General features: G+C 40.3%; 1 pseudogene; it reads left to right on the top strand.

Moving 5' to 3' along the window:
- Positions 1–15250: 15250 nt before the first annotated feature.
- On the top strand, positions 15251–71490 carry LOC129025697 (syncytin-1-like; annotated as a pseudogene).
- Positions 71491–72089: the final 599 nt, after the last annotated feature.

The following is a 72089-nucleotide window of genomic DNA, read 5'->3' as shown; positions in this document are numbered from 1 at the left end:
AATAATACACTCCTGCCTGGCAACAGGGTGACACTCTGATTCAATAAATAAATAAGTAAACAGAAAGAAAAAATTTAATATTTTTTTTCAAAAGCAAATATTGATGTAATTTAACTCTTACATTTACTGCTATGTCTTCATTTCTAGAATTTATGTTACAATTTCATCTTTGGATAGAGACAAGACAGAAGAGTCACACCATCTGGATGCTGAGCTAGAGATATATTTTAACCTCCCCTGTAGGCAGGACCCAGTCATAGTGTCATGTCACCTGTGTTCAATCTCAAATAATATGTCATCATGTCCTCTGTATACAGGGTTGAAAAAAATAGTGGATAGTCACGTCTTCTAGGGACTCAGCTCAGGAATATGTTATGATCCCCTCTCTTAGCAGATTCCAGGAATAAGGGGAGAGTCACATCACCTAGGTTTTGCACTCTGTGGTATGTCACCATTTCTTCAGTTGGCACAATCCAAGCAGAAGAGGAGAGTCACATTACCTACATGTTATATCTAGCGATATGTCACAGTGTCCCTTGTGAGTAAGGAACTTGAGAGAGACACATCACCTAGCTGACAGACTGAGACATATGTGATAATATCCCCTGTTGGATGGGTCCAAGCTGAAGAGTAACATTGTTAAGATTCTGACCCAGAGATATTTCACAATGCACCCAAGGTAAAGTATTTAAGCCAAAACATCTAAATACCAAGGGGTATTAGACCTAGTGACATGATACAATCTCCTCATCTGTTAAGGTGACATCTTTAACTCTTAGCTTGGTGTGTATATAAAGATTACAATATCATGTGTGTTCTGGGTTATAATATGACACGCTACAACATCTGAAGGCTTTATGCAACATGCATAAGAGTTGAAAACCATTCTGAGGCCTACATGCTTGTATTAACTCACAGTCTTACATATTGCTTAAAACCCAGTTGTGACAGTCAACATCTCTCTTATAGTCTGGGTTCAGACAGGACACCCATTATTACACCTATGATCTTGCTCCATAAATGAGTCACCATCTCACCTATAGCAGGATCCATATACAAAAGTCAGAATTCCATCTTTGTACTTTACTTGTTAGACTCAGTATGTCAACAGTGGGCCTTGTAAATGAGGGATGTTCACAATTTTGCTCTCACCTGAATGTGTAATAAAAAATTATGATCTTAACTTTTTCTATGCCCTGTTATAGAACTGTGTATTACCCAAAAAGTTTATAAAATATGGGTTAGTACAGTAACCTTCTATGAGCTTTTTACAAATATGCAACTTATAACCATACTTATTGTCCCAAGTGGAGTGATGAGGGGCAAAATATCTACTATTGGTGGAATCAGAGTTTAAGGTTTATTATCACATAACTGCATTGAAGCAATGTAAATTTCATAATTTCATTTGTAGAAAAAAATCTTGGCAGGAGGGTAGGTAGCACAACTTAGATGCTGTGCTAAACAATATGTCACAATGCCCTCTTTAGGCAGGATCTAGAAATGAGGGTTACATTAATTGGGTGCTGGACTCAGCAACGTGACACAAATCCAAATGCAGAAAAAAATATTCAGACAAATGATGAGAGCAAAAAAAACCTACAAAATGAGCCCAAGATATGTGAAAATACTTTCTGTTGCTCTGGCACAGTCTGAAGTGTAATATCATCAATGTGGGGGGCCAAGAAATATGCCATATTTCTCTTTATGCAGGACCCAAGCAGAAGAGGGACATCATCTGGGTGCTGAGACCTGAAATATATCAAAATTTCATAGGCATGCTTCTGGAAAACAAGAAGAGTCATGTTATGTAAATATTAGGCCTAACAATATGTCACATTACCCCATTGTGAAGATTCAGGCAGAAAAAAAGAGTCACATCACTTAAGACACATGTTGAAATATATGGCCCAGTGTTCCAAGTAGGCAGGGCTCAGGTAGATGAGAAGAGTCATATTGGCAGAAGATTCATATCGCCATGATGCTGGGTCTTGAGAAATGTCACAAGGCTCCCTTAGGACAGTTCCCAGTGCAAGAGAGTTACAACAAAGAGGTGCAGGTTCTACCCTTCTACCCTTATTTCACAATGCTCCATGAGGGCAGGACCTGAGCAGGAATTCACATCACTTAGGTGATAAGCCCAGGGATATGTAACAATGTCCTCTTTGAATCATGGCATTGGTGAAAGAGTACCATCACCTGTGTGCCTAGCCAGGTAAGCCAGACCCAAGCAGAAAAGCAGCATCACTTAGAATATAGGCCCACAGATTTTTCACAATGCCCTCTTTAGTACATGGCCCCAGGAAAAGAGTATCATCACTTGTTTGCTCTGCCCAGCCATATGTCACTATCCCCCACTGTGTGCAGGACCCCTTCTAATGAGGGGAGTTATGTCACCTAAGTGGTTGACACAATAATATGTCACAGTGATTTCTGTGGGTGTGGTTCAGACAAAAATGTAACATTACCTGAGTACATGATCTAGTGATACGTCACAATACATTTTGAGAGCAGGGACCTGACAGGAGAGTCCCATTACCTACAGGTTGGCCCAGGTAAATATCACAATAACATATGTGGGCTGGAACCAGTTTGGAGAGTCAAATGACACAGATGCTGTCATTTACACTGGTAGAAGATTCCTGGGATGAGACTTACAATGCCACACATGTCTTGTTCTTATTTGTGACAGTCTGCTTCATATGGGTGACACTGACCGTTCTTACTGTCAGCTGGGTGAGCATATGAGACTCATAATTTGTCCTTTCTGCTGGGTTCTGTTATGACAATCTCTGCACAATCCAAGGGCTTTATAAAATAACTGAGTCTGCTATAATCTTCTGTGAACTATTTACCAGAAAGAGAATTAATCACCCATGTTTCTAAAACAAGTTATGAAAGTCAAAATCACTTCTATTCTTGCAGTCTACATATAAAAGTAATTATCATGCCTGTGAGCTGTGTCTAGGTACATGTCAAAAATACCCTATGGTAATGAGAAAGAAAAAACAACCACATAACTTAAATGCTGAGGCAAAAAAATGTAATATTCTCCTTTTTGGCAAGTTCCTGGCAGAAAAATTGCATAACCTCCGGGCTACACCCAACTGTGTGGCACAATGCCCCTTGCGGGCAGTTTCCAAGCATATGAGGAGAGTCATAGCACCTAAATAATAGGCCCAGAGATTTGTCACAATGTCTTCTGTTTAAAGGACTAGACAAGAGAGTCATATTATTTGGATGCAGTGCTCAGAAATGCTACAATCCCCAGTGGAAGCAGGGTTCAGGCAGGACAGGAGAGTCAGGTAACCAAGATGATGGCACAGAGACATGTTACAATCATTCCTGAGAGTATTGTTAAGACAGGAGAGTTAAATCACAAAGGTGCTCACCTAAGTCATATGTCCAAATCTCAATTGTGGGCTACACCTAGCCAGGATTATGCAATCACTCAGGAGCTGGGCAAAGGCATATGTCAAAATAACACGGTGAATAAAATCAGAGTCACCATCTTGCATTTGTCCTCACTCCAGGTGTAACAGTCATGATTAGTCCTCTTATCTGGTCTCAAAAATATGGCACAATATCATCTATGGGCAGACAGCAAGCAAGAAGACCACAACACCTTGTTGGGTGCTGATTCAGTGAGATGTCACAATCCTTGTGGGCAGGATGCTGGAAGAAGGATCACATCATCTGGATGCTGGGTTTAGTGATATATCAACATTCCCCTTGTGGGCTGTGCTGAGGAAGGAGAGGAGACTCACTTCACCTATCCAATGGTCACAGATATATGTCAAAATTGTCACTATGTGCAGGACCAAGGTATGAAAGTGACCTCTACTTGGCTCTGGGTTTAACAATATGTCACAGTCTCACCTGTGGTCAGTGAAAGGCAAGAGAATAGAACCATCTCCTAGGAGTTGAGCCAAGTGATATGTTACAAAGCTTGCTGTTATATTTTGTGGCAACCTTGTGAAAGAACATACCATCTATACCTGATTTGTTGGCAGGGCCCAAGATGGAGAGCCACATAACCGAGCTAATAATCCCAGAGTTATGTCACAATGCCCTCCTTTGGGCATGGCCCTGGCAAAAGATTACACTCAGTTGTATGCCTGGCCTTGCAATATGTTACTATCTTTCTTTGTGCAGGGTCCATTTCAGAGAGAAGTGTTACATCACCTATGAGGTGGACACAGAAATATGTCACAATAATTCTGGTGAGCATGGCACAGGCAAGAATGTCACCTCACCTAGATGCCAGATCTAGTGCTAAGTCACAATTCTTACTCAGAGAGGGGCCCAGGCAGGAGAGACACATTACCTCGAGGTTGGCCTAGGTAGATATCACAATTCCAAATATGGGATGGAACAAGTCTGGAGAGTCAAATTACACAGGTGTGTGCCAAAGATCTATGTCAAAATTATACTGCCAGAAAATTCCAAGGATGCGATTTACAACACCATATATATTCTGTTTTCATGTGTGACATTTGAATTCATCCATGTGAGATGCGACAGTCCTTACTATCAGCTAGGTGTGCATGCAAGACTCACAATTTAATCTGTGTGCTGGGCCCTGCTTTGCCTCTGTCTATATAATGCAAAGACTTTATAAAATATGTTTGAGTGCTGTTACCTTTTGTGACCTTTGCACAAGAAGATGATCCATGACATCACGATGTCCCTAAACCTAGTTATAAGAGTCAGAATATCCTCTATTGGCTGAGTTCACATATGAGAATTATTATCATTCCTGCGATATGTGCCTAGTTATATGTTACAATTCCTTTCTGGTTATGAGGCACGCACAACAGCCACATCACCTAAATGCTTGGCCAGAAATATTCCAATAATCTCTTTGTAAGCACAGCCCTGTCAGTAATGTCACAATTCATGTGTGCTAGGTCCAGCTCTGTGGCACAATGTCCCTTGTGTGCAATTCCCAGGCAGAAGAGGAGAGTCATATCATCTAAAAGACGGGCCCAAAAATATGTCACAATGCCTCCTGTTGACAGGGCCCAGGCAAGAGAGTTATATCTTTGAATGCAGTGTTTAGAAACACTACAGTTACTGAAGAAAGCAGGGTCCATACAAGGCAGGAGAGATATGTAACCTAGTTAATGGATTCAGAAATATGTAACAACACCCACTGAAGACATTACTAAAATAGCACACTCAAATCACAAAGGTGCTTGGTCCAGGTACTTGTCAAAGTCTCATTTGTGGGCTATGCCTTGGCAAAATTATTAAATCACTCAAGAGCTAGGCAAAGGTATATGTCACAATTTCACATGTGGAAAGGCTTAAGAATAAGACTCACTAACCTTTACATATACCGGCTCCAGGCAAATCAGTTGTTATTAGGCTTTTCTTATGGTCTCAGATATATGGCACAATATCACTTGTGGCCAGACAGAAGGCAAGAAAGTCACATTATCTATGTGGGTGAAGGTCCAGTGAAATTGGTGAGGGGAGGGCGGAGCGATAGCATTAGGAGATATACCTAATGTTAAATGACAAGTTACTGGGTTCAGCACACCAACATTGGACATGTATACATATGTAACTAACCTGCACGTTGTGCATATGTACCTTAAAATTTAAGTACAATTTAAAAAAAAGAAATGTCACAATCCACCATGTGGTCAGGAACCCTGCTGAAGGGTCACATCACTTGGATCCTGGTTCCAGTGACATATCAGAACTGCTTCTGTGGTTAGGACTTTGGCAAGACAGAAGACTCACTTCACCTTGGTAACTGGCCTAGGTGTATGTCACAATATCTGTTGTGCAGTACCAAGGCTGGAGAGTGAAATCACATTGATCCAGGACCTGGCAATATGTCACAATCTCCTTGTGTTCATGGCCCAGGCAAAAACAAAGAAACCTCATGTAGGTGTTGAGCCAAGTGATATGTTACAATGCTTTTTGTTGGCAGAACCCAAAAAAGAGAATCATATACCCTGGGTGTCATGCCTAGTTATGTACCACAACGCCCTGTAACTGCAGGGCCAAGGCAGTAGAAAAGAGTTACATTACTTAAAGAATGGACCTAGAGAGAAGATATAATTCTATTTATAGGCAGGTTTTAGGCAGATAATTCACATCACTTGGGTGATACTTCCAGTGATATATAAAAGTGCCTTTTGTAGGCAGAGCAAAGAAAGATATTATGTATTGCTTAGCTGTTTGTTTCCACAGGGCACAATTTTATCTGCGGTCTGGGCCTAGAAAAAAGAGCCAAAATATTACTGTTCTGGGTATAGTTTCCTGTCCCTATCACACACTCAGAAAGTTTTGGAAAAAAGTTTCACATCTCACATGATTCCTGGTTTCGTGTATGTGAGCCAACTTTTTCTATGAGTTAAGTCGAAGTAGTGAATTCACAATCTCAACAATGGGCAAGATCCTTCTATAAGATGTCCAATCCCACTTGAAGACTCTGTTCCACTAGGGGAGTTACAGCACCACAGGTGTGTTGAAACATGGTTCAAATGCTACCAAGCCACCTGTGGATCAGATCTATGTATTAGATTAATTATTTCAACTTTGGCTGCTTTTGTGTGTGAGATTTAGTACCCCATTCCTAGGCCCTGTTCATATATGAGAATGACAATCCTGTTAGCTAGGTGTGCAAAAAAAGGTCATATTATCTCCTGGTTTTTGGTCTCTGTTATAACACTCTTTGTACCATTAAGTCTTTATATGATATACCTGAGTGTTATAATCTTTTGTGAAGTTTATGCAAGTGAAAACCCAGGACTTTACCCATGGGAATGAGACTGGATATGAAAGTCAAAATATCCCTACTGGCTTGGTCCAGTTATGAAAGTATATATCAAAATTTGACCTGTGAGCAGGGACAAGGCAGGAGAGTCACATCAACTGGGAGCTGTGCCAGTGATACAGTATAATGTCATTTGTAGTCTGGGCCTAGTCAGAAGGCTCACATCACCAGGGTACAGCCTCAAATAGTATGTCACCAAGCCCATTATAGACAGGCAAGAAGAAAAAGAGAAGAGTCTCTCCACCTAGGTGCTGGGCTCTGCAATACATAATCATCCCCTTTCTTGGCAGAGTCTAAATTATTAAGGAGAGTCATAACCTAGGTTTTGCAATCAGCAGTATGTCACAATTTGTTGGTGAGCAGGAGAGTCACAATACCTAGGTGTTATGTCTAATGATATTTTACAATATCCTCTGGGAGCAGGACACAGGCAGGACAGAAAAATCACCTAGCTTATAGGCCCAGAGATACATGATAATATCCCCTGTTGGCAGGGTCCAGGGAGGAGTGTCACATTATTATGATTCTAACCCAATGATATATCACAATACACCCACAGGAAGGAATTTAAGCCATAAAGTCTCAACACCTGGGTACTAGGCTTAGTAATATGCCAAATTTCCTTGTCTTTGAGGGTAACACCATTAACTGTGAGCTGCATGTATATATGATAGTCACAATCTCACATATTTTCTGGGCCATTTCATGAAACTCTGCAGCATTTGAAGGCTTTATACAGCACGCATGAGAGTTTCAAAGCACTCTGGGGCCTACATGCTCTTATGGATTTAGCATCTTACATACTGCCCTAAATCTACGTATAATATTTAATATCTCTTCTCTAGTCTGGGTTTAGGGATTAGGACCATTACTATGCCTCTGAGCTGGATCCAGCAATGAGTCACCATCTCACCTGTGGCCAGATCCTGTTATAAAGGTCACAATTCCAACTTTGTATTGCATTCACTTGATAGACTCAGGAGCTTAACAGTGGGCTTTGGACATGTTGGATGTTAATAACATTTGCTTTCATCTGGGTTTTTAATCAACAGTTCCAATCTAAACTTTTTGCTGGTCCCTGTCATGAAACCCTGCTGAGTCTGTCCCACAGACTCCAACTGAGTGATGGATGAAAGAAGTTCATTGACACAGGTATTTTGCCTGAGAGCATGACTAGGGGACTACATGCTTAGCCACACTGATGAGATTACAGCAACAGCAGCAACTGCAATAGCAGTTGAAAGTACAGCCTGCCACCCAAAAATCAGCAGCTGCCAACAGAGTTCATCAGCTGCTGAGAGAGTACAGCTGCAGTAGCAGCAAAGAAGGCAGTGCAGCAGAAGCTGAGAGTGCTGTCCCAATAAGCTGGTGAGGCTCACATTTATTTAGTAAAAAAATTAATGACAAAGCCTTGTAGCAAACCCAATTTGAGAGTAAAAAACATTGTCGACCCCCTAAGTAGAGAGCAGTCCTGTGCATCAATGATCATAGGTTGGTTTCTGGAGACATAAGAAAATCAATTTATCCAGATAAGTTCATTTACATTCCCTTGTTATCCACCCTTTGCTTTCAGGCTCCAGATAAGATAATTTGGCTGCTTTCAGCCAAAATTCTTTTCCAAAGTTTGTGCAAAACCTCCCAGCCTTCCAAGGAGGTTTTCTTCTTTCCTATAATTTTCCCACCACTCTGACCAGTCTCCTACACATCCCCATTTTCTGTTTTTTTCCATCAAGTTTTGTTGACTGAAGAGAACAAACGTGTGCACCAATAGGTCTGTCAGGCACAGAAGTTATAAATTGTATTCTGGCTTTGCATCCTAGAATCAGTAAATAACATAAGACAAACATGAGTATAATCAGTAACATCTTTTCCAATTAAAGAATGAAATGTTGTGTTACCTGGCACCTCAGTCCAGTGTTTGCTCTTACTAAGGAACCCCAGTCATGATATGTTAACCTTTCTAGCCAAGCAGTCACATTGTTAGAAGCTGGAAAGGGGATGTTTATTTAAGTAACAGGGCAGAAGAAAGGCATATTTAGAAGATGGGCCTAGAAAAATGTAGCAGGTACAGTCTGCAGGCAAAGTGAGAGAATAAGAAAGGTTAACAAAGCATACAAAGGCACAAATTATCTGGAGTGAATCATGTCTGTGTCTGGAGAAGGATTCACTTAGCATTCTGACTTGTCTTCTTCAGCATCCTCCAGGTAATGTAAGCCTGAGTCGTCTAAAGAAGCCACATTGTCTGCGACTGTGGGTTTTGCAGGGTTATTTTTTTCACTTCTGGTACCAGTTTGGGTCTTAGCCATGCCTTGGTAATGTTTGATGCATCGTGCTAGAATCCAAAGAAGGCCTGAGTGGGTGTGAACACAAGCATATCTTCTTCTCAATGTTAGCTAATCATTTGTACCATACCATACATTACTATTCACATCTTTCCGTAAAACTGTGTGTTTTATGTCTTATGAAATTTTAGCAAAGTGATTTTTTTATAGCTGATTGAAATTTGTCATCTAAATTTAGAAATTAAGAGTAAATAAGGCTTGTGGTATTAGTGTTTCAGGGTCCTTATTCATATTTCCCCTGTTTTGATTTCTGATCATATTTTTAAGAGTGAAATGGGCACATTCTAATATGGCCTCTCCTTAGGGGTTACACAGGATGCCTTTGGAACATTAGATGGTTCATGCATGGCAAAAGGGTTGAAATTGTGAGCTGGCATAAGCTGGAATAATCTTGTAATAAAGAAATACTTTTTGTACTGGGGAGCAAAGCTTGATTTACATGATACTGACACATAAACTGTTCAGCATCCTTTGAGGATGTACTCTCTGATGAAATCATTCAGTTGGCCTTTCATTATTGATACATGGTATGATAAGCACAAAGTTTTCTCTGTCCTGTTCAGCAAGGAGAATAGTATAAAAGCAGTGTTTTAAGTAAAAATGACTGGAGGCAAATCTTGAGGAATCACTTCGAGGAAAGGCAGCCCCTGTTGAAGGGGCCCCATACATTGCAAATTAGCAATGATAGCCTGTAAGTCATTCAAAAGAATCCATTTACCAGACCTTTTTTGGAATGACAAAAATTGGTGAATTCCAAGAGCTTTTTGATGGTTCTATATGGCCAGCATCTAATTTTTCCTCAATGAATTCTGGGCTTGTTCTAACTTCTCTCACTTTAAATGCTACTTTCCTACCCAAATACTATTTTAAGACAGCCATGGCTGGTGTAGTGGAGGAATAACAGTGGCCATTACTAGAAAGAAGTCTGCAGAGTGACTTCAATTAACCCTCTTATAAGTGGGCAAGCAACTCCCATTTGTCTTCTGCTTTTTCTTATTTGTTTATGTACATGATTGCCTTGTGGATCTTGCATTACTAGGCAGGCCAAAAGCTCTCCTTCTAATGCCATTTGCCTGAAACAGGGTCCCATAGCTGTAGCATATGCCTTGTCCTTTTTTCCATTTGTTTGGGGCAGGGGGCTCAGGGGAAAACTTCATTTTATCTGTGGTGCTTTTACTCAGTAATAGAGACTGAGGGAGGGGGAAGAGGTGGTGAGATGGGTGATGGTTTCTCCTCCCTTCTCTTCTTAGGCTTTCTGTATATAGCAGGCTCAAAGCAGCCCCAACTAAGACCCATAAGGTTAAAGATGTTAACGGGACTGGTTGTCCTTGTGCATGATGTTGTTTAAGATTTCTCCCCCTTGTTCCTAAAGCTCTACATCTAGCATGCCTTCTTCTACATATAGCATGCCTTCTTCTACATCTAGCATGCCTTCTTCTGGTAACCAAGCATTATGGCAAACACCAGTTTGCATTACATCCCTAAATTGAGCCTGCAAAACTGAGGCTCCACTAGCTTTAAGCAGTCCTTTCAATACTTTTACATACTGTTGCTGTTGAGCTGATAACTGTTGTTCCATAATGAAACCCTAGCCTAAACAATTCCCTCAGAATTGGAAATCTCAAGTGGTCACCAATGACTTACTGACTGTGCAGTCCCTTCAACTTGGTTTTTGGGGGTTCCATCATGATCCATTGCAGTGTTCCTCACAAGGGAAACCACCTGCTGAGTCTGTCCCACAGACTCTAGCTTAGTGACGAATAAAAAAAAAAATGGCTAACACAGGTATTTTGCCTGAGACTATGACTAGGGGACTGCTTGCTTAGCACCACTGATGAGAGTGTAGCAGCAGCAGCAGCAGCAGCCAAGAGTGCAGCTGATGCTGAGAGAGTGCAGTAGCCTCCAAGAGTTAGTGCAGCAGCCAGTGAGAGAGTGCAGCCATGGCAACAGCCGAGAGTGCAGTGCAGCAGAAGCTGAGAGTGCAGCCCAGAGAAGTCAGTGACTCTCAGATTTATATAGTACAGATTTAATGACAACTGCTTGAAGCAAACACAATCTGTAGGTAATATATATTGTCAGCCCCCTGTGTAGAGAGCAGTCCTGTGCATGAATAATCAAAGGTTGGTTTCTGGAGACATAAGTAAACCAATTTGTCTAGAAAAGTTTCTTTACATTCCCTTGTTATCTACACTTTGCTTTCAGGCTCTGGATAAGAGAATTTGGTGGCCTTCAGCCAAAATTGTTTTCTGAAGCTTTTACCCAACTCCCAGTCTTCCAAGAAGGTTTCTGTCTTTTCTATAATTTATCCTACCACCATAACTGATCTCCTACAAAACTCTCTGTACCACCCAAAAAGTTTATATGAGTTAGTGGTGTAAACTTCTGGCAGCTTGGTACAAATGTGCAATCCAGGACCTTACCTATTGCCCTAAGCCTAGTGACAAAAGGTAAAATATGTTCTATTGCCTGAAACCCAATGTGAGTTTGACCATCATGACTCTGAACTAAAGTATGATATATGTCATAGTCTCATCTGTGGGCAAAAACCTAGGCCAGAGGGTAACATCACTTAGGTAATGTGCCAAGCAATATGTCACAATGCCATCCCTGGGCAGGAAGTAGGAATTAGAGTCACATTAACTAGGTGCTGGACTCAGCAATATGACACAATATAACATGTGGGGGGAAAAAAAACAGCCAAAAGATGACAGCAAAAACAATGGCATAATGGGCCCAGGATATGTCAAAATACCTTCTGTGCTTAGGCATAGAAATTAGGGTCACATCATCAGGATGCTAGGCCAAGCAATATGCCATAATTTTCTGTATATAAGAGATCCATGTGGAAGAGTAACATTATCTGGGTACTGGGCCATCCAATAGGTCAAAATTTCTGTTCATGGGTATGGTTCAGGAAAAAAAGGAGAGTCAAATAACCTGTGTGCTGGGCTCTGCCATACATAACAATCCCCCCATTGCAAAGACCAGGCAGAAGAGAGTCACTTCACTTAGGTCATGGGCTCAGAGATACATCTCATTTTTCCAGTAGGCAGGGCTCAGGCGTAAAAAGAGTCATATCACCTAGATGCTTCTCTAGTTATGTGTCACAGTCTAACATGTGAGCAGAAGCCAGGCAGAAGAGCCATATCACCTTGGTACAGCCTCAAGTAATATGTCAACATGCACGATATACACAGGTTAAAAAAAAAAAAAGAATCACACCTCCTGGGTACTGGGCTCATGAAAGTGTGATAATTCCATCTGTTGGCAAAGTCCAGAACAAAGAGGAGAGTCATGTCACCTAGGTTTTGCACTCAGTGGTATGTCACAATTTCTTCAGTGGGCAGGATCAAGGCAAGAGTGGAGAGTCACATTCCCAAGATGCTGTATCTAGTGATATATCAATGTTTCAACTGTGGGCAAAAAGAAAACTGGCTGGAGAAATATATCACCTAGCCCATAGGCCCAGAGATATGTGAAAATATTTCCTATTTTCAGTGCCCCAACAGAAGAGTCACATTATCATTACTCTTACCCAGTGATATGTAACAATGCCTTACGAAAAGGAATTTAAACCAAAAAGTCTTATCTTCAGGGTTTGACACTATCTCCTTATCTTGAAGGTTGATACCATTAACTGTTAGCTAGTTGTATATATGAGAGTCACAAACTCACATTTGTGCTGGTCACTGTATTACACTCTCTACAACATTTGAGAACATTATACAACATGCATGAGAGTTGCAAACCTCTCTGAGGCCAAATCCTTCTATGGACTCAGGATCTTATATTACCCTAAAGCCAGGTATGACAGTCAAGAACTCTCATATAGGCGGACAGCTCTTGCATAGGCTGGATTCAGAGAAAAGACCATTATTATGCCTGTGAGCTGAGTCCAGAAATGAGTCACCATCTCACCTGTGGCCATATTCACTTATGAAAGTCACAATTCCAATTTGGTGTTATATTCACTTGTTAGACTCAGGAAGTCAACAATAAGCTTTGTAAATGTAGGATGGCAACAACTTTCACTTTCACCTGAGTGTGTAGTCAAGAGTCACAATTTTAACTTTTGCTGGGCCTTGTTATGAAACTGTCTGTACCACTGCAAAAGTTTTAATAATATGTGGTAGCTTTGTAAACTTCTGTGAGCTTTGTACAAATATGCAATGAAGGAACTTACCTAATTGACATGTGGGCAAAAACCAAGGCAAGAAGTTTATATCATTTAGTTGTGCCAAGCAATATGTCACAATGTCCTGATGTGCTGAGCCAAGGAATATGCCACAATTTCCTATTTATGCCTGGTCTAGGAAGAAGAGTAACGTCATCCACGTTCTGGGCCTTGAAGCATGGCAAATGTCCTGTTCATGGGCATAGTTCATCAATAAGACAACAGCCACATTACAAAAATGCTGGGCTTGCCAATATGTCATGTTGTTCTCATTGTAAAAGCCCAGACAAAATAAGAGAGTCACATCACTCAGGTCGTGGGCTCAGAAATATGGCCCAATGTCACCTGTAGGCAGGACTCAGGCAAAAAAAGAAAAAGAGTCATATCACCTAGCTGCTTCTTTAGTTATAAGTCATAATTTAAAAGGTAGGCAGAAACGAGGCTGAAGAACCACACCACCTAGTCCTGGGTCCTGAGATATTCACAAGTTCCCATTAGAAAAGGAACCAGGCAAAAGCATTACATCACCTAGGTGTACATTGCACCCTTATGTTACAGTGCTCCACATGGACAGAGCCAAGCAGGAAGTCATGTCACCTAGGTGATAAGCCCAGACATATTTCACAAAGCCTTCCTTAAAACATGGCCCTGGCAAGGAGTACCATCACCTTTGTGCCTGGCATAGCAATATGTCACTATTCAAGTGCATAAGTCCTAAACAGAAGAGCCATTTCACCTCCATGATAGTCCCTGTGATATGTCAAAATGTCATCTTTTGGGAATATCCCTTGCAAAAAAGTATCATCATTTGTGTGCCCGGGCCATGAGTATGTCACTATCCTGCCCTGTGTGCAGGGCTCATCCAGAGAGAATAGTTACATCTTCTAAGTGATAGACTCCATGATGTGTCACAATGATGTCTGTGGACATGGGGCAGGCAAGAATGTAACATCACCTAGGTGCTGGATCCAGTGATGTCACATTTCTTACTAAAAGCAGGGCCCAGGTGGAAGAGTCACATCACTTTAAGTTTGGCCCAGGTAGATATCAAAATTTCATATGTAGGCTGCAACCAGTCTGAAGAGTAAAATCACACAGGTGCATGGCAAATATTTACATCACAGTCTTGATGAACTAAAATTCTATTTGTCTTCATCCATCTGTGATGATGAAAGTCCTTGCTGTCAGCTGGATATGCATACAAGACTCACAAATTCCTCTGTGGTCCAGGCCCTGTTATGGCACTCTCTATACAACAAAAGTGTGTTATAAAATATGTGTGAGTGTTGTAATATTCTATGACTTGTTTACCAGGAGGAGATTGTTCACTCGCTCATGTTCCTAAACCTAGATATAAGAGTGAAAATTTTTCCTATTGGCTCTGTCCACATATGAGAGTCATTGTATCCCCTGTTAGCTGTGCCTAGGTATATTCACCATGTCTTCTGTGGTTACTAAACAGGCAGGACAATTACATCACCTAAATACTAAGTCAGAAATATTCCAATATTCTTTTTGTAGGTAGGACCCTTACAGAAATGTCACAAAACTTGGGTGCTAGGCCCAGGTCTATTGCATAATGCCTCTTTTGGAGAGTGTCCATGTAGGAGAGGAGAGTCATATTGCCTCAATTATAGGCCCAGAGAAATGTCAGAATGCCTCTCGTTGAAAGGGTCAAGACAACAGAGTATGTCATTTGAATTCAGTCCTTAGAAATGCTACACTCTTCACTAGAAGCAGGGTTCAGACAGGAGACAAAAGCCACATAATGTAGATGATCTGTCCACAGATATATTATGATCCCTTCTAAGCACGCTGTTAAGACAGGAGAGTAAAATCATCAATGTTTTTGGCCCAAGAATATGTCAAAATGTCTTCTATGGACTATAACTAGGCAGGATTACTAAATCATTCAGGAGCTAGGCAAAGGTATATGTAACAATGACACCTGTGGAAATATTCAGGGATGAGAGCTACAATCCTGCAAATATCTTGGCTCCAGGTATGACAGTCGTTATTAGGTCTTTGATCTGCTCTCATGTATATGACACAATATTACCTGTGGACATGGAGCAGAAAGGAAAGTCACATCACCTAAGTGGGTGCTGGTCCAGTGAAATGTCCAAATCTTCCTTGTAGGCAGGATGCTGGAAGAATAATTACATCATCTGGATGCTGGCATCAGAGATGTATCTATATTTCCCCTGTGAGCAGGGCTTAGTTAGGAGAGAAGACAAACTGCACCCAGGTAATTGGCCTGGATATATGTCACTATGATCCTTATGTGCAGGACCAAGGCAGGAGAGTGATGTCACCTTGGTGCTGGGTTCAGAAATATGTCACAATGTCTCTGGTGGTCAGGGCCAAGGCAACAGAGAAGAAACATCACCGAGTGCTGAGACAAGTGATATGTTATGGCAGCACTCCCCACAAAAAAAGATTCAGATCATCTGGTGGCAGTACCCAGTTATGTGTCACATTGCACCACAAGTGCAGGGCAAAGGCAGTAGAAGGAAGTCATATCATCTATGTAATGAACCAAGATAAAAGCCATAATGCTCTTTGTAGGCAGGGTTCTGGCCAAGATTTCATATCAGCTGGATACTGGTCCCAGTGACATATAAAATTTCCCTCTGTCACATTGCCAAAATGATCTCATAAATTGCTTACATGCTTGCTGCACATATATCATGGTTTCAACTGTACCATGGGCCTAGAAAAAAGAGGCAAAACAGTCAGATGCTGGGCAAAGTTGTACTTCTCAATCGTACACTCAAAAATATTCAGAAACATGTTTCATAGTCCCACACAAGTCCCGGCTTTGGGTATAAGACTCAACAGTTCCTTTGAGTTGGGTCAAAGTACAAGTCAGAGACTGAACAATTGGCAAGATTCATGTATAGAAGCACCAATCCAACATGAAGATTGTGTTCCAGTAAGAGAGGCAAAGCACCACAGGTCTGCTGAATCATGGTTCAAAAATCACCAACCACATGTGTTTCTGATTCATGTATGAGAGTAACAATTTCAAGCTTCAATGGCTTACACATCTGAGATTTAGTACCTCATTCATAGGCTCTCATCATGTCTGAGAATGGCAATTGTGTCAGGTAGGGGTGCATCAAACAGCCATAAGAGCACCTGGTTGCTTGTGCCTGACATTTTTTCTACCACTCAGGCTTTATAAGGTACAATTGAGCTGCATATTTCTCTGTGTATTCTTAAAGGTAAGAGATCTTTGGCTTTACCCATGGCCATAAGACTGGCTAAGAAAGTCAAAATATCTCCTCTGGCTGGGTCCAGTTATGAGAGTTATTACTGTGCATATGAGCTGAATCCAGGTATATGTCCCAATTTCACCTTTGGACAGAGACAAAACCGAAGAGTCACATCATCTAGGACCTATATCAGGGAAACAATATAATCTCCTTTTTAGACAGGACTCAGTTAGAAGGTTTATATCACCTGGGTATAGTCTCAAACAATATGTCATAATGCCCACTGTATACAGAGTTGAAAAAATAGTGGATAGTCACATTTTCTAGTTGCCGTGCTCTATAATATGGTATAATTTACTCTCTTGGCACAGTATAGGACTCAGAGGAGAGTCATAGCACCTAGCTTTTGCAATCAGTGGTATGGCACAATTTCTTCAGTGGAAAGGATCCAGGCAGGAGATGCAAGTCACATTACATAGATGCTATATCTCCTGATATGTCATAGTGTCCCCTGTGGGCAGGACACCGGCATGAAAGACACACCCCTAGCTGATGGGCCCAGAGATATGTCACAATATCTTCTATTGACAGGGCACAGGCAGAAGAGTCACATTATGATGATTCTGACTCAGCAATATGTAACAATACAACCATGAAAAGGAATTTGAGCCACAAAGTGTCAACACCTGGATACTAGGTCTAGTGATATGAAACAATCTCCACAACTTGGAGGTGACATTTTTAACTTTTAGCTGAGCATGTCTATGCTGGGCCAATGTGTGACACTCTCCATAACATCTGAGGGTTGTATAAAACCTGAATGAGAGTTGCAAACTTTTCTGAGACCTACCTGCTTGTATGGACTCAACAATCTTACATATTGCCCTAATCCTAGGTTTGATAGTTAACTTCTCTCCTATAGGTAGGGTTAAGGGAAAAAAACAATTATGCCTGTGTGTTGGGTCCAGAAGTGAATCACCATCACATATGTGGCCAAGTCCACATATTAAAGTAGCAATTCCAACTTTGTGCTGTATTCCCTTGTTAGCCTCAGGGCCTCAACAGTAGGCATTGTAAATGTGGGATGGTGACATCTTTTAATTTCATCTGGGTGCATAATCAAGAGTCCCAATTTGAACTTTTTGCTGGGTCCTGTTATAAAACTCTCAACCACCAAAGAGTTTATATGATATAAGTTAGTATTGTAAGCTTCTGTGAGCTTGGTCCAGACATGCAATAGGACCTTACCTATTGCATTAAGGCTAATGATGAGAGACAAACTATATTCTATTGGCTGAATCCCAAAATAAGGTTGATTATCATGCCTGTGAACTGTTGCACAGTATATGTCATAATCCTATTTGCGGGAAAATCTGGGCAGGAGGGTACCATCAATTAGGTGCTGGGCCAAGCAGTATGTCACAATGCCTTTTCTAGGCAGGGAATTGAAAATATAAGCAGGGCATAGGGTCACATTAACTGGGTGCTGTACCCAGAATTGTTACACCATCCCATATGTTGCAAAAACCCAGCCAAGATATGTCAGCCAAACACTTACATGATGGGCCTAAGGTATGTCAATATAACTTTGGTGTCTCCAGCATGGGTGAGAGAGTCACATCATAAGAGTGCTGGGCTCAGCAATATACAATATGTCACAATTTTCTGTTTATACAAAACCCAGGCAAAAGATTAACATCATCTAGGTGCTGGGTTATGCAATAGGTCACAATTTGTTTTGCAGGCATGGTTCAGAAAAAAGAGGAGAGTTACACATCCCAAGTCCTGGGGTCAGCAATGTGTCAAAATTCTGCTATTGTAAATGTCAGGGAGAAAAAGAAAGTCACAACACTTAGGTCCTGGGTTCAGATATATGTCCCAATGTCCCCAGTCGGTGGAGCTCAGGCATATGAGGAGAGTCATATCACTTAGATGTTTCCTTAGGAATATGTCACAATGTAACATGTGCACTGAAACCAGGCAGAAGAGTTACATCACTTGGGTGCTGTTTCCTGAGATATGTCACAAGGCTGTCTTAGGACAGCACCCAGGCAAGAGAGTTACATCACCTAGGTGCAGCTTCTCTGCTTATACCACAGTGGTCCATGTAGGTAGGGCCCAAGGAAAGAGTTACTTTACCACGGTGACAGTCCCAGAGATATGTCACAATGTCTTCTATGGAGCATAGCCCTGGCAAAAGAGCACTATCACCTGTGTGCCTGGCCCAGAAATATGTCACTCTCCAGGTTGCCATGGCTGAAGCAGGAGATCTACATATCCTAGGTGATAGGCCCAGAGATATGTCACAATGCATTCTTTTGTGGTAGCTCTGGCAAAAAAAGTACAATTATCTGTGTGATTGGCCTTGCAATATGTCACTATTTTTTTTGTGTGCAGGGCACATTCCTGAGAGGAGAGTTACATCACCTATGAGGTGGACACATAAATATTTTCCAATAATTTTGATGGGCATGGGGCAGGCAAAAATGTAACATCCCCTGGTTATTAGATCCAGCTATTTGTCACAACACTTACTGGGAGAAAGGCCCAGGCAGGAGAGTCACATTGCCTCAAGTTTGACCTAGGTTGATATCAGAATCCCATATATGGCTGGGAGAAGTCTGGAAAGTCAAATTACACAGGTGTTTGACAAAGATTTATATCACAATTACGCTGTCAGAAAATTCCAAAGGTGAATGTGAGATGATGACAGTCTTTACTGTCAGCTGGGTATGGATACAAGACTTACAATTTCATCTGTGTGCTGAGACCTGCTTTGACGCTGTCTGTATAACCCAAATACTTTGTAAAAATATGTGTGAATGTTGTAATCTTTTGTACAAGATTACAAGAGGTGTACAAGAAAGTGACCCAGGGCATTACGCATGTTCTTCAACCTAGTTATAAGAGTCAAAATATACTTTATTGGCTGAGTTCACATATGAGAATTATTATCATTCCTGTGATCTGTGCCTTGGTATATGTTACAATTCTCTTTATGATTATGAAGCAGACAGAACAGCCACATCACTTAATGCTGGGCCAGAAATATTACAATATTTTCTATGTAGGCAGGGTCCTTTCGGTAATGTCACAATTCTTGTGTGCTAGGTCCAGCTCTGTGGCACAATGTCCCTTGTGTGCAATGTCCAGGCAGAAGAAGGGAGTCATAACACCTAAAAGATGGACTGAAAAGTATGTCACAATCTCTCCTGTTGACAGGGCTGAGGTAAGACAATAATATCATTCAGATTCAACTACAATTTATCATCATTTAGAAATGCTACAATTACCAAAGGAAGCGGAATACAGGCAGTAGAGTAAAGCCATGTAACCTAGATAATGACTCCAGGAATATGTTACAATTCCCCTGAGAACATTGTTAGGATAGTAAAGTCAAATCACCAAGGTGCTTGGCCCAGATACTTGTCAAAATCTCATATGTGGGCTATAGCAAGGCAGAATTATTAAATCACTCAGGAATTGGGAAAAGGTGTATGTCATAATTACATTAGTGGAAAGGAATAAGACTAAGACTCACCATCCTGCAGATATTTTGACTCCAGGTATATGAGTTGTTATTAGGATTTTCTTATGGTCTCCCTGTCCCAATCACCCTCTCAGAAAGGTTCAGAAATAAGTTTCACATCCCAAACAAGCACTGGTTTCATGTATCTGAGTCAACTCTTTCTATGAGTTGGTCAAAGCAGAGGAATCACGATCTCAACAATGGGAAAGATCCATATATAAGAAACCAAATCCCACTAGAACATTGTCTTCCAGTAGAGGAGTCATAGTACCACAAATATGCTGAATCATGGTTTAAATATCACCAAGCAACCTGTGAATCAGATCCATGTATGAGAGTAATTATTTCCGTTTTCAACCGCTTTTTTGTGTGAGATTTTGTGGCTAATTCCTACACCCTGTTCATGTGTGAAAATGACAATCGGGTCAGGTAGGTGTATATAGAAGATTCTCATTCTCATCTGGTTACTGGTCTCTGTTATGACACCGTTGGTACCATTAAGAATGCATATGATATACGTGAGTGTTATAATCTTTCGTGAACTTTGTCCAAATGAAAAACACAGGATTTTACCCATGGCCATGATACTGGCTATGAGAGTGAAAATATATCTTCTGGATGGGTACAGTTATGAGAGTTATTATTGTGCATGCATGATTAACCCAGGTATATGTCACAATTTCACCAATGAGTAATGACAGGCAGGAGAGTCACATTAGCTGGGTGGTGAGAGAGTGACACAGTATAAAGTCATTTGTAGGCTGGGCCCAGTCAGAAGAGTCATATCACCAGGGTACAGCCTCAAATAAAATGTCACCAAGCCCACTATAGACAGGGAAGAAGAAAAAGAGGAGTCATTCAACCTAGGTGCTGCCCTTTGCAATATGTAATAATCCCCTCTCTTGGAAGAGTCTAGAATATGAAGAAGAGTCATATCATCTATGTTTCCAATCAATGGTAGGAGAGGAGAGTCACATTACCTAGATGTTAAGACAAACAGTCTTTTAAAATGTCTTCTAGGGGAAGTGCAGAGGCTGGTGAGAAATATTACCAGGTTTATAGGCCCAGGTATATGTCATAATATCCCTTGTTTGCAGGGTCCTGGCAGAAGAGTCACATTATTAATATTCTAATTCTGTGATAAGTCACAGTGCTCCATGGAAAAAATTTAGGCCAAATGTTACAATACCTGTATACTAGGCCTAGTAATATAGTAAATCTTATCTTTAAGGGTGACGCCATTAATATTGAGCTGGCTGTTTATATGTGAGTCACAATCTCACACATTTCCTGGGCTGTTGACTGACACTCTACACCATTAGAAGGCATTGTATAGCATGGAAGCATGTATAATACAAATGAATAATGATGTTGCAAATCATTCTGAGGCCTACATGATCCTGTGGATTCATGATTTTACATATTTCCCTAAACCCAGGTATAATAGGCAACATCTCTTCTGTAGGCTGTGTTCAGGAATGAGACCCATTATTTTGCTTGTGAACTACATCCAGATATGTGTCACCATCCCAACTGTAGCCAGATCCACATATGAAGTTCCGAATTCCAATTTTGTGCAGCATTTACTTGCTAGACTTAGGACATTAAGTGTGGGCTTAAGTACTCTTAAGTAAATGTTACCACATTTACTTTCATGTAGGTGTGTAATTGAGAGTTCTAATATGAATTTGTTGCTGATTCTCATCATGAAACTCTCTGTACCACCCAAGGAGTTTATACATTATGAGGTACTGTTGTACAGTTCTGTAAGCTTGGTATGAATATTCAACCCAAGACCTTACCTATTGCCCTAGGCATAGCAACAAAAGGCAAAATAGCTTCTCTTGGCTGAATCACAATATAAACTTGACCATCATGCCTGTGAACTGAAGTAAAGTATATGCCATAGCCTTGTTTTTGGGCAAAAATCTAGGCATGTGGTTAACATCGCTTAAGTGCTGTGCCAAAATCGTATCACAATGCAATCTCAAGGTAGAGTATAGAAATTAGAGTCACATTAACTGGGTGCTGGACTCAGCAATATGAAACCATCCTAAACATGTGAAAAAAAAAAAAAGCCAAGAAGTGTGAGTGAAAACACCTACATAATGGGCCCAAGATATGTCAAGAAACCTTCTGTGGCATGGGGACAGGAATGAGAGCTACATTATAGCAGTACTGGGCCCTGCACTATGCCCTAATTCTTTCTATATGCAATTCACAGTGAAAAGAGTAACATTTTCTTGGTGCTAGGCACTGGAAAAAATCAAAGTTTCTGTTTGTGGGCATGGTTCATGAGAAAAAGGAGAGTTAAATAACCTGAGTCCTGGGCTCAGCAATATGTCACTATCCCTCCAAGGAAAAGACCAGTCAGAAGAAGAGGGTCACTTCACTTAGGTCATGGACTCAGAGATACATCTCAGTGTTTCCAGTAGGCAGGGCCCAGACAGAAATGGAGAGTCATGTCTCTTAGGAGCTTTCCTAGTTATATGTCACAGTCAAACATGTGGGCAGGAACCAGGCAGAAGAGCCACACCACATTGGTATAGATTCAAGTAACATGTCAACATGCTCAATGTAGACAGGTTGGAAGAACAAAAAAAGAATCCCTATGTAGTGGCTTTCTTTGTCTTTTTTGATTTTTGTTGGTTTAAAATCTGTTTTATCAGAGACTAGGATTGCAACCCCTGCCTTTTTTTGCTTTCCATTTTCTTGGTAGATCTTCCTCCATCCCTTTATATTGAGCCTGTGTGTGTCTTTGCACATGAGATGGGTTTCCTGAATACAGCATACTGATGGGTCTTGACTCTTTATCCAATTTGCCAGTGATGGTCTTCTAATTGGAGTGTTTAGCCCATTTGCATTTAAGTTTAATATTGTTGTGTGTAAATTTGATCCTGTCATTATGATGTTAGCTGGTTATTTTGCTCATTAGTTGATGCAGTTTCTTCTTAGCCTCAATGGTCTTTACAATTTGGCATGATTTTGCAGTGGCAGGTACCGGTTGTTCCTTTCCATGTTTAGTGCTTCCTTCAGAAGCTCTTTTAGGGCAGGACTTGTGATGACACAATCTCTCAGCATTTGCTTGTCTGTAAGGGATTCTATTTCTCCTTCACTTATGAAACTTAGTTTGGCTGGATATGAAATTCTGGCTTGAAAATTCTTTTCTTTAAGAATTTTGAAAATTGGCCCCCACTCTCTTCTGGCTTGTAGAGTTTCTGCTGAGAGATCAGCTGTTAGTCTGATGGATTTCCCTTTATGGGTAACCCGATCTTTGTCTCTGGCTGACCTTAACATTTTTTCCTTCATTTCAACTTTGGTGAATCTGACAATTATGTGTCTTGGAGTTGCTCTTTTCAAGGAGTATCTTTGTGGGGTTCTCTGTATTTTCTGAATTTGAATGTTGGCTGGCCTTGCTAGATTGGGGAAGTTCTCTTGGATAATATCCTGTAGAGTGTTTTCCAACTTGTATCCCTTCTCCCTGTCACTTTCAGGTACACCAATCAGATGTAGATTTGGTCTTTTCACATCATCCCATATTTCTTGGAGACTTTTTTCATTTCTTTTTGTTCCTTTTTCTCTAAACTTCTCTTCTTGCTTTATTTCATTCATTTCATCTTCAATCACTGATACCCTTTCTTCTAGTTGATCAAAATGGCTACTGATGCTTGAGCATTCATCACATACTTCTCATGCCATGGTTTTCAGCTCCATCAGGTCCTTTAAGGACTACTCTGCATTAGTTATTCTAGTTAACCATTCCTCTAACTTTTTTTAAGGTTTTTAACTTCTTTGCCATGGGTTCAAACTTCTTCCTTTAGCTCAGAGTAGGCATGGGCAAAGACTTCATGTCTAAAACACCAAAAACAATGGCAACAGAAGCCAAAATTGACAAATGGGATCTAATTAAACTAAAGAGCTTCTGCACAGCAAAAGAAAATAATATCAGAGTGAACAGGCAACTTACAGAATGGGAGAAAATTTTTGCAATCTATTCATCTGACAAAGGGCTAATATCCAGAATCTACAATGAATCCAAACAAATTTACAAGAAAAAAAAAACAACCCCATCAAAAAGTAGGTGAAGGATATGAACAGACACTTCTCAAAAGAAGACATTTATGCAGCCAAAAAACACATGAAAAAATGCTCATCATCACTGGCCATCAGAGAAATGCAAATCAAAACCACAATGAGATACCATCTCACACCAGTTAGAATGGAAATCATTAAAAAGTCAGGAAACAACAGGTACTGGAGAGGATGTGGAGAAATAGGAACACTTTTACACTGTTGGTGGGACAGTAAACTAGTTTAACCATTGTGGATGTCAGTGTGGCAATTCCTCAGGGATCTAGAACTACAAATACCATTTGACCCAGCCATCCCATTACTGGGTATATACCCAAAGGATTATAAATCATGCTGCTATAAAGACACATGCACACCTATGTTTATTGAGGCACTATTAACAATAGGAAACACTTGGAACCAACCCAAATGTCCAATGAGGATAGACTGGATTAAGAAAGTGTGGCACATATACACCATGGAATACTATGCAGCCATAAACAAATGATGAGTTCATGTCCTTTGTAGATACATGGATGAAGCTGGAAACCATCACTGTCAGCAAACTATTGCAAGGACAAAAAACCAAACGCTGCATATTCTCACTGATAGGTGGGAATTGAACAATGAGAACACATGGACACAGGAAGGGGAACATCACACACTGGGGCCTATTGTGGGGTAGGGGGAGGGGGGAAGGATAGCATTAGGAGATATACCTAATGTTAAATGACAAGTTAATGGGTGCAGCACACCAACATGGCACATGTATATATATGTAACAAACCTGCAAGTTGTGCACATGTACCTTAAATCTTAAAGTATAATAATAATAAAAAAAAGGATCACACAACCTGTGTGCTAGGCTCAGCAATATGAAATATTTCTTCTCTTGGAAGAGATCATGATAAAAAAGAGAGTTATATCACCTAGGTTTTGCACTCGAGGGTATGTCACAATTTCTTCAGTAGGAAGGATCCAAGTGAGAGAAGAGAGTCATATTACCTATATGCTATATCTAGTGATATGTCACTGTGTCCATTGTGGGTAAGACACTGGCAGGACAGACATATCATCTATCCAATAAGCCAGGATATATGTGAAAATATCCCTTGTTTGCAGCACCCATGCAGAAGAGTCACATTATAATTATTCTGACCCAGTGATATTTAACAAAGTCTTTATAAAAAGGAATTTAAACCAAAAAGTCTTAACACCAGGGTACTGGGCCAAGGGATACAGCACAATCTTCTTTGAAAGGTAACACCATTAGCTATTACCTAGTTGTATGTGTGAGAGTCACAATCTCATATGTGTGCTGGCCATTAGATGACACTCTCTACAATATCTGAGAACTTTATACAACATACATGAGAGTAACAAATCTCTCTGAGGCCTACATACTTATTTTGACTAACAAAATTATATATTGCCCTAAATCCATTTAGGATAGCCAACATCTCCCTATAGGTTGGCTTCAGGGATGAGACCACTGTTATGCCTCTGAGCTGGATCAAGGAATGAATCACCATCCCACGTGTGGCCAGGTTCACTTGTGATAATCACAATTCCAACTTGGTGCTTTATTCACTTGTTAGACAGGCACTCAACATTGGGCATTGCAAATATAGGATGGTGTCAACTTTCACTTTCATCTGAGTGCGTAGCCAAGGGTCACAATGTTAACTTTTTTTGGTCCCTGTTATGAAACTCTTTGTACCACACAAGAAGACTATGATATGAGTTAGTGTTGTGAAATTTCATGAGCTTTGTATAAATATGAAGTGAAGGACCTTACCTACTAACCTAAAGCTAGTGATGAGAGGTGGAATATCTCTTGTTGGCTGAATTCCAGTATAAGCTTCATCATCATACTTTTGAACTAAAGCAAGGTATATGTCATAATCCCATTTGTTTGCAAAAATCTAGGCATAAGGTTAACATAACTTAGGTGCTGTGTGAAGCAACATGTCACAATGACCTCTCTAGGCAAGACCTAGCAAAGAGAGACACATTAACTGGGGGCTGGAGCCAGAAATATGATACAACCACACATGAAAGACACACAGCAAAGTGATCAGAGCCGGGGTGAGGAGCCAAGATGGCCGAATAGGAAGAGCTCTGTCTACAGCTCCCAGCATGAGCGACGCAGAAAATGGGTGATTTCTGCATTTCCATCTAAGGTACGTGGATCATCTCACTAGGGATTGACAGACAGTGGGTGCAGGTCAGTGGGTGCCTGCACCATGCGCAAGCCAAAGAAGGGCAAGGCATTGCCTCTCTCAGGAAGTGCAAGGGGTCAGGGAGTTCCCTTTCCTAGTCAAAGAAAGGGGTGACAGACGGCACCTGGAAAATCGGGTCACTCCCACCCTAATACTGTGCTTTTCCAATGGGCTTAAAAAACAGGGCATGAGGAGATTATATCTCTCACCTGGCTCAGAGGCTCCTACACCCATGGAGTCTCGCTGAATGCTAGCACAGCAGTCAGAGATCAAACTGCAAGGTGGACCAAGGCTGGGGGAGGGGTGCCTGCAATTGCCCATGCTTTCTTAGGTAAACAAAGCAGCCAGGAAGCTCAAACTGGGTGGAGCCCACCACAGCCCAAGGAGGCCTGCCTGCCTCTGTAGGCCACACCTCTGGGGTCAGGGCATGGACAAACAAAAAGACAGCAGTAACCTCTGCAGACTTAAATGTCCCTATCTGACAGCTTTGAAGAGAGCAGTGGTTCTCCCAGCACACAGCTGGAGATCTGAGAATGGGCAGACTGCCTCCTCAAGTGGGTTCCTGACACCTGACCCCTGAGCAGCCTAACTGGGAGGCACACCCCAGCAGGGTCAAACTGAAACCTCACATGGCTGGGTACTCCAAAAGACCTGCAGCTGAGGGTCCTGTCTTTTAGAAGGAAAACTAACAAACAGAAAGGACATCCACACCAAAAACCCATCTGTACATCACCATCATCAAAGACCAAAAGTAGATAAAACCACAAAGATGGGAAAAAGCAGAGCAGAGTGCCTCTCCTCATCCAAAGGAATGCAGTTCCTCACCAGCAACAGAACAAACCTGGATGGAGAATGACTTTGACGAGCTGAGAGAAGAAGGCTTAGGACGATCAAATTGCTCTGAGCTATGGGAGGATATTCAAACCAAAGGCAAAGAAGTTGAAAACTTCAGAAAAAATTTAGAAGAATGTATAACTATAATAACAAATACAGAGAAGTGCTTAAAGGAGATGATGGAGCTGAAAACCAAGGCTCGAGAAATTCCTGAAGAATGCAGAAACCTCAGGAGCTGATGCAGTCAACTGGAAGAAAGGGTACCAGCGATGGAAGATGAAATGAATGAAATGAAGTGAGAAGGGAAGTTTAGAGAAAAAAGAATAAAAATAAACGAGCAAAGCCTCCAAGAACTATGGGACTACGTGAAAAGACCAAATCTATGTCTGATTGCTGTGCCTGAAAGTGATGGGGAGAATGGAACCAAGTTGGAAAACACTCTGCAGGATATCATCCGGGAGAACTTCCCCAATCTAGCAAGGAAGGCCAACATTCAGATTCAGGAAAAACAGAGAACGCCACAAAGATACTCCACGAGAAGAGCAACTCCAAGACACATAATTGTCAGATTCACCAAAGTTGAAATGAAGGAAAAAATGTTAAGGGCAGCCAGAGACAAAGGTCCGGTTACCCTCAAAGGGAAGCCCATCAGACTAACAGCGGATCTCTCGGCAGAAACTCTACAAGCCAGAAGACAGTGGGGGCCAATATTCAACATTCTTAAAGAAAAGAATTTTCAAGCCAGAATTTCATATCCAGCCAAACTAAGTTTCATAAGTGAAGGAGAAATAAAATACTTTACAGATGAGCAAATGCTGAGATTTTGTCACCACCAGGCCTGCCCTAAAAGAGCTCCTGAAGGAAGCACTAAACATGGAAAGGTACAATCGTTACCAGCTGCTGCAAAATCATGCCAAATTGTAAAGACCATTGAGACTAGGAAGAGACTGCATCAACTAACTAGCAAAATAACCAGCTAACATCATAATGACAGGATCAAATTCACATATAACAATATTAACTTTAAATGTAAATGGACTAAATGTTTCAGTTAAAAGACACAGACTGGCAAATTGGATAAAGAGTCAAGACCCATCAGTGTGCTGTATTCAGGAAACCCATCTCACGTGCAGAGACACACATAGGCTTAAAATAAAAGGATGGAGGAAGATCTACCAAGTAAATGGAAAGCAAGAAAAGGCAGGGATTGCAATCCTAGTCTCCGATAAAACAGACTTTAAACCAACAAAGATCAAAAGAGACAAAGTAGGCCATTACATAATGGTAAAGGGATCAATTTAACAAGAAGAGCTAACTATCCTAAATATAGATGCACCCAATACAGGAGCACCCAGATTCATAAAGCAAGTCCTGAGTGACCTACAAAGAGACTTAGACTTCCACACATTAATAATGGGAGACTTTAACACCCCACTGTCAACATTAGACAGATCAACGGGACAGAAAGTCAACAAGGATACCCAGGAGTTGAACTCAGCTCTGCACCAAGCAGACCTAATAGACATTTACAGAACTCTCCACCCCAAATCAACAGAATATACATTTTTTTTCAGCACCACACCACACTGATTCCAAAATTGGCCACATACTTGGAAGTAAAGCTCTCCTTAGCAAATGTAAAACAACAGAAACTATAACAAACTATCTCTCAGATCAAAGTGCAATCAAGCTAGAACTCAGGATTAAAAATCTCACTCAAAACCACTCAACTACATGGAAACTGAACAACCTGCTCCTGAATGACTACTGGGTACATAACGAAATGAAGGCAGAAATAAAGATGTTCTTTGAAACCAACGAGAACCAAAACAACATACCAGAATCTCTGGGAAGTATACAAAGCAGTGTGCAGAGGGAAATTTATAGCACTAAATGCCCACGAGAGAAAGCAGGAAAGATCCAAAATTGACACCCTAACATCACAATTAAAAGAACTAGAAAAGCAAGAGCAAACACACTCAAAAGCTAGCAGAAGGCAAGAAATAACTGAAATCAGAGCAGAACTGAAAGACATAGACACACAAAAAGCCCTTCAAAAAATTAATGAATCCAGTAGCTGGTTTTTTGAAAAGATCAACAAAATTTATAGAGTGCTAGCTAGCAAGACTAATAAAGAAGAAAAGAGAGAAGAATCAAATAAATGTAATAAAAAATGATAAAGGGGATATCACCACCGATCCCACAGAAATACAAACTACCATCAGAGAATACTACAAACACCTCTACACAAATAAACTAGAAAATCTAGAAGAAATGGATAAATTCCTCGACGAATACACTCTCCCAAGACTAAACCAGGAAGAAGTTGAATCTCTGAATAGACCAATTACAGGAGCTGAAATTGTGGCAATAAGCAATAGCTTACCAACCAAAAAGCGTCCAGGACCAGATGGACTCACAGCCAAATTCTACCAGAGGTACAAGGAGGAACTTGTACCATTCCTTCTGAAACTATTCCAATCAATAGAAAAAGAGGGAATACTCCCTAACTCATTTTATGAGGCCAGCATCATCCTGATACCAAAGCCAGGCAGAGACACAACCAAAAAAGAGAATTTTAGACCAATATCCTTGATGAACATTGATACAAAAATCCTCAATAAAATACTGGCAAACCGAATCCAGCAGCACATCAAAAAGCGTATCCACCATGATCAAGTGGCCTTCATTCCTGGGATGCAAGGCTGGTTCAATATACGCAAATCAAGAAATGTAATCCAGCATATAAACAGAACCAAAGACAAAAACCACATGATTATCTCAATAGATGCAGAAAAGGCCTTTGACAAAATTCAACAACCCTTCATGCTAAAAACTCTCAATAAATTAGGTATTGATGGGACATATCTCAAAATAATAAGAGCTATCTATGACAAACCCACAGCCAATATCATATTGAATGGGCAAAAACTGGAAGCATTCCCTTTGAAAACTGGCACAAGACAGGGATGCCCTCTCTCACCACTCCTATTCAACATAGTGTTGGAAGTTCTGGCCACGGCAATTAGGCAGGAGAAGGAAATAATGGGTATTCAATTAGGAAAAGAGGAAGTCAAATTGTCGCTGTTTGAAGATGACATGATTGTATATCTAGAAAACCCCATTGTCTCAGCCCAAAATCTCCTTAAGCTGATAAGCAAGTTCAGCAGTCTCAGGATACAAAATCAATGTACAAAAATCACAAGCATTCTTATATACCAACAACAGACAAACAGAGAGCCAAATCAGTAGTGAACTCCCATTCACAATTGCTTCAAAGAGAATAAAATACCTAGGAATCCAGCTTACAGGGGATGTGAAGGACCTCTTCAAGAAGAACTACAAACCACTGCTCAAGGAAATAAAAGAGGATACAAAGAAATGGAAGAACATTCCATGCTCATGGGTAGGAAGAATCAATATCTTGAAAATGGCCATACTGCCCAAGGTCATTTATAGATTCAATGCCATCCCCATCAAGCTACCAATGACTTTCTTCACAGAATTGGAAAAAACTACTTTAAAGTTCATATGGAACCAAAAAAGAGCCCTCATCATCAAGACAATCCTAAGCCAAAACAACAAAGCTGGAGGCATCACGCTACCTGACTTCAAACTATACTACAAGACTATAGTAAGCAAAAGAGCATGGTACTGGTACCATAACAGAAATATAGATCAATGGAACAGAATAGAGTCCTCAGAAATAAAGCCACTTATCAACAACTATCTGATCTTTGACAAACCTGAGAAAAACAAGCAATGGGGAAAGGATTCCCTATTTAATAAATGTTGCTGGGAAAACTGCCTAGCCATATGAAGAAAGGTGAAACTGGATCCCTTCCTGAACACCTTATACAAAAATTAATTCAAGATGGATTAGACTTAAACATTAGACCTAAAACCATAAAAACCCTAGAAGAAACCCTAGGCATTACCATTCAGGACATAGACATGGGCAAGGACTTCATGTCTAAAACACCAAAAACAATGGCAACAAAAGCCAAAATTGACAAATGTGATCTAATTAAACTAAAGAGCTTCTGCACAGCAAAAGAAACTATCATCAGAGTGAACAGGCAACCTACAAAATGAGAGAATATTTTTGCAACCTACTCATCTGACAAAGGGCTAATATCCAGAATCTACAATGAACTCAAACAAATTTAAAAGAAAAAAACAAACAACCCCATCAAAAAGTGGGTGCAGGACATGAACAGACACTTCTCAAAAGAAGACATTTATGCAGCCAAAAAACATGAAAAAATGCTCACCATCACTGGCCATCAGAGAAATGCAAATCAAAACCACAATGGTATACCATCTCACACCAGTTAGAATGGAAATCATTAAAAAGTCAGGAAACAATAGGTGCTGCAGAGGATGTGGAGAAATAGTAACACTTTTACACTGTTAGTGGGACTGTAAATTAGTTCAACAATTGTGGAAGTCAGTGTGGCAATTCCTCAGGGATCTAGAACTAGAAATACCATTTGACCCAGCCATCCCATTACTGGGTATATACCCAAAGGACTGTAAATCCTGCTGCTATAAAGACACATGCACCTGTATATTTATTGTGGCATTATTCACAATAGCAAAGACTTGGCACCAACCCAAATGTCCAACAGTGATAGACTGGATTAAGAAAGTGTGGCACATATACACCATGGAATACTATGCAACCATAAAAAATGATGAGTTCATGTCCTTTGTAGGAACATGGATGAAATTGGAAATCATCATTCTCAGTAAACTATCACAAGAACAAAAAAACAAACACCACATATTCTCACTCATAGGTGGGAACTGAACCATGAGAACACATGGACACAGGAAGGGGAACATTACACTCTGGGGACTGTTGTGGGGTGGGGGGATGGGGGAGGGATAGCATTGGGAGATATATCTAATGCTAGATGATGAGTTAGCGGGTGCAGTACACCAGCATGGCAGATGTATACATATGTAACCAACCTGCACATTGCGCACATGTACCCTAAAACCTAAAGTATAATAATAATAAATTTAAAAAAAATTAAAAAAAAAAAGAAGTGACCAGGCCAAAACACCTAAAGAATGGGCCAAAGATCTGTCAAAATACCTTCTGTGACTCTGGTACTGGTAGGAAAGTCACATTATCAGAGTGCTGGTCCAAGCAATATTCTGTAATTTTCTGTTTATGCATGACCTGGACAGAAGAGTGATATCATCTAGATGCTGGGCCCTGAAATATGGCAAAACTCCTGTTCTTGGCCATTGTTCAACAATAAGACAAGGGCCACATTACCTAAGTGCTGGGTTCATCCATATGTCACAATCTTCTTATTGTACAGGCCCAGATGAAGAGCCCCATCATATGGTCCTGGTTCCTGAAATATTCACAAGTCTCCCTTAGAAAAGGATCCAGTCTAGAGAATCACATCACCTAGATGTAGGTTCCACCCTTATGTCACTATGCTCCATTTGGGCAGGGTGAATCAGGAAGCCATATCACCTAGGTGATAGTCCCAGATAAATGTCATGAAGCCTTCCGTAGACCATGGTTTTGGCAAAAGAGTACCATCACCTTTGTGTCTGGCCTAGCAATATGTCACTATTCATGTGGGCAGGTCCCAAGCAGAAAAGCCATATCACCTACATGATAGGCCTGGTGATTTGTCAAAATGCCCTCTTTGGAGCATGGTCTTGGCAAAAAAGCATCACCTGTGGGACTGTTCTAAGAACATGTCGGTACTCTGCTGTTTGTGCAGGGCCCATTCAAGAGAGGAGAGTTATGTCTTCTAACTGAGTGATATGTCACAGTGATGTCTGTGGGCATGGTGCAGGCAAGAATGTAACCTCATCTAAATGCTAGATTGAGTGATGTCGCAACTGTTACTGAGAGCATGCCCCAAGCAGAAGAGTCACATCACTTCATGGTTGGCCCAGGTAGATATCAAAATCCCATATATAGGCTGGAACGATTCTGAAGAGTGAAATGACACAGGGGCATGGCAAAGATTTATGTCATAGTCACAATGAAAATCAATTCTAGGGATTAGCTTTAAAATACCAAACAAGTCCTTTTTTTATGTATGATGGTTGCATTCATCCATCTTTTTGGTGAAAGTTTTTACTGCCAGCTGGGTGTACATATGAGGCTCACAATTTCCTATGTGTGCTGGGCCCTGTTATGTCACTCACTCTACAACACAAGGGTGTTATAAGATAAGTGAGAGTGTTGTAATATTCTGTGACCTTTTCACCAGATGGAGATCCTGGACATCACTCATGTCCCTAAATGTAGTTTTATAATTCAAAATTTATCCTATTGGCTGGGTCCACATATGAGAGTCATTATCATGCCTGTTAGCTGTTTGAAGGTGTATGTCACCATTCCCTCTGTGATTACTAAACAGGCAGAAAAACCACATCATTTAAATTCTAAGCCAGAAATATTTCAATATTCTCTTTGTAGGTAGCCTAACATAAATGTCACAAAACTTGGGTGCTAGGCCCAGCACTGTGTCATAATGTCCCTTGTGGAGTGTATCCAGGCAGGAGAGGAGAGTCATATCACCTACATCATGGGCCCAGAGATATGTCAACTCCAGTTGAAAGTTTGAGTCACATTGGCTGGATGCTGATTTCACAATGCCTCCAGTTGAAAGTTTGAGTCACATTGGCTGGATGCTGATTTCACAATGCCTCCAGTTGAAAGTTTGAGTCACATTGGCTGGATGCTGATTTCAGTGATATATCTAAATCCCCACTGTGGGCAGAGCTTAGGGAGGAGTGAAAACAAAGTTCACCAAAGCAATTGGCCTGAATATATGTCACAATGGCCCATGTATGCAGGACCAAGGTAGAAGAATGATCTCTCCTTGGTGCTGTGTTCATTGATATGTCACAATGTCTCTGATTTTCAGGTCTGGGCAAGAGAGGGAAAACATCACATAGGTCCTGAGCCAAGGGATATGTTATAAAGCAGTCTATTGGCAGTACGCCCCTCAAAAAGAGTCAAAACACCTGAGTGAGTTCCCAGTTATGTGTCACAGTGCACCATAAATGCAGGGACAAAGCAGTGGAGGAAGTCACACCACTTACTTGATGGACCTAGATAAAAGCCACAATGGTTTTGTATGCAGGGTTCAGGCCAATATTTCACATCAGGTGGGTGCTGGTTCTAGTGATATGTAAAAATGCCCTTTGTTGCATTGCCAAAGGTGTTATACATTGCTTTTGTGGTTGGAGCACATATGTAACAATTTCAACTGTGCTCTGGGCCTAAAAAGGAGTGTCAAAACACTAATTTGCTGGGAAACATCATACTTCTCAATCGCACTCTCGAAAATGTTCAGAAATAAGTTTCACAGTCCCACACAAGTCCTGGCTTCAGGTATGAGAGTCAACACCTTCTATCAGTTGGGTCTAATTACATAAGTCAGAATCTCAACAAAGGGCAAGATCCGTATATAAGAGCTCCAGTCGCCCTTAAGGATTGTGTTCCAATAGTAGAATCAAAGCACCACAGGTCTGCTGAATCATGGTTCAAACATCACCAAACCACCTGTGGATGAGATTAATGTATGCGAGTAACAATTTCAAGCTTCAGCTACTTACATGTGTGAAATTTAGCACCTCATTTGTAGGCCAAATCATGTGTGGGAATGACAATCTTGTCAGCTGGGTGTGCCTGAAGTGTCAAATAGCACCTCACTGCTGGTGCCTGTTATGATACCCTTTGTGTGACTAAGGCTTTGTATAATATGCCTGAATAGCACGCTTTTCTGTGACTTCTTACAGGTGTGAGATCTGGGAATTTACTCTTGGCTATAAGACTGGCTAAGAGAGTCGAAATATCTATCCTGGCTGGGGCTAGGTTTGAGAGTTATTATTGTGCATATGAGCTGAATCCAAGTATATGTCACAATTTCTCCTTTGAACAATGACAACATAGAATAGTCACATCATCTGGGTGCTGAGCCAGGGATACATTGTAATATTATCTGTAGGCAGAATGAAGTTAGAAGAGTCATATCACCTTGGTACAGTCTCAAACATGTCATCTTGCCCACTTTATACAGGGTCGAAAAAATAGTGTATAGTCATATTTCCTAGGTGCTGGGCTCAGCAATATGTTATAATTCCCTCTCTTGGCAGAATCCAGAACAAACATAGAGTCACATAACCTAGGCTTTGTACACATTGGACTATCACAATTTTTTCAGTGGTCAGTATCCTGCCAGAAAAGGAGAGTCAAGCTACATAGATGCTGTATCTAACAATATGTCACAATGTCCTGTGTGGGTGGGGAACTGGCAACAGATACATAACATCTAGCTGATACGTTCAGAGATATGTGATAATATCCCCTGTTGTCTGGGTCCAAACAGAAGAATCACTTTATTGTAATTCTTACCCAGCGATATGTATCAAGGCACCTACGGAAAATAATTTAAGCCTGAAAGTCTCAACACCTGGGTACTAGGCCCAGTGATATCACTCAATCTCATCTTTGAGGGTGACACCTTTAAATTTTAACTCAGCATATATATTAGAGTCACAACCTCGCATGTGTGCTGGGCCAATGTATGACAAACTCTACAACATCTGAGAGTTTATAAAACCTGCATGAGAGTTGCAAAACTTTCTGAGGCCTACATGCTGATATGGGCTCACAGTCTCACACCTGTGGTCTGAGCCTAGAAAAATAGTAACATTATCTGTGTGCTGGGCCATGTAATAGGTCAAAATTTCTGTTTATGTGCATGGTTCAGGAATAAAAGGAGAGTCAACAACGTAAGTTCTGGGCTGGGCAGTATGTCACAATCCTTCTATTTTAAAGATGAGGCAGAATAAGAGAGTCACTTCACTGAGGTTATGGGATCAGAGATATATCAATGTTTGCAGTAGGCATGGCCCAGGAAGAAAAGGAGAGTCATATCACCTAGGAGTTTTCCTAGCTATATGTCTCAATCTAACACGTGGGCAGATACAAGTCAAAAGAGCCACATCACCTGGGTACAGCTTAAAGTAATATGTCACCATGCCCAGTGTAGACAGATTTAAAAAGGAGGAAAGAAAGAAAGAGAGAAAGAAAGAAAGAGAGAGAGAGAAAGAAAGAAGGAAAGAAAGAAAGAAAGGAAGGAAGGAAGAAAGAAAGAAAGAAAGAAAGAAAGAAAGAAAGAAAGAAAGAAAGAAAGAAAGAAAGAAAGAAAGAAAAAGAGAAAGAAAGAAAGGAAAAGAAAAGAAAGAAAGAAAGAAAAAGAAAAGGATCACAACTCCTGGGTGCTGGGCTCAGCAGTAAGTAATAATTTCATTTCCTGGCAGAGTCCACGACTAAGTGGAGAGTCATGTCATGTAGGTTTTGCACTCAGGTGTATGTCACAATTTCTTCAGTGGCAGAATCCATGCAGGAGAGGAGAGTCACATTACCCAGAAGCTATATCTAGCGATATGTCACAGTGTCTTTTGTGAGCAAGGCACTGGAAGCAGAGATATATCACATAGCCTATAGCCTCAGAGATATGTGACAATATCCCCTGTTTGCAATGTCCAGGCAGAAGAGTCACATTATTATAATTGTGACCAAGTGATATGTAACGATGACCTTATGGGAATAATTTAAACCAAAAATTCTCAACACTCTGATACTAGGCAAAGGAATATGATGTAATCTCCTCTTTAAGTGTGACACCATTATTTGTTATCTGCTTGCATATATGTCATCCACAATCTCAGGTGTGTGCTGGCCATTGTTTGACACTCTCTACAACATGTAAGAAAGTTAAACAATGTGCATGAGAGTTGCAAAACTCCCTGAGGCCTGCATTATTGTATAAACTCACTATCTTATGTATTGCCCTAAACTCATATATGACAGTCAACATCTCTTTTATAGGCTGGCTTCAGGTATGAGACAATTATTATGCCTCTGAGCTGGGTCCAGAAATGACTCACCATCCCACCAGTGGCCACAATCACTTATGAAAGTCACAATACCAACTTTGTTCTGTATAAACTTGTTAGACTCAAAGACTGAACAATGGGTTTTGTAAATGTAGGATGATAAAAACTTTTACTTTTACCTCAGTGAATAGTCAAAAGTCACAGTCTTAACTTTTTGCTGGGCCCAGTAATGAAACTCTTGTTACCACCCAAGAAGTCTTTGTTATATGAGTTAGTGTTGTAAAGCTAGTCAGCATATCAAACAAAGCCTTTATCCCTGTGGGAAAGGCCCATGCAAGAGAGGAAACTTGTGATCTTTGTACAAAGATGTGATGAAGGGCCTTAGCTGTTTACCTAAACCTCATGATGAGAGGCAAAATACCACCTATTGTCTTAATGTCAATATAAGCTTGATCATCATGCCTTTGAACTGAAGCAAGGTATATGTCATAATCCCATTTGTGAAGAAAAAACTAGACAGAAAGTTAAAATCACTTAGATGACACATTGCTTGGCAATATGTCACAATGCCCTCTATAGGCAGGTCCTTGGGGCTTCAGCTAGAAAAATGAATAAACTGGGGGCTTCAGACAGAAAAAATGAAACCATCACAGGAAGAAGAAACCAAGCAAAGTGATAAGAGACAAAACGCCTACAAAATTGGCCAAAGATATTTCAAAATACTTTCTGTAGCTCTGTAGCAGGTGAGTCACATCATTACAGTGCTGGGCCAAGATATATGCCACAATTCCCTTTTTATGTATGACTTAGGCAGTAGAGTAACATCATCCAGGTGCTGGGCTTTAAAATATGGCAAAAGTCCTGTTTGTGGGTGTCATTCAGGAATAAGAAATGAGTCACATTACCTAAGTGCTGGGCTCATCAGTATGTCACAATCTTCCCATTGTAAAGGTCTAGACAGAATAAGATAGTCATATCACTTTGGTCATGGGCTCAGAAATATGGCCCAATGTCGCCAGTAGACAGCGCAGAAATGGAGAGTCATATCACCTAGGTGCTTCTTTAGGTATATGTCACAATGTAATACATGAGCAAAATCCAGGATGAAGAGCCACATTACCTGGTTCTGGGTCCTGAGATATTCACAAGTGTCCCTTAGAAAAGAACTCAGGCAAGAGAGTCACTTCACTTAGATGGAAGTTCCACCCTTATGTTACAATGCTCCGTGTAGGCAGGGCCAAGCAGGAAGTCACATCACCTAAGTGATAGACCCAGAGATGTGTCACAAAGCCATCCTTAAAGCATGGCCCTGGTAGATGAATACCATCACCTTTATGCCTGGCCTAGCAACATGTCATATGTCAAGTGGGCAGATTGTAAGCAGAAGAACAATATCACTTACATGATAGTTTATGTGATATGTCAAAATACCCTATTTGGGGCATGGCCCTGGAGAGAGAGTGTCATCACCTCTGTGCCCGGCCTAGGAATATGTCACCATTTTTCCCCGTGGGAAGGGTCCATTCCAGAGAGAAAAGTTATGTCTTCAAACTGATGGACACAATGATGTGTCAAAATGATTACTATGAGCATGTTGCATGCAAGAATGTAACATCAACTTTTTGCTGGATCCAGTGATGTCACAATTTTTACAAAGAACAGGGCTCAGGTAGAAGAGTCACATCCCTTCATGGTTGGCCCAGGTAGATATAAAAATCTCATATGCAGGCTGCAATCACTCTGAAGACTGAAATCACACAGGTGCTTGGCAAAGATTTATATTACTGTCACGATGAAATAAAATTATAGGGATTAGATATACAATATCACACGTGTTTTGTTTTCATGTGAACAGATTGCTTCATCCATCTATGATGGTGAAAGTCCTTACTGTCAGCCGCGTGTGCATATTAGACTCACAATTTGCTCCCTGTGCTAAGCCCAGTTATGACACTCTCTATTCAACCCAAGGATGTTTTAAAATATGTGTGAGGGTTGTAATCTTCTGTGACATCATACCAAAAGGAGATCCTGGACATCATTCATGTCCCTAAATCTGTAATGTCAAAATTTCTCCTATTGGTTGTGTGCACATATGAGAGTCATTACTATGACTGTTAGCTGTGCCTAGGTATATGTCACCATCCCCTCTGTTGTTATTAAAGTGGCAGGACAATGGCATCACCTAAATCCTAAGCCAGAAATATTCCAATATTCTCTTTGTAGGCATTGCCCTACAGAAAAGTCATACAACTTTGGTGGTAGGCCCATTTCTATGAGATTGTGCCCCTTAAGGACAGTGTCCAGACAGGATAAGAGAGTCATATCACCTAAACAATGGTACCAGAAATATGTCACAATGCCTCCTGTTGAAAGGGTCCAGGAAGAGAGATATGTCATTTGAATTCAGTGTTTATAAATGTTACACTCTTTTCTGGAAGCAGGGCTCATGCAGGAGAGGAGACTCACATAACCTAGATGAATGGGTACAGAGATATGTTACAATCCTATTTGAGGACATTGTTAAGACGTGAGAGTCAAATGTCATCATTTCTTGGACCAGGTATATGTCACAATGTCATCTGTGGGCAGGGTGAAGAAAGAAAAGTCACATCACCTGCGTGAGTGCTGGTCCAGTGATATGTCACAATCCTCCTTGTCGGCAGAAGTCTGGAAAAAGAGTCACATCACTTGGATGTTGGTTTCAGGGACATATTTAAATCCCCACTCTAGGCAGGCCTTAGGCAGGAGAAGAGACAAATTTCACCTAGGCAACTGGCCTGGATATGTCACAATGGCTTCGATGTGCAGGATCAAGGTGGGAGAGTGACCTCACCATGGTACTGGGTTCAGCAATATGTCACAATCTCTTTGGTGGTCAGGCCCCAGGCAGGAGAGAAGAAACATCACTTAGGTGCTGAGCCAAGTGACATTTTACAAAGCGTCCTATTTCCAGAACCCACCCTAAAAAAGAGTCACATGACCTAGGTACAATACTCAGTTTCGTGTTACAATGCACCATAAGTGCAGGGCCAAGGAATTAGAAAGAAGTCACATCACTTATATGATGGAGCAAGATAAAAGCCACAATGCTTTTTGTAGGCAAATTTCAGGCCAACATTTTACATTAGCTGACTTCTGGTTTCAGTGATATGTAAAAGTGCCTTTTGTCACGTTGCCAAAGAAGTTGTTATATATTGCTTAGGTGCTTGGCACATGCAGGTCACAATTTCAACTGTGTTCTGGGTCTAGAAAGAAGAGTCAAAACACTCAGACGTTGGGCAAATGTATGCATCTCAATCATACACTCAAAAATGTTCAGTAATAAGTTTCACTGTCCCACCCAAGTCCTGGCTTCTGTTATGAGTTTCTCCATTTCTTGTAAGTTAGGTCAAAGTACAGGAGTCAGAATCTCAACAATGGGCAAGATCAATGTATGAGAGCCCCAATCCCACTTGAAGATTATATTCCAGTAGGAGAATCAAAGCACAAAAAGTCTGCTGAATCATGGTTCAAACATCAAAAAGCCACCTGTGGATCAGATTCCTTTATCAGAGTAACAATTTCAAGCTTCATCTGCTTATGTGTGTGAGATTTAGTACCTCATTCTTTGTCACTGTTTATGTGTGAGAATGCCAATTATTTCAGCTGGGTTTGCATCCAAGAGTCACAATAACACCTAGTTGCTGATGCCTGTTATGACACTCTTTGTACCACTCAGACTTTGTATGAAATACCTGACTAGCATACTTTTCTCTGAATTCTTGCAAGTGGGAGATCTGAGACTTTACCCTTGGTGGTAAGACTTGCCATGAGAGTCAAAATATCTTCTCCCATATCTGGGAATACATATGACAGTTATTATTGAGCATATGAGATGAATCCAGGTATATGTCACAATTTCACCTTTGTACAGAGACTAGAGAGAAAAGTCACATCATCTGCATGCTGAGCCAGGGGTACAATGTAATCTTGTAGGCAGGACAAAGTCAGAAGTGTGATATCATCTGGGTACAATCTCAAATACTATTCCTTATTCCCACTGTCTATAGGGTTAATAAAAGATTGGATAGTGACAACCTGAGAGCTCAGTTCAGCAATATGTTATAGTTACCCTCTTGGCAGAGTCCAGGACAAAGGGAAGAAACATGCCACCTAGATTTTGCACTCAATGGTATGTCACAACTTCTTCAGTGGGCAGGATCCAGGCAGAAGAGAAGAGTCACATTACCTACACGCTCTATTTAGCAATAATTCACTGTGTCCTGTGTGGGCTGGGCACTGGGAGGTTAGACACATCATCTAGATGATAGACCTAGAGATATGTCATAATATACCCTGTTGGCTGGGTCCAAGCAGAAGAGTCAAATTATTGATTTTAACCCCACAATATTTCAGAATACTTAACAATGCATCTATGGTAAGAAATTTAAGCCAAAAAGTCTCAACACCTAGGCGTACTAGGCCTAGTGATATGACACAATCTCCTCATCTTTTAAGATGACACTTTTAACTGTTAGCTTGGTATGTTTATAAGAGTCACAATCTCATGTGTGTTCTGAGTCATGGCATGACACACTCTACCACATCCAAAGGTTTTATGCAACATGTATGTGAGTTGCAGTTCACTCAGAGGTCTATATGCCTGTATTGACTCACAATCTTACATATTGCTTTAAATCATGTTACGATAGTCCACATCTCTCCTATAGACTGAGTTCAGACAGGAGACCCATTATTATGCCTGTCATCTGGGTCCAGAAATGAGTCACCATCTCACCACTAGCAAGATCCAAATATTAAAGTCACAGTTCCATCTTTGTACTTTATTTACTTGTTAGACTCAGGGCTTCAAGAGTGGGCTTTGTAAATGTAGGATGGTGACAACTTTTGCTCTCACATTCATGAGTAATAAAGAGTCATGATCTTATTGTTTTGCTAGGCCCTGTTATGAAACTTTGCATACCACCCAAAGAGTTTATAGAATATGAGTTAGTGTTGTAACCTTCTGTGAACTTTGTACAAACATGCAACTCATAACCTTACCTATTGCCCTAACTGGAGTGATGAGAGGCAAAATATCTACTATTTGTGGAATCTCAATTTAAGTTTGATAATTATGCCTTTGAATTGAAGCAATGTAAATTTCATAATCCCATTTGTAGGAAAAAACTTTGGCAGGAGAATAGCACAACTTAGGTTCTTTGCCAAGCAATATGTCAAAATTCCATTTCTAGGCAGGGTCTAGAAATGAGGGTTACAGTAACTAGGTGCTGGACCCAGAAATATGACACAATCCTAAATGTGAAAACAAAACAAAATAAACAAATCCCAGATAAATGATGAGAGCAAAACACCCATGGAATGTGTCCAAGATATGTAAAAATACATTCTCTTGTTCTTGCATAGGCAAGAGACTTACATCAAGGCAGGGGGCCAAGCAATATGTCATAATTCTTTCTCTGTGTAGGACCCATGCAGAAGAGGAATATCATATAGGTGCTGGCCCTCCAAAACATCAAAATACCTTTTCCTTGGCATGGCATGGTTCAGGAAAAAAATGCAGAGTCATATTACCTAACAATTGGGCTTAGCAATATGTCACCCCAATGTAAATGCTCAGGCAGAAGAAAAGAGTCACATAACTTAAGACACAGGCTCAGATATATGGTCAAATGTCCCAAGTAGGTAGGGCTCAGACAGAAGAGAAGAGTTATATCACTTAGGTGGTTCCCTAGGTATATGACACAATCTAACATGTGAAGTGAAGCCAGGCAGATGCTGGGTCCTGAGCTAAGTCACAAAGCTTATTTAGGACAGGACTCAGGCAAGAGAGTTATAACAAATAGATGCAGGTTCTACATTTATGTCACAATGTTCTATGTGGGCAGAGCTTGAGAAGAAAGTCACATCACCTAGGTGATACACCAAAGATGTGTCACAATGTCCTCCTTGAGGCATGGCCCTGATGAAAGAGTACCATCCTCTGTGTCCCTAGCCAAACAAAAGGTCACTCTCCATGTAAGCAGGACCCAACAGAAGAGGAGCATCACCTAGGTAATAGGCCCAGAGATTTGTCATAATGTCTTCTTTAGGACATGGCCCTAAAAAAAGAATACTGTCACCTGTGTGCCTGGCCCAGCCATATGTCACTATCCCCCACTGTGTGCAGGTCCCATTCTAATGAGGACAGTTACATCACCTAAGTGGTTGACACAATGATATTTTACAATGATTTCTGTGGGCAAGACTTAGACAAAAATGTAACATGACCTACGTGCTTGATCTAGTGATAAATCCCAATTCTTTCTAAGAGAAGAACCCAGCAGAAGGGTCTCAACACCTAGAGGTTGGCCCAGGTAGATATCACAATAACAGTCTAAAGAGTCAGATAACACAGATGCTTGGCAAAGATGTATATCCCAATTACATTGGCAGAAAATTCCCAAAATCAGATTTACAATAGCACACATGTCCTGTTTTCATGAATGACAGTTGGCTTTATATATGTGAGATGATCATAGTCCTTACTGTCACCTGGGTGTGGCTATGAGACTCACATTTTCACCTTTCTACTGAGTTCTGTTATGATACTCTCTGTACAAACCAGGGGTTTTATTAAATATCTGACGCTGTTGTAATCTTCTTTTTTTCCAGAAAGAGATTTAATTTCTCATGTTTCTAAAGCAAGTTATGGCAGTCAAAATTACTAGTATTTTGGGGGTCCACACATGAAAGTCATTATCATACCTTTGAGCTGTGCCTATGTGTAGGTCAAAATTTACTCTGTGGTAATGAATCAGGCACAAAAGCCACAAAAACTAAATGTTGAGTCAGAAATGTTCCAATGTTCTCCTTTTAGGCAAGATCCTGGCAGAAAAGTCACATAACTTTGCAGTTACATCCAACTGTATGGCACAGTGACCCTTGTGGGCAGTTTCTGACAGAAAAGGAGAGTCATATCACCTAAGTGACAGGCCCAGAGGCATGCCACAATGTTGAAAGGACCAGGGCAGACAGTCATATCATTTGGATACAGTGCTTATAAATGTTACAATCCTTAGTGGAAGCAGGGTCAGGCAGGAAAGCAGTGTCAGGTAACCTAGTTGTTGGCTCCAGAGACATGTTACAATCCATCCTGAGGAAACTGTTAAGACAAGAGAGTCAAATCACCAAGGTGCTCAGCTAAAGTATATGTCTAAATCTCAATTGTGGCTTACACCAAGGCCAAAATTATTAAATTACTCAGGAGCTGGGCAAAGGTAGATATCACAATAACACTGGTGGAAAGTTCTAGGAATGAGAGTCACCAACTTGATTATGACCGGGCTCCAGGTTTAAGAGTCATGATCAGTCCTCTTATCTGACTCAGATATATGGCACAATATCACATGTGGGCATAGAGCAAGCAGAAAGGTCACATAACCTGGGTGGGTTCTGGTCAGTGAGATCTCAATTCCTCTTGTAGAGAGACACCTGGAAGAGTCACATCACCTGGATGCTGGTGTTTTTTGTTTGTTTTGTTTTGTTTTGTCTTGTTTTGTTTTGTTTTGGAGGATATATCAAAATTCCACATGTGTGCAAGACTTAGGGAGTAGAGGAGACTCACTTCTTCTAGGCAAAAGGCCTAGATATATGTCCATGGCTACTATGTGCAAAACCAAGGAATGAAAGTGACCTCACCTTGGCATTGAGTATAGCAATATGTCACGATCTCTCCTGTGGTCAGGGCAAGGCAAGAGAGGAGAAACATCACTTAGGTACTAAGCCAAGTGATACATTACAAAGCTTCCTGTTGGCAGAACCCAAAATGGAGATTCACATCCCATGGGTGCAGTACCCATTTATGTGTCACAGTGCACTGTAAGTACAGGGCAATGGTATTAGAAAGGAGTAACATCACTTACATGATGGACCTAGGTATTAGCCACAATGCTTTTATAGGCAGAGATCAGGCAAATAATTTACATCACCTGGGTGCTAGCCCCAGTGATATGTAAAAGTGTCCTTCATAGGCAGGCCAATGCATGTTTGCTTAGGTAAATGGACCACGTATGTGACAATTTTATGTGTAGTCAGCCTAAAAAAGGAGTCAAATTATTCAGGAGCTGGGCTAACATTTATGCCCTAATCACACACTAGAAAATAATTTTGAAATAAGTTTCAGAGCCCCACACAAGTCCTGGATTCGTGTATGTGAGTCAACACGTATTATTAGTTAAGTCGAAGCAGAGGAGTCACAATCTCAACAATGGGCAAGATCAATGTAGAAGATGCCCAGTCCCACTTGAATATTGTGTTCCAGTAGGGGAGTCACTGCCTCAGAGATGTCCTGAATCATGCATCACCAAAACACCCATGGGTGAGATCCATGTACAAGAAAAAGAGTTTCAGCCTTCAACTGCTCTTTTTTGTGAGATTTAGTACCTTATTTGTAGGCACTGTTCTTATGAAAGAATGATAATCAGGTCAGCTAGGTGCGCATCTAAAAGTCTCAATCACATCTTGTTGTTGTTCCCTGTTATGATACTCTTTGTACCACTCATGGTTTATATGAAAGGCCTGAGTGTTATAATCCTCTGTGAACTTTATATAATTTGGAGACCCATTACTTTACTTTTGGCCATAAGACTGCCTATGACAGTCAAAATATCCCTTCTTTCTAAATCCAGGTATGATGATTATATTTGGGCATGTGAGCTGAAACCAGATATTTCACAATTTAACCTGTGGACAAAAGAAAGGCAGGAGAGTCTCGTCACCTAGATTCTGAGATCAGAATTGTTATAATCTCCTTTGCTTGGGAGGGCCAAGTCAGAAGAGTCACATAACCTGGGTACATCATCAAGTAATATGGCACCATTTCCATGGTAAACAGGGTTGAATAAAAAGGGGAGAGTCATACCACCTACATGCTGGGCTCAGCAATATGTAATAATCCTCTCTTCTGGCCTGACACCAGAATAAAGAGGAGAGTTGCATTACCTAAGTTTTACACTCAGTTGTATGTCACAATTTCTTTAGTGGGCTGCACCTAGGCAGGAGTAGAGAGTCACATTTCTTAGATGCTATGTCCAGTGATGTCACAATGCTCCTTGGGGACAAAACATAGGAAAAACATGCAAATTACCTAGCTGATAGGCTCAGAGATATGTAATAATATCCCCTGTTAACAGGGCCCTGGAAGATGAGTCACATTATTATGATTCTGACCCAGTGATTTGTCACAATACACACAATTTAAGCAAAACTTTTAACACTTGGGTACTAGACCCGGTTATATAACAAATCTTATCTTTGAGGGTGACACCTTTAACTGCTAATTTGGTGTGTATATGAGAGTCATAATGTCATATGTGTCCTGGGCCATTTTATGACACTCTCTACAACATCCAAGAGCTTGACACGACATGCATTAGAGTTGTAAACTTCTCTGAGTCCCACATTCTCATATGGAATCACAATCTTATATATTGCTTTAAACACAGAAATGATAGTCAATAACTCCCAATTAGGCTGAGTTCAGGAATGAGACCCTATTTTTATGCCTGTGACATGGGTCCAACCATGTGGCACAATCACACCTGTGGCCAGATCCACATATGAGAGTCACAATTCCATCTTTGTACTATTTGTACTTGTTTGACTCAATATGTCAACCTTGCACTTTGTCAATCTGGGATGGTGACAACACTGAATTTCATCTGGGTACGTAACTGAGAGTCACAATCTTAACTTTTTGCTGAGCCTCGTTATGAAATTATTTTTACCACTCAAGGAGTTACATATGTGTTAGTGTTTTAATTTTCTGTGAGCTTTGTACAAATATGCAACCCAGGATTTTACCCATTGCCCTAATCTGCCAATGAGAGACAAAATATCTTCTATTCACTGAATCTCAAAATAAATTTGGCCATCATTCCTGTCAGCTAAAGCAAGGTATCTATCATAGTCCCATTTGTGGGCAAATAATTAGGCAAAAGCATAATATCACTTAGGTGATGTGGCAAGGTACATGTCATGTTGTAATACCCTCTCTAGGCAGAACCTAGGAAGGAGGGTCACATTAACTGGGAGCTGTACCCAGACATATAACACAGTTATGTCACCTAATTAGTGAACACAGCGATATGTCACATTGATGTCAGTGGGCACGGTCCAAGTAAAACTGTAACATCACCTGGTATTAGATACAGTGATATGTCACAATTCTTACTGAGAGAAGGACCCAGGCAAGAAAGTCACCTCAGCCTGGAGAGTCAAATTACACAGATGCTCAGTAAAGATTCTTATCACAATCACACTGGCATAGTACTTCAGAGATTAGATTTACAATAGCATGTCCTGTTTCCATGAGTGACAGTTGGCTTCATATATGTGAGACATGGCAGTCCTTATTGTCAGCTTGGTGTGCATATGAGACTCACAATTTCATCTTTCTTCAATGTTCTGCTATAACACTTTCTGTACAAGCCAAGGGCTGTAAATTGTCTAAGACTGCTATAATCTTCTATGACCTTTTTACCAGAAAGGGATGTAAAATATCACTTGTGTTTCTAACGCAAAGTACAGTAGTCAAAATTACTCCTATTTGTGGGGTCCACATGCCTCTAAGCTGTGCTTAGGAATATGTCAGAATTTACTCTGTGGTAATGAAGCCGGCATGACAGCCCCATAACCTAGATGCTAAGATGGAAATGTTCCAATGTTCTTCTTAAAGGTAAATTCCTGGGGGAGGAGCCAAGATGGCAGAATAGGAACAGCTCCGGTCTACAGCTCCCAGCGTGAGCGACGCAGAAGATGGGTGATTTCTGCATTTCCATCTGAGGTACCGTGTTCATCTCACTAGGGAGTGCCAGACAGTGGGCGCAGGTCAGTGGGTGGGTGCACCGTGTGCCAGCCGAAGCAGGGGCGAGGCATTGCCTCACTCAGGAAGTGCAAGGGGTCAGAGTGTTCCCTTTCCAGGGGTGCCACTCCCACCCGAATACTGTGCTATTCTGACGGGCTTAGGAAACGGTGCCTCAGGAGAGTATAGCCCGCACCTGGCTCAGAGGGTCCCATGCCCACGGAGTCTCGCTGATTGCCAGCACAGCACTCTGAGATCAAACAGCAAGTCGGCAGTGAGGCTGGGGGAGGGGCGCCCGCCATTGCCCAGGCTCGCTTAGGTAAACAAAGCAGCCAGGAAGCTTGAACTGGGTGGAGCCCACCACAGCTCAAGGAGGCCTGCCTGCCTCTCTAGGCTCCACCTCTGGGAGCAGGGCACAGACAAACAAAAAGACAGCAGTAACCTCTGCAGACTTAAATGTCCCTGTCTGACAGCTTTGAGGAGAGCAGTGGTTCTCCCAGCACGCAACTGGAGATCTGAGAATGGGCTGACTGCCTCCTCAAGTGGGTCCCTGACCCCTGACCCCTGAGCAGCCTAACTGGGAGGCACCCCCAAGCAGGGGCAGACTGACACCTCACATGGCCAGCCAGGTACTCCAACAGACCTGCAGCTGAGGGTCCTGTCTGTTAGAAGAAAAACTAACAGAAAGGACATCCACACCAAAAACCCATCTGTACATCACCATCATCAAAGACCAAAAGTAGATAAAACCACAAAGATGGAGAAAAAACAGAGCAGAAAAACTGGAAACTCTAAAAAGCAGAGTACCTCTCCTCCTCCAAAGGAACGCAGTTCCTCACCAGCAACAGAACAAAGCTGGATGGAGAATGACTTTGACGAGGTGAGAGAAGAAGGCTTCAGACGATCAAATTACTCCGAGCTATGGGAGGATATTCAAACCAAAGGCAAAGAAGTTGAAAACTTTGAAAAAATTTTAGAAGAATGTATAACTAGAATAACCAATACAGAGAAGTGCTTAAAGGAGCTGATGGAGCTGAAAGCCAAGGCTCGAAAACTATGTGAAGAATGCAAAAGCCTCAGGAGCCAATGCAATCAAATGGAAGAAAGGGTATCAGCCCTGGAAGATGAAATGAATGAAATGAAGAGAGACGGGAAGTTTAGAGGAAAAAGAATAAAAAGAAACGAGCAAAGCCTCCAAGACATGTGGGACTATGTGAAAAGACCAAATCTACGTCTGATTGGTGTACCTGAAAGTGACGGGGGGAATGGAAGCAAGTTGGAAAACACTCTGCAGGATATTATCCAGGAGAACTTCCCCAACATAGCAAGGCAGGCCAACATTCAGATTCAGGAAATACAGAGAACGCCACAAAGATACTCCTCGAGAAGAGCAACTCCAAGACACGTAATTGACAGATTCACCAAAGTTGAAATGAAGGAAAAAACGTTAAGGGCAGCCAGAGAGAAAGGTCGGGTTACCATCAAAGGGAAGCCCATCAGACTAACAGCGGATCTCTCAGCAGAAACCCTACAAGCCAGAAGAGAGTGGGGGCCAATATTCAACATTCTTAAAGAATAGAATTTTCAACCCAGAATTTCATATCCTGCCAAACTAAGCTTCATAAGTGAAGGAGAAATAAAATACTTTACAGACAAGCAAATGCTGAGAGATTTTGTCACCACCAGGCCTGCCCTAAAAGAGCTCCTGAAGGAAGCGCTAAACATGGAAAGGCACAACCGGTACCAGCCACTGCAAAATCATACCGAAATGTAAAGACCATCGAGACTAGGAAGAGACTGCATCAACTAATGAGCAAAATAACCAGCTAACATCATAATGACAGGATCAGATTCACACATAACAATATTAACTTTAAATGTAAATGGACTAAATGCTCCAATTAAAAGACACAGAGTGGCAAATTGGATAAAGATTCAAGACCCATCAGTGTGCTGTATTCAGGAAACCCATCTCACGTGCAGAGACACACATAGGCTCAAAATAAAAGGATGGAGGAAGATCTACCAAGCAAATGGAAAACAAAAAAAGGTAGGGGTTGCAATCCTAGTCTCTGATAAAACAGACTTTAAACCAACAAAGATCAAAAGAGACAAAGAAGGCCATTACATAATGGTAAAGGGATTAATTCAACAAGAAGAGTTAATTATCCTAAATATATATGCACCCAATACAGGAGCACCCAGATTCATAAAGCAAGTCCTGAGTGACCTACAAAGAGACTTAGACTCCCACACAGTAATAATGGGAGACTTTAACACCCCACTGTCAACATTAGACAGATCAACGAGACAGAAAGTCACCAAGGATACCTAGGAATTGAACTCAGCTCTGCACCAAGCAGACATAATAGACATCTACAGAACTCTCCACCCCAATTCAACAGAATATACATTTTTTTCAGCACCACACCACACCTATTCCAAAATTGACCATATACTTGGAAGTAAAGCTCTCCTCAATAAATGTAAAAGAACAGAAATTATAACAAACTATCTCTCAGATCACAGTGCAATCAAGCTAGAACGCAGGATTAAGAATCTCACTCAAAACCGCTCAACTACGTGGAAACTGAACAACCTGCTCCTGAATGACTACTGGGTACATAATGCAATGAAGGCAGAAATAAAGATGTTCTTTGAAACCAACGAGAACCAAGACACAACATACCAGAATCTCTGGGATGCATTCAAAGCAGTGTGTAGAGGGAAATTTATAGCACTAAATTCCCAAAAGAGAAAGCAGGAAAGATCCAAAATTGACACCCTAACATCACAATTAAAAGAACTAGAAAAGCAAGAGCAAACACATTCAAAAGCTAGCAGAAGGCAAGAAATAACTAAAATCAGAGCAGAACTGAAGGAAATAGGGACACAAAAAACCCTTCAAAAAATAAATGAATCCAGGAGCTGGTTTTTTGAAAGGATCAACAAAATTGATAGACCACTAGCAAGATTAATAAAGAAAAAAAGAGAGAAGAATCAAATAGATGCAATAAAAAATGATTAAGGGGATATCACCACCGATCCCACAGAAATACAAACTACCATCAGAGAATATTACAAACACCTCTGTGTAAATAAACAAGAAAATCTAGAAGAAATGGATAAATTCCTCAACACATACACCCTCCCAAGACTAAACCAGGAAGAAGTTGAATCTCTGAATAGACCAATAACAGGAGCTGAAATTGTGGCAATAATCAATAGCTTACCAACCAAAAAAAGTCCAGGACCAGATGAGTTCACAGCCGAATTCTACCAGAGGTACAAGGAGGAGCTGGTACCATTCCTTCTGAAACTATTCCAATCAATAGAAAAAGAGGGAATCCTCTGTAACTCATTTTATGAGGCCAGCATCATCCTGATACCAAAGCCTGGCAGAGACACAACCAAAAAAGAGAATTTTAGACCAATATCCTTGATGAACATTGATGCAAAAATCCTCAATAAAATACTGGCAAACAGAATCCAGCAGCACATCAAAAAGCTTATCCACCATGATCAAGTGGACTTCATCCCTGGGATGCAAGGCTGGTTCAATATACGCAAATCAATTAATGTAATCCAGCATATAAACAGAACCAAAGACAAAAACCACATGATTATCTCAATAGATGCAGAAAAGGCCTTTGACAAAATTCAACAACGCTTCATGCTAAAAACTCTCAATAAATTAGGTATTGATGGGACGTATCTCAAAATAATAAGAGCTATTTATGACAAACCCACAGCCAGTATCATACTGAATGGGCAAAAACTGGAAGCATTCCCTTTGAAAACTGGCATAAGATAGGGATGCCCTCTCTCACCACTTCTATTCAACATAGTGTTGGAAGTTCTGGCCAGGGCAATTAGGCAAGAGAAGGAAATCAAGGGTATTCGATTAGGAAAAGAGGAAGTCAAATTGTCCCTGTTTGCAGATGACATGATAGTACATCTAGAAAACCCCATTGTCTCAGCCCAAAATCTCCTTAAGCTGATAAGCAACTTCAGCAAAGTCTCAGGATACAAAATCAATGTAGAAAAATCACAAGCATTCTTATACATCAATAACAGACAAACAGAGAGCCAAATCATGAGTGAACTCCCATTCACAATTGCTTCAAAGAGAATAAAATACCTAGGAATCCAACTTACAAGGGATGCGAAGGACCTCTTCAAGGAGAACTACAAACCACTCCTCAAGGAAATAAAAGAGGATACAAACAAATGGAAGAACATTCCATGCTCATGGGTAGGAAGAATCAATATCATGAAAATGACCATCCTTCCCAAGGTAATTTACAGATTCAATGCCATCCCCATCAAGTTACCAATGACTTTCTTCACAGAATTGGAAAAAACTACTTTAAAGTTCATGTGGAACCAAAAAAGAGCCGGCATCACCAAGTCAATCCTAAGCCAAAAGAACAAAGCTGGAGGCATCACACTACCTGACTTCAAACTATACTACAAGGCTACAGTAACCAAAACAGCATGGTACTGGTACCAAAACAGAGATATAGATCAATGGAACAGAACAGAGTTGTCAGAAATAATGCCACATATCTACAACTATCTGATTTTTGACAAACCTGAGAAAAACAAGAAATGGGGAAAGGATTCCCTATTTACTAAATGGTGCTGGGAAAACTGGCTAGCCATATGCAGAAAGCTGAAACTGGATCCCTTCCTTACACCTTATACAAAAATCAATTCAAGATGGATTAAAGACTTAAATGTTATACCTAAAACCATAAAAACCCTAGAAGAAAACCTAGGCATTACCATTCAGGACATAGGCACGGGCAAGGACTTCATGTCGAAAACACCAAAAGCAATGGCAACAAAAGCCAAAATTGACAAATGGGATCTAATTAAAGAGCTTCTGCACAGCAAAGGAAACTACCATCAGAGTGAACAGGCAACCTACAAAATGGGAGAAAATTTTCACAACCTACTCATCTGACAAAGGGCTAATATCCAGAATCTACAATGAACTCCAACAAATTTACAAGAAAAAAACAAACAACCCTATCAAAAAGTGGGTGAAGGACATGAACAGACACTTCTCAAAAGAAGACATTTATGCAGCCAAAAGACACATGAAAAAATGCTCACCATCACCGGCCATCAGAGAAATGCAAATCAAAACCACAATGAGATACCATCTCACACCAGTTAGAATGGCAATCATTCAAATGTCAGGAAACAACAGGTGCTGGAGAGGATGTGGAGAAATAGGAACACTTTTACACTGTTGGTGGGACTGTAAACTAGTTCAACCCTTGTGGAAGTCAGTGTGGCGATTCCTCAGGGATCTAGAACTAGAAATTCCATTTGACCCAGCCATCCCATTACTGGGTATATATCCAAAGGACTATAAATCATGCTGCTATAAAGACACATGCACACGTATGTTTATTGCAGCATTATTCAAAATAGCAAAGACTTGGAACCAACCCAAATGTCCAACAATGATAGACTGGATTAAGAAAATGTGGCACATATACCATGGAATACTATGCAGCCATAAAAAATGATGAGTTCATGTCCTTTGTAGGGACATGGATGAAACTGGAAATCATCATTCTCAGTAAATTATTGCAAGAACAAAAAACCCAACATCGCATATTCTCACTCATAGGTGGGAATTGAACAATGAGAACACATGGACACAGGAAGGAGAACGTCACACTTTGGGGACTGTTGTGGGGTGGGGGGAGGGGGGAGGGATAGCATTGGGAGATATACCTAATGCTATATGACGAGTTGGTGGGTGCAGCACACCAGCATGGCACATGTATACATATGTAACTTACCTGCATGTTGCACACATGTACCATAGAGCCTAAAGTATAATAATAATAATAATAATAATAAAAAGAAAAAAAAAATCAAGACCATACCAACCAAAAAAATAAAAAAGGTAAATTCCTAACAGAAAAGGGACTTAACTTTGGGGCTACACCCAGCTGTATAGCACAATGTCCTTTTTGGGCAGTTTCCAAGCAGAAGCGGAGAGTCATATAATGGAAATGATAGGCCTAAAGATATGTCACAATGCCTCCTGTTGAAAGGGACTGGCACATTTAATTTTTGATTATAGTCATTTTAACTGGAGTGATTTGTTATCTTATTGTAGCTTTTATTTGCATTTTTCTAATAATGTTGTGCACCTTTGCATGTACTTGGTCATTTGTAAGTCTTCTTTGGAAAAATTTCAGTTAAGATTTCCTGTCTATTATTAATCGTGTGTTATGTTTGCTGCTAAGTTTGTTATATATCCTCTAATTTTGTGCCTTGTCATATGGATATTCTCCCACACTAGAAGTTTTCTCTTCATTCTGTTAATTTATTTTTGCTTTGTTTTATTTATTTATTTTTTTTTGAGATTCTGTAATTTCACCTGTCTGTTTTTGCTTTTGTTCCCTGTGCTTTTGAGGTCTTATTTAAACTTTTTTCTCTCCTATTTGGTAAAGAATTACACGATGTTTTATTCAAATAGTTTTATAAGTTTGAGTTTTATATTTACAACTTCTATTTATTTTTAAGTAAGTTGTTTTAATATGTTTAGAGGTAGGCATCTATTTATATCCCTCTGTATTTAAATAATCAACTTTTCTAGAATTATTTATTGAAAAAATTGTCTTTTCTTAATTATGTGTTCTAAAAAACTTGCAAATTACTTGGCTCTAGATTTGTGAATTTATTACTGGGATCATTGAATACTTTGGTTTATGTGTCTGTTTTCTATGACATTATCATAGCGTTTTACTTCTTATAGTTTTGCAGTATATCTTTAAGTCATGTAGTTTGAAGCTTTCAGCTTTGTTATTTTTTCACAAGATTTCTATGGCTATTTTGGGAAGTTTTTTTTTTTTTTTGGTTCTGCATAAATTTTAGACCAGTTTTATCCATTTCTGTGAAAAAAATGTCATTGGCATTTTCATAGAGATTTCATTGAATCTGTAGATTACACTGAGTAGCATAGCCATTATAAAAATATATTTTATAACTCATGCAAAAATATTTCTGACTTTTCATTTTTTTTAGTTTCTTCATCAATGTTTAATAATTTAAAGTGTAGAGAATGTTTATGTTTTTAATTAAGTTTACTGCTAGGCAACTCTGTTTTTGATTCTAGTTGCAGAAAAAGTCTCTGAAGAAAATTAACTTGTCTTTTTGATTAAAACCACTGAACAATTTAGGTACAGCTGATATGTACTTCAACACAGTTAACACAAAATATGACAAATTAATAGCTATTATCACACTGAATAGGAAAAGAAGAAAGCATTTTATTTAAGCCTGAAACCAGGCTATGATTTCTACTTTTACCATTTTTATTCAACTGAACACTGGAACTCATAGCCAGATCATTTCTTCAAGAGAAAAAAATAAAAGACATCCAAATACAAAAAGAAGAGAGTCAGATCGTCTGTTTGCAAATTACATAATTGTCTATGTAGCAAAATTTCAATACTATGTAAAAATTTTGAGGTTTAGTAAACAAACTGAATAAAGTACAAGAATACAAATTAACATACAAAAATTAGTAGGAGCATTCTATGCCAAGAATAAGCCACCTGAAAAATAAATTCAAGAAATAAATTATTTACAACAGCTATAAAAAATGTCATTTCATTTTAAGTTCATGCTCGTGTAAGCTTCAACTTCATTTTATAATTCAGATATTCAGTATTTTCCAACCCAGTTTTTAAAATACTGTTTCTCACTTTCAGTGATAGAGACAGGAGATAGTCAAAAGACCTTTTCTTATTTGAGTAATAGAGACAGGAGACAGTCAAGGGTCCCAGCGAAACCACTCCTTCAAGCCAAAAATGCCTGAAGGCAGAAAAATTGGACTGCTCGTTTCAGATGAAGTCCGCCTTTCCTGATTGTTTTTCTCTGAATAATTCCAAGTTGTACACTGGGAAAAGGAGTCATAGAAATTCACAACTTTAGGCAGTTGAGGAGCCTGGACTCTTCAGTTGCTATGTGGTGACTGGTGTTCATTAATCTGTAAGGTGGGGGCCTGTTAACAGGAGTCACTCTTATTTTGCTGAGATTTTTTTTTTTTCCTTTTTGTCCAGTGAACTTTACTCTCCACTCTTCAGTGTGATCGGTTGGCCTTTTCATTCCTGGTTATATGACAAGATCCTGGTTTTATCTGCACTAAGGAGAAAGTTCTATAATATTTGTTGTCTAGATTTAGGGCATGAGGATGAATAAGACGTAAACAAAAAATAATAATAATTTTCTGTTGGGTTTGTAAGCCTTTTTATCTTTGGAATTCTCCTGAGGGTAGAAGAAACTGCACCATCCTACCCCAACAGCCCCAGGCACATGTGGGATAAAAAGGAGAATGAGAGCTCCTCGCCCCCATCTCCTCTAGGCTGCAAAATCCCAAACATTCATGGTATTTCCCCTTCACTGACCAAGTTATGCAGCCTCATCCAATAGCAATTAAGTTTTTTTTTCTCTGTTCAAGGAACATATTTGCATAAGAATGGAAATTTCTTTCCTGTCATATACTTAAGACTTTCTTTTGTTTTGAGACGGAGTCTCGCTCTATCGCCCAAGCTGGAGTGCAGTGGCACGATCTCGGCTCACTGCAAGCTCCCCCTCCTGGGTGCACACCATTCTCCTGCCTCAGCCTCCCAAGCAGCTGGGACTACAGGCCCCCGCCACCATGCCCGAATAATTTTTTGTATTTTTAGTAGAGACAGGGTTTCACCATGTTAGCCAGGATGGTCTTGATCTCCTGACCTCGTGATCCACCCGCCTCAGCCTCCCAAAGTTCTCGGATTACAGGTGTGAGCCACTGTGCAAGGCTCTGTTTTTTTTCTTTACTTCACCCTGTCAGCAGTATACTTTTAAGTAAAATGCCTTTTTTTTAAATCTCTTAGAAAATATTTTGCTGGGCTAGGACCACAAAAAAAACAAGCTTATTTTGTTGTACAGTTTTAACTGTGGAAGAGTATTTGTGAGGATGGTTTCAGCTGTGGCCAATCTGGCATGCTTATATGATTCTCTATGGTTATTAGAAAATTCTCCTGCAGGCCTCCATCTTTTGTGATTTTAGGAACATGACTTGTACCCACGTGGCAATGTTTTATTTTAGCCTCTGCCATTTTACAATGGTGGCCCAATTTTAATTTTGGCTTAGGGAATTAGCCCCTTTTGATTTCATATTATAACTTTTGCCATTTGTGAATTCTCTTCCCCTTCACAAACTGCCTTACTTTTTTTTTTTCTCTGAGCACCTGATAAGTTACTTTTTGTAAAGTTTGAAACCAAGAAACACTGGTTGTTTGGTGCTGATGGAGTCCGGTAATAAATTATTTAGAAGTATTTTCTTAGTGCTCAACTTAATTCCAAGTCGATATTCAATGTATAGGTATATTTAAAAGACCTTGTGTTTTTCTATTCTGGTATCTTGTTTTTCCTGGAAAAGGTTTTTTTCTCAGCCAGTTGAATTATTTTTCTTCATTTTGTCTTGCCACTATAATGCACGAAGCAGAGGCCAATAATTCAATCAGAAAATTGGCAAATTAAAAATCTTATGGCCACTGGGCTTTCTTCTGTCTGTCTGAGTGTGGTTATATGTTTTGTGTGTTAGTTCTATAAAAAAGAGCTCTAATATATTTACTCAAAGAATAATTAGCACTCGGATCAAAAATTTTTTTAAGGGAAGATAAAAGCTGTGTACCCTTTAGTTTACTTGACTTTACTCTTTGAGAAATAAAAACAGCCTTAAAGATTATCAGTAAAACACAAATGTCATCAATATATGAGTAGGTTGACTAAATACACAGGTCAGATTCTAGGTTTCCTAAATGTTTTAAGGTTATAAACTGCTTTTTTGTTTTTTGAGAACAGTTCAACTTTGCTTCACAATTGGTAAGGCCTGAGGGACAAATGGAATTAACCACACCCTTAATTGTGCTGAAAGGAGTCATATATTTGACAGCACCTAGCACCTGAATAAAAGCTAAGGGGGTGGAAATATCTGCCCTTACTTACCAACATATGCCCTATCTTTGTTTCTGAAAATAGTTCTGGAGTTCACTAGACCTCATGTATGCCATAGATACTAGCACGATCTTTGTCCATGAAATGAGAGGCTTGGTTTATTCAGCTGAAATTAGTCATGCTAACCTGTGCTGTGCTTTTTAACCTCCATTATCATCTGCCTCTGGGTTTCGCAGATACAATATTCTTTTCTAAGGCTTCAACCTGAAGGTTGGAATAGAGTTTGGGACAAAAATATGTCACAGATGATTCATGGACTCTTTTTCATGAGCTGAATGCTAAGACAAAGCTGTGAAATTGAGTCTTCTTTTCACAAGGGAGAGAAAAGAATGTCTTGTGACACACCCAGGTAACTAGTGGCTATATTTATGCTCACTCAAATTTGTTATTTATTTATTCTCATCACTCTGCAGGATTTGCAGGATAATTGCCCAGAACCAGAACGTTAATCCAGATTTTTATGTTACCTGTCCCTTTTTGTTTCTTCTGAGCTTCAGTTGAAGACCACTAGCTGGGTCAGAGGAATAAGAAGGGTTGGTCTAAAATGCAGGCAAAAACACACAATGAATGAGTTTAGAATTTAATGACAAATGTGTAAGTTTTGATACATACTCTTTTTCTACCCAACCCTCTTTTTTGTTAAAAACAAATCATGATAGGAATGAGTTGTTTGTGAAATAAGCTTCAGTTTCATACTTGTTCTGATTATTTCCACAAAGTGCAGCAAGAATAATTATTTCTACCTAGGTCATTTACATTGGCTTTGGTGGAACAGTCTTCCACAAGAAACTTCAGAAAGGATTTCGTAACTTCGAGCCTAGCCAAAGATTTGTACCATTAAACACTTATGAGGTGGGTGATCCTCTCCTCTTATGGTCTCAAGATAAAATTGGAGCTCCTGGGTCAGAAAGTGTAATTCTTTACTTACAACAGATCAGGAACCCTCCACAAGAAATGTATAGGTGAAATACAAGGCAAGTTTTTCCAAGTGGCTTTTATTGGTTCTCCAAGTTGAGATCGACTCCTTAAAGGTAAACATAACGTACACTTTCAGTCAAGCCCTTGGTAAAATAACCATTTTCTACAACTGTGTCCTGTTGCAAAAAGGAAAATGGATTATTATTTTATTTTTATTTTTTATTATACTTTAAGTTTTAGGGTACATGTGCACAATGTGCAGGTTAGTTACATATGTATACATGTGCCATGTTGGTGTGCTGCACCCAGTAACTTGTCATTTAACATTAGGTATATCTCCAAACGCTATCTCTCCCCCTTACCCCCACCCCACAACAGGCACTGCTGTGTGATGTTCCCCTTCCTGTGTCCAAGTGCTCTCATTTTTCAGTTCCCACCTATGAGTAAGAACGTGTGGCATTTGGTTTTTTGTCCTTGTGATAGTTTGCTGAGAATGATGGTTTCCAGCTTCATCCATGTCCTTACAAAGGACTTGATCTCATCCTTTTTTATGGATGCATAGTATTCCATGGTGTATATGTGCCACATTTTCTTAATCCAGTCTATGATTGTTGGACATTTGGGTTGGTCCCAAGTCTTTGCTATTGTGAATAGTGCCACAGTAAACATATGTGTGCATGTGTCTTTATAGCAGCATTATTTATAATCCTTTGGGTATATACCCAGTAATGGGATGGCTGGGTCAAATGGTATTTCTAGTTCTAGATCCCTAAGGAATTGCCACACTGACTTCCACTAGTTTACAGTCCTACCAACAGTGTAAAAGTGTTCCTATTTCTCCACATCCTCTCCAGCACCTGTTGTTTCCTGACTTTTTAATGATCGTGATTCTAACTGGTGTGAGATGGTATCTCATTGTGGTTTTGATTTGCATTTCTCTGATGGCCAGTGATGATGAGCATTTTTTCTTGTGTTTTTGGCTGCATAAATGTCTTCTTTGGAGAAGTGTCTGTTCATATCCTTTGCCTACTTTTTGATGGGGTTGTTTGTTTTTTTCTTGTAAATTTGTTGGAGTTCATTGTAGATTCTGGATATTAGCCCTTTGTCAGATGAGTAGATAGCACAAATTTTCTCCCATTCTGTAGGTTGCCTATTCACTTTGATGGTAGTTTCTTTTGCTGTGCAGAGGCTTCGTAGTTTAATTAGATCCCATTTGTCAATTTTGGCTTTTGTTGCCATTGCTTTTGCTGTTTTAGACATGAAGTCCTTGCCCATGCCTACGTCCTGAACGGTATTGCATAGTTTTTCTTCTAGGGTTTTTACGCTTTTAAGTCTAACATGTAAGTCTTTAATCCATGTTGAATTAATTTTTGTATAAGGTGTACAGAAGGGATCCAGTTTCAGCTTTCTCCATATGGCTAGTTGGTTTTCCCAGCACCATTTATTAAATAGGGAATCCTTTTCCCATTGCTTGTTTTTCTCAGTTTTGTCAAAGATCAGATGGTTGCAGATCTGCAGCCTTATTTCTGAGGGCTTGGTTCTGTTCCATTGGTCTACATCTCTGGTTTGGTACCAGTACCATGCTGTTTTGGTTATTGTAGCCTTGTAGTATAGTTTGAAGTCAGGTAGCGTGATGCCTCCAGCTTTGTTGTTTTGGCTTAGGATTGTCTTGACAATGACAGCTCTTTTTTGGTTCCATATGAACTTTAGGGTAGTTTTTTCCAATTCTGTGAAGAAAGTCATTGGTAGCTTGATGAGGATGGCATTGAATCTATGAATTACCTTGGGCAGTATGGCCATTTTCACGATATTGATTCTTCCTAACCATGAGTATGAAATGTTCTCTCATTTGTTTGTATCCTCTTTTATTTTATTGAGCAGTGGTTTGTTGTTCTCCTTGAAGAGGTCCTTTACATCCCTCATAAGTTGGATTCCTAGGTATTTTATTCCCTTTGAAGCAATTGTGAATGGGAGTTCACCCATGATTTGGCTCTTTGTTTGTCTGCTATTGGTGTATAAGAATGCTTCTGATTTTTACACACTGATTTTGTATCCTGAGACTTTGCTGAAGTTGCCTATGAGCTTAAGGAGATTTTCGGCAGAGGTGATGGGGTTTTCCAGATATATAATCATGTCATCTGCAAACAGGGACAATTTGACTTCCTCTTTTCCTAATTGAATACTGTTTATTTCCTTCTCCTGTCTGATTGCCCTGGCCAGAACTTCCAACACTATGTTGAATAGGAGTGGTAAGAGAGGGCATCCCTGTCTTGTGGCAGTTTTCAAAGGGAATGCTTCCAGTTTTCGCCCATTCAGTATGATATTGGCTATGGGTTTTTCATAGATAACTCTTATTATTTTGACATATGTCCCATCAATACCTAATTTATTGAGAGATTTTAGCATGAAGTGTTGTTGAATTTTGTCAAAGACCTTTTCTGCATCTATTAAGATATTCATATGGTTTTTGTCATTGTTTCTGTTTATATGCTGGATTATGTTTGTCGATTTGTGTATGTTGAACCAGCCTTACATCCCAGGGATGAAGCCTACTTGATCACTGTGGATAAGCTTCTTCATGTGACTCCCACACAATAATAATGGGAAACATTAACACCCCACTGTCAACATTAGACAAATCAATGAGACAGAAAGTTTCGAGGATATCCAGGAATTGAACTCAGCCCTGCACTAGGCAGACCTAACAGACATCTGCAGTACTCTCCATCCCGAATCAACAGAATATACATTCTTCTCAGCACCACACTGCACATATTCCTAAATTGACCACAGTGTTGGAAGTAAAGCACTACTCAGCAAATGTAAAAGAACAGAAATTATAACAAAGTGTCTTTCAGACCACAGTGCAATCAAGCTAGAACTCAGGATTAAGGAAGTCACTTAAAACTGCTAAACTAAATGGAAACTGAACAACCTGCTCCTGAATGACTACTGGGTACATAATGAAATGGAGGCAGCAATAAAAATGTTCTTTGAAAACAATGAGAACAAAGATACAGTGTACCGGAATCTCTGGGACACATTCAAAGCAGTGTGTAGAGGTAAATTTGTAGCACTAAATGCCCACAAGAGAAAGCAGGAAAGATCTAAAATTTATACCCTGACATCACAATTAAAAGAACTAGAGAAGCAAGAGCAAACACATTCAAAAGCTAGCAGAAGGTAAGAAATAACTAAGATCAGAGCAAAACTGAAGGAAGTAGAGACACAAAAAACCCTTCAAAAAAATCAATGAATCCAGGAGCTGGTTTTTTGAAAAGGTCAACAAAATTGATAGACCGCTAGCAAGACTAATAAAGAAGAAAACAGACAAGAATCAAATAGGTACAATAAAAAATGATAAATGGAATATCACCATGGATCCCACAGAAATACAAACTACAATCAGAAGTGTATAAACAACTCTACACAAATAAACTAGAAAATCTAGAAGAAACTGATGAATTCCTTGACACATACACCCTCCCAAGATTAAACCAGGAAGAAGTTGAGTCTCTGAATAGACCAATAACAGGCTCTGAAATTGAGGCAATAATTAATAGCTTACCAAACAAAAAAAGTCCAGGACCAGATGGATTGACAGCCAAATTCAACCAGAGGTACAAGGAGGAACTGGTACCATTCCTTCTGAAACTATTGCAATCTATAGAAAAAGAGGGAATCCTCCCTAACTCATTTCATGGGGCCAGAATCATCCTGATACCAAAGCCTGGTAGAGACACAACAACAAAAAAGAATTTTACACCAATATCCCTGATGAACATAGATGCAAAAATCCTCAATAAAATACTGGCAAACCAAATCCAGCAGCACATCAAGAAAATGGATTATTAATGGACTAATGCAATCAGGTATATTGGTATAAGTTAACAATACACTCAACTATGTTTCAAATTCTGAAGAATACAGAAAACAAGAGGCAAGCATGCTCCAAATTTTATTCACAGGAGTACAACTTACGTATGAAAAGCTGTAAAGAGCTGAAAATGAGTTTTCTTGACTTAGTAGTGTTACTAGCAAATGTAAGAAAGATTACTTCAGTTTTCTATTTGGTCAGTCCATTTAGTTGAGTCTTGTTTTATTTGATAGTCATGATTATTTTAGCTCTTCATGAGTCCTGTGGGTACTTTCTGTATTCCAATGTCACAAGATCTAAAGTTCTCAGAAGGCAGAATTTGAGAGTACCTGTCAAATTTCTAAAGCTGATTAAAAAACATTTTTTGAAAAAAAAATACAAGACAATAATTGTCTGTGTATAATTAAATACACAGAGTAATTACAGTTAATAACATAATTGACAAACAATTTTTGTTATTTATGTGGTTTAAAATATCTTAATATAACAACTTTAATTGTGTTTGATAGCACATATTTCAGACATTAGAATTTTAGAAATCCCTTTAAATTTTGGAAGAGGTATTAATATTATTCACCAAAATATCATGTTAAGAATATTGAGCACCATATTCACAATTCCATAAAGCTAAACTTGTCATATAATCCTGTTCAACTCACTTGTGGATACTCCAGGGGCACTCCTTAGCATCCAGAAGTCAGGAATTAGAAAAGACAATTTTGTAACTAAAGTTTAATTTTGAGACAGATACTACATGTTAGAAGTTGAAAACAGTTGATGTTATGAAATAAAATTTTAGATAAATTACTTATTTAACAAAAATGATGACTTAGAAATGTGAGAAGCAATAAACTTTTATCACTCTTTACAAATTTTGCTAAAAAGCAGATTAGTGCCTTAAGAATCCCTTCTTGTACTTTTATTTTAATGCACAATTTACAAAACACATATATAAAAACTTTTTTAATTTAATTAATGTTCACACACTTGATTTCTTAGAAAGATTTATTTTTACAAAGCTTCTACAATTTGTTTGAAATTTTAGCTCTATCTTCTTTAGTTCAAAACAATTGACTTTATGCAATAATTTATATTTCCATGCCTTTTTATAATCTTTTATTAAAAAACACTTTTGACTGTTCTTACACACCACATATGTAAAATTACTTCCAGTTGTTTCAATTACATGTTACAATGATAACTTCTAGAAATTTTAACTTTAATGTAAAACCAGATAAATTTGCTTTGCTAAAAGTAGAAAAGTAACTTTTAGAAGAAACCTTATTGTGAGTACACCTCACCAGTTCAGAATTATTCTAAGTCAAAAAAAAGTAAAAAGGTAGCTTACTAATTCAAAAATCTTAAAAAGTATGGGGCTATTATGTTAGAAAAGGGTAATGTAACTCCAACCCCTGATAATTCCCTTAACTCAGCAGATTTCCTAACAGGGTATTTAAATCTTAATTACCATACAAAGGTCCAACTAGACCTAGGAGGAACTCCCTTCAGGACAGGATGATAGGTGGTTCCTCCCAGGCGATTGGGGAAAAAAACACAATGGGTGTTCAGTAATTGACATGGAGACTTTTGTGGAAGCAGAGTTAGAAAAATTCCCGAATAACTGGTATCCTCAAATGTGGGAGCTGTTTGCACTCAGCCAAGCTTTAAAATACTTACAGAATCAAAAGACTATCCTGACTCAAAAAGTTTGCTGAAATGAATTTGCATAAGAACTGTTGTTTATGGGAATGCATCCTGATGGGGCAGCTGGGTTGTTATAAAATACTCAGGAACCCAGCCCAGCTCTAGGGCTCACCCCTGAGTGCAAAGGCAATGTTGGACAATCTGCTAAAGGATCACTAGAATCCAGCAGCTGGGACCCCTTTCTTTGTGTTCAAGAGAGGCAGGAAAACAGGTGCAGGACTGCTACATCAGTGAGTGCTACTAATCTGATAAGCAGAGGTCCATGGGTGTTAATGTGTCCTTGAAAGGAATAAGCATTAAGGCCATAGAGGATGCTCTAGGACTAGTGCTCATCAGAAAATGACTAGGGGTGCTGGCATCCCTATGTTCTTTTTTCAGATGGGAAATGTTCCACCCAAGCCAAAAATGCCCCTAGGGTGTATTCTGGAGAATTAGGACAAATTTGACCCTCAGACACTAAGAAAGAAATAACTTATATTCTTCTGCAGTACTGCCTGGCCACAATATCCTCTTCAAGGGGGAGAAACGTGATCTCCTGAGGGAAGCATAAATTATAACGCTATCTTACAGCTGACCTCTCTTGTAGAAAAGAAGGCAAATGGAGTGAAGTGCCATATGTACAAACTTTCTTTTCATTGAGACAACTCTCAGTTATGTAAAAAGTGTGATTTATGCCATACAGGAAGCCCTCAGAGTCTACCTCCCTACCTCAGCATCCCCCTGACTCCTTCCCCAACTAATAAGAACCCCCCTTCAACCCAAATTGTCCAAAAGAAGATAGACAGAGGGGTAAACAATGAACCAAAGAGTGTCAATATTCCCTGATTATGCCCCCTCCAAGCAGTGAAAAGAGGAGAACTTGGCCCACCCAGAGTGCATGTACCTTTTTCTCTCTCAGACTTAAAGAAAATTAAAATAGGCCTAGGTAAATTCTCAGATAATCCTGATAGCTATATTGAAATTTTATAAGGGTTAGGATAATCCTTTGATCTGACATGGAGAGATATAATGTTACTGCTAAATCAGATACTAACCATAAATGAGAGAAGTGCCACCATAACTGCAGCCTGAGAGTTTAGTGATCTCTGGTGTCTTAGTCAGGTCAATGATAGGATGACAACAGAGGAAAGAGAATGATTCACCACAGGCCAGCAGGCAGTTCCCAGTGTAGACCCTCATTGGGACACAGAATCAGAACATGGAGACTGGTGCTGCAGACATTTGCTAACTTGCATGCTAGAAGGACTAAGGAAAACTAGGAAGAAGCTTATGAATTATTCAACAATGTCCACTATAACACAGAAGGGAAGAAAATCCTACTACCTTTCCAGAGAGACTAAAGTAGGCACTGAGGAAGCAAACTTCTCTGTCACATGACACTACTGAAGGCCAACTAATCCTAAAGGATAAGTTTATCACTCACTCAGCTGCAGACATAGAAAAAAAAAACTGCAAAAGTCTGCCTTGGGCCTGGAGCAAAACTTAGAAACCCTATTGAACTTGGCAACCTCGTTTTTTAATAATATAGAGATCAGGAGAAGCAGGCAGAATGGGACAAACAGGATTTAAAAAACACCACTGCTTTAGGCATGGGCTCAGGCAAGTGGAATTTGGAGGCTCTGGAAAAGGGAAAACCTGAGCAATTTGAATGCCTAATATGGTTTCTTCCAGTAGCGTCTACAAGGATACTTTAGAAAAGATTGTCCAAGTAGAAGTAACCATGCCCCTTATGTCAAGGTAATTACTGGAAGGTCCACTGCCCCAGGGGATGAAGGTCCTCTGAGTCAGAAACCACTAACCAGATGATCCAGCAGTAGGACTGAGGGTGCCTGGGATAAGTGCCAGCCAATGCCATCACCCTCACAGAGCCCCAGGTATGCTTTATCATTGAGGGCCGGTAGGTTAACTCTCTCCTGGACACTTGTGCAGCCTTCTCATTCTTACTCTCCTGTCCTGGACAACTGTCCTCCAGATCTGTTATTATCCAAGGGGTCTTAGGACAGCCAGTCACTAGATACTTCTGCCAGCCACTAAGTTGTGACTGGAGAGCTTTATTCTTTTCACATGCTTTTCTAATTATGTCTGAAATCCCCACTCCCTTGTTAAGGAGAGAGATTCTAGCAAAAGCAGGGGCCATTATACACCTGAACATAGGAGAAGGAACACGCATCCTATTTATTGTCCCTTGATTGAGGAAGGAATTAATCCTGAAGTCTGGGTAACAGAAGGACAATATGGATGAGCAAAGAATTTTTGCCCTGTTCAAGATAAACTAAAGAATTCCACCTCCTTTCCCCACCAAGGCAGTAACCCCTTAGAACCAAGGCCCAACAAGGACACAAAAGATTGTTAGGACCTAAAGGTCCAAGTCCTACTAAAACCATGCAATAACACCTGTAATACTCCAATTTTAGGAATACAGGAAGCCAATGGGAAGTGGAGGTTAGTGCAAGACCTCAGGATTACCAGTGAGGCTGTTGTACCTCTATACCCAACTGTACCTAGCCCGTATACTCTGCTTTCCCAAATACCAGAGGAAGCAGAGTGGTTTACAGTCATGGACATTAAGGATGACTTTTTCTGCATCCCTGTACATCCTGACTCTCAATTCTTGTTTGCCTTTAAAGATCCTTCAAACCCAATATCTCAACTTACCTGGACTGTTTTATCCTAAGGGTTCAGGGATAGCCCCCATCAATTTGACCAGGCATTATTCCAAGACTTGAGCCAATTCTCATACCTGGACACTCCTATCCTTTGGTATGTGGATGATTTACTTTCAACCACTCATTCAGAAACCTTGTGCCATCAAGCCACCCAAGCACTCTTAAATTTCTTTGCTACCTGTGGCTACAAGTTTTCTAAACCAAAGGCTCACCTCTGTTCACAGCAGGTTAAATACTTAGGGCTAAAATTATCCAAAAGCACCAGGGCCATCAGTGAGGACATATCTAGCCTATACTGGCTTATCCTCATCACAAAACCCTAAAGCAACTAACAGGGTTACTTGACATAACAGGTTTCTGCTGAATATGAATTCACATGTATGATGAAATAGCCAGACCATTATATACACTAATTAAGGAAACCCAGAAAGCCAATACCCATTTAATAAGATGGACACCAGAAGCAGAAGCAGCTTTCCAGGCCCTAAAGAAGGCCCTAATCCAAGGCCCAGTGTTAAGCTTGCCAATGGGGCCAGACTTTTCTTTATAGGTCACAGAAAAAAACAGGAATAGCTCTAGGAGTCCTTACACAGGTCTGAGGGATGAGCTTGCAACCAGTGGCACACCTGAGTAAGAAAATTGATGTAGTGGCAAAGGATTGGCCTCATTGATTATGGGTAGTGGTGGCAGCAGCAGTCTTAGTGCCTGAGGCAGTTAAAATAATACAATAAAGAGGTATTACTGTGTGGAAATCTCATGATGTGAATGGCATACTCACTGTTAAAGGAGACTTGTGGTTGTCAGACAACCATTTACTTAAATATCAGGCTCTATTACTTGAAGGACCAGTGCTTCAACTATGCACCTGTGCAACTCTTAACCCAGCCACATTTCTTCCAGACCATGAAGAGAAGATAGAACACAACTATCAACAAGTAATTGCTCAAACCTACACAGCTCAAGGAGACTTTTCAGAGGTTCCCTGGACTGATCCCAATCTCAACTTGTATACTGATGGAAGTCCCTTTGTAGAAAAAGAACTTCAAACAGCAGAGTATGTAGTGGTCAGTGATAACGGAATACTTGAAAGTAATCCCCTCACTCCAGGAGCTAGTACTAAACTGGCAGAACTAATAGCCCTCATTCAGGCTCTAGAATTAGGAGAAGGAAAAAGGGTAAATGTATATACATACTCTAAGTATGCTTACCTAGTCCTCAATGCCTATGCAGCAAAATGGAGACAAAGGGAATTCCTAACTTCCAAGAGAACAGCTATCAAACATCAGGAAGCCATTAGGAGATTATTATTGGTTGTACAGAAACCTAAAGAGGTGGCAGCCTTACACTGCTGGGGTCATCAGAAAGGAAAGGAAAAGGAAATAGAAGGGAATCACCAAGCAGATATTGAAGCCAAAAGAGCCACAAGGTGGGAACTCCATTAGAAATGCTTATAGAAGTACCCGTAGTATGGGGTAATCCCCTCTAGGAAACCAAGCCCCAGTACTCATCAGGAGAAATAGAATGAGGAACCTCACACGGACATAGTTTTTGCCCTCAGGATGCCTAGCCACCGAAGAAGGGAAAATACTTTTGCCTGCAGCTAACCAATAGAAATTACTTAAAACCCTTCATCAAATCTTTCACTTAGGCATTGATAGCATCCATCAGCTGGCCAAATCATTATTTACTGGATCAGGCCTTTTCAAAACTATCAAACAATAGTCAGGGTCTGTGAAGTGTGCCAAAGAAATAATTCCCTGCCTTATTGCCAAGCTCCTTCAGGAGAACAAAGAACAGACCATTACCCAGGAGAAGGCTGGCAACTAGATTTTACCCACATGCCCAAATCTCAGGGATTTCAGTATCTACTAGTCTGTGTAGACACTTTCACTGGTTGGGCAGAAGCCTTCCCCTGTAGGACAGAAAGGGCCCAACAGGTAATAAAGGCACTAGTTCATGAAATAATTCCCAGATTCAGACTTCCTGAGGCTTACAGAGTGACAATGTCCCTGCTTTCAAGGCTACAGTAACCCAGGGAGTATCCCAGGTGTTAGGAAAACAATATCACTTACACTATGTCTGGAGGCTGCAGTTCTCAGGAAAGGTCCAGAAAATGGATGAAACACTCAAACGACATCTAAAAAAGCTAACCCAGGAAACTCACCTCACATGCCTGCTCTGTTGTCTATAGCCTTATTGAGGATCCTAAACTCTCCACAAAAATAGGACTTAGCCCATACAAAATGCTGTGTGGAAGTCCCTTCCTAAGCAATGACCTTGTACTTGACCAAGAGACAGCAAACTTAGTTGCAGACATCACTTCCTTAGCCAAATATCCACAAGTTCTTAAAACATTACAAGGAGCCTGTCTCTGAGAAGAGGGAAAGGAACTATTCCACCCTGGTGACACCGTATTTGTCAAGTCCCTTCCCTCTAACTTCCCATCCCTAGATACATCCTGGGAAGGATGCTACCCAGTCATTTTACCTACCCCAGCTGGGGTTAAAGTGTCTGGTATGGAGTCTTGGATACATTAAACTCAAGTCAAACCTTGGATATGGCCAAAGGAACCCAAAAATCCAGGAGACAATTCTAGCTATTCTTGTGAGCCCCTAGAGGATCTGCACCTGCTCTTCAAATGACAACCAGGAAGAAAGTAACAAAAATCGTAAATCCCCAAGTCCCTCCCTTATCATATTTTTCTATTTACTATTTTTTTACAGCCTTTCACTCTCATTGCACCCCCTCTATGCCTCTGTACAACCAGTAGCTCCCTTTACCAAGAGTTTCTATGGAGAATGCGACATCCAGGATATACTGATGACCCATTTTATAGGAGTTTATCTAAGAGAATCCTCACCTTCAATGCCCATATCCACATGCCCCACAACTGCTATAACTCTGCCACTCTTTGCATGAATGCAAATACTCATTATTGGACAGGAAAAAATGATTAATCCTAGTTGTCCTGGAGGACTTGGAGCCACTATCTGTTGGATTTACTTCACCCATACCAGCATGTCTGATGGGGATGGAGTTCAAGATCAGGCAAGATAAAAACACATAAAGGAAGTAGTCTCCCAACTGACCCAGGTACATAACACCGCTGTCCCCTAAAAAGGACTAGATATCTCAAAACTACATGGAAGCCTCTGTACCCATACTTTCCTGGCAAGCCTATTTAATACCATCCTCACTGGGCTTCATGAGGTCTCAGCCCAAAACCCTACTAACTGTTGGATATGCCTCCCCCTGCACTTCAGGCCATAAGTTTCAATCCCTGTACCTGAACAATGGAACAACTTCAGGATAGAAATAAACACCACTTCTGTTTCAATAGGACCTCTTGTTTCCAACCTGGAAATAAACCATACCTCAAACCTCACCTGTGTAAAATTTAGCAACACTGTAGACACAACCAACTCCTGATGCATCAGGTGGGTAACAGCTGCCACATGAATAGTCTGCCCACCCTAAGAAATATTTTTTTTTGTCTGTGGTACCTCAGCCTATCGTTATTTAATGGCTTTTCAAAATCTATGTCCTTCCTTTCATTCTTAGTGCCCCCTATGACCATCTACGTGGAACAAGACTTACACAATTATGTCGTACCTAAGCCCCACAACAAAAGAGTACCCATTCTTCCTTTCATTATTGGAGCAGGAGTGCTAGGTGGACTAGGTACAGGCATTGGCAGTATCACAACCTCTACTCTGTTCTACTACAAACTATCTCAAGAACTAAATGGTGACATGGAACAGGTCGCTGACTCCCTGGTCACCTTGCAAGATCAACTTAACTCCCTAGAAGCAGTAGTCCTTCAAAATCGAAGAGATTTAGACTTGCTAACTGCCAAAACAGGAGGAACCTGTTTATTTTTAGGGGGAGAATGCTGTTGTTATGTTAATCAATCTGGGAATCATCACTGAGAAAGTTGAAGAAATTTGAGATTGAATACAATGTAGGGCAGAGGAGCTTCAAAACACTGGACCCTGGGACCTCCCGGGGTCAGCCAATGGATGCCCTGGATTCTTGCCTTCTTAGGACCTATAGCAACTATAATATTGCTACTCCTTTTTGGACTCTGTATCTTTAACCTCCTTTTTAAGCTGGTCTCTTCCAGAATCAAAGCTGTAAAAACTACAAATGTTCTTCAAATGGAGCTGCAGATGAAGTCCATGGCTAAGATCTACCAGGGACCCCTGGACCAGACTGCTAGCCCATGCTCTGATGTTAATAACATCGATAATGACTCTTCTGAGGAAATCTCAACTGCACAACTCCTACTACACCCCAGTTCAGCAGGAAGCAGTTGGAGTGATTGTTGGCCCACCTCCCCAAAAGCACTTGGGTTTTCTTGTTGAGAGATGGGACTGAGAGACAGGACTAGCTGGATTTCCTAGGCCAACTAAGAATCCCTAAGCCTAGCTGGGAAGGTGGCTGCATCCATCTTTAAACAGGGAGTTTGCAACTTAGCTCACACCTGACCAATCAGAGAACTCACTAAGATGTTAATTAGGCAAAAACAGGAGGTAAAGAAATAGCCAATCTTCTATTGCCTGAGAGCGCAGCGGGAGGGACAAGGATTGGGATATAAACTCAGGTATTCAAGCCAGCAAGGGCAACACTTTTGGGTCCCTTCCATTTGCATGGGAGCTCTGTTTTCACTCTATTTCACTCTATTAGATCTTGCAACTGTACTCTTCTGGTCAGTGTTTATTATGGCTGGAGTGAGCTTTCACTCACCATCCACCACTGCTGTTTGCCACCATTGCAGATCCTCTGCTGAGTTCCATCCCTCCAGATCAGTGTTCCTGATCCAGCGAGGCATCCATTGCCATTCCCAATCAGGCTAAAAGCTTGCCATTGTTTCTGCATGGCTAAGTGCCTGGGCTCATCCTAATCAAGCTGAAAACTAGTCACTGGGTTCCACAGTTCTCTTCCATGACCCATGGTTTCTAAT

This window comes from Pongo pygmaeus, chromosome Y (assembly GCF_028885625.2).
Source record: "Pongo pygmaeus isolate AG05252 chromosome Y, NHGRI_mPonPyg2-v2.0_pri, whole genome shotgun sequence".
NCBI lineage: Eukaryota > Metazoa > Chordata > Mammalia > Primates > Hominidae > Pongo > Pongo pygmaeus.
This window is presented reverse-complemented; position numbering and strand designations above follow the sequence as displayed.